The sequence below is a fragment of the Nomascus leucogenys genome, chromosome 2, assembly GCF_006542625.1.
Source record: "Nomascus leucogenys isolate Asia chromosome 2, Asia_NLE_v1, whole genome shotgun sequence".
Classification (NCBI taxonomy): Eukaryota; Metazoa; Chordata; class Mammalia; order Primates; family Hylobatidae; genus Nomascus; species Nomascus leucogenys.
Window position 1 is genome coordinate 74,248,884 of NC_044382.1, and position 72,089 is coordinate 74,320,972.

The following is a 72,089-nucleotide window of genomic DNA, read 5'->3' on the forward strand; positions in this document are numbered from 1 at the left end:
ACTAGTCTGGTAATTTAATTTGTGGTGTAATTCAGGTACTCACAGGATGAGATTCTGCATTTGGTTTTCAGCAATCTCAGCCTTGTGGTTACTGGAGATAAGTATCTCCATGGCAGACATAGAAGCTTTAAGGTCATTAACGTGGCATTTGGCATACAAATTTTTTTTTTCTGAGCTCATTCTTTTCTTTCCCCACTTTGTCCACTGACATTACAAACAATCAGTCAATATTCATATATTTTTATTTTGACAAAAATGTTTCAAAATATTATATGCATGGTTGTCCAGGTTCTTGATTCTAAAAATGCTTCATTAGCGGTATTCAATGGCAATATTCTGCACCTTTTTGCCATGTCATGATATGCACTATCAATGCTCTTATTACTACTAGAAATAATTGTGTCTGAATTTAATCAAATTATTGAGCTCAATACAGAAACTTCAGAACCAAATAATAAGATTCATCAAGGTCATTCCTATAAAACCACTCTTAGTACCAAAATCTGTATTAGCCAAGATTCTTTAGAGAAATAGAGCCAATGGTATATTGTATAAGTTATCTCAAGTTTTCATAACAAGTACCATAAACTGGGTGGATTAAAGAGCATACAATTATTTTTCTACAATTCTGGATGCTTTAAGTCCAAGATCAAGATCCTATTATTCAGGGTTGGTTTCCAGTAACTCCTCTCTTCCTGGCTTTTAGGAGGCTCCCTTCTGTGTTCTCATATAGCTTTCCTCTGTGTGGAGAAAGAGCTCTCTGGTGTCTCTTACTCTTCTTATAAGGATATCATTCCTACCAGAATAAGGGCTTTCCCTTATGAACTCATTTAACCTTAATATATGTAGTGTATAATTCAATAATATTTATAATACATATTATATACTATATGATCACATGCATACATACACACACATGTGTGTATGTTTGTGTATGATAATATATTATCTAATATACATATATATGTGTATATGTATGCAATATACATATATAAGTATGTGTACTATAATATAGTATATAATATACATAGATATGTATGTGTGTATATATATGTGTGTATATATGTGTGTGTGTGTATGTATATATATATGTATGTATATACAGGCTCATTTTATTAGGGAGACTGGCGAGTCCAAATCTGCAGTGTGGGCTGAGAAGATTAAGACTGAGATATGAGAGGGCAATTCCAGTTTAAATTTTGAGGAAAATTTGACATAATTAATGGTGCAGATAAACTACAAAAGCGATCTAATGGAGATATTTCTCTTGCTCAGGAAGGCTGGCATTTTTGTTTTGTTTAAACCTTCAAATGATTGGATGAGGCCTAACCCACAGTATGTAGGACGATCTGCTTACCCAAAGATTACAAATTTAAATGGTAATGTCATCAAAAAGAAACAGCCCTCCACATTGATATAAGATTAACCCACAGAACCCTAATTTTAATGCCTGAAAATCAGGGGAGGGGGTGTCAGTTATTTGCTGATATTGTTATAATGTAATAGAAGGCAGCACACTTGGTTTATTTATTTATATTATCATGTTTCTCTTGTTTTGTGGTATTGCAACACTGGTGGGCTAACACTGGTGAGTTTGTTTGGGCCATGTATTCCGTTAAGTTCAAGATGACATAGGATATAAGGAAAAAATTTTATTACTGATTTGTTGGAAGACTTTCCAGGCAATCTTAAATTAGTTCAGGATGTCAGAAGAATCCTGAGTCGACACAATTCTGTGAGGAGAAACTCTGAGTCTGGAAAGGACGATGTAGGCCCTGTAGTGTGACAAGTCCTCCACTAGATTACTTAAAGGTGTAAATCCACTGCTTGAGCACTGAAGGCCAGGTAGTGAGCCAAGGCCATAGGGACCAGCTGAGGAGCAGGTGTTCCTGAGAATGCAAACATCCTAGAGAGTATCTGAGAACATACCAAGGGAGATTGCCATGATACACACACAGTAGGCAAAGAGCTGTAAAAGTAGCTTGAAAGCAGCTTAGAGATGGGAGGTGATGTGGACTCTAAAGCTGTCCTGCTGCCTCCTAGGAGGGTCCCACATGTAAGTCTTAATATACTTATCTACTTGCCAAGCTGGACTGGTCTGGATCATTATTTGGTCTCGGCTCCCTTCCAGATTGTGGGACAGGGAAACATTACAGTGTAAAATTTTTCTTAGACCCATTTTCTCCTGCATTTCTCCACTAACTACAGCTATAAACCTTGAAAATCACACAGGAAGCTTTTCAGAGAGCTCTGCAAGGTGGTAGGAAGAAGACAATCTGTTTAAGGACTCCAGAACTGAAGGAATTGTTTTGTGGCAAGGCATGTTATTCCCCTAACTCAACTGAGAAAAAAAGAGACCAACACTTAGTGTTTTTCACCCCCCCAGATAGCAAGAAAACACAGCCCAATCAACTTATTTCTTCACTGATAGAGGAATTTATCCAACAACAGAAGACCATCTTGGCATGACCTCAGAGTAGAATCATTCAGAAGTTTGCTAACAATAAGAAGCCAGAGAATTGCCAGAAGAATATTGCCTTAAAGGCTCAATGGTCTCCACATCTTAAGGTTCACAATCCCAGACAAGTAAAACAATATCTGGACATAAAATGCTAATATTCATGAAATTATTTAATAACTTCATATCTGAATTATTTTATTTTTATCCTCTTATATGATAGTTCATATACCCAAAAGAGATAAAAATAATAGAAAACAGATTAAAATTTTAATATTTTCTTCTCTTACCATATGGGATATCCAGTTCATCACCTCTAATGTATGCTCTTCACTCTAAGTAATTCTGACGTACTAATAAAAAAGTGTTTCTCCTACATCAGCATGAGCCCTCCGTCTCCAAAGAGACTCTGGAGGGCATTGGTGTTGAGCCTGGACTAGAGAGCACTGTGTTTCTCACAGATTAGAGTTAACAAATAAAGTACAAGATAGTCAGTTAAATAAATTTCAGATAATGAATTACGAATAGAGGATCCAAATATTTATACTACAGAGTTAGTATTGTCTTTCTGCTTTTTAGATGTAACTGTGTGTCTGGTAATTTTACTTGCTGAATCCATCAACGCCAACATGAAATAATCATAGGATCTGAAAACATGATGCAGACCTGGGAGAAAAGCAAAAGAAGAAAAATCCATAGAGGTCATATAGATTGGAATGAGCATGGAGAATTGGGTGCCATCTGATACCATACAAATATATGTATTTGAATGCACATCTCAGATTGCCCTGAGCAGTGACAGTTTGTCCTCAGGCTGAGGGTGAAGCCCCTGAGTACTCTGAGACAGATAATGCAGATCAAGTTCATCTTCCTTGTTCTCACTTTCATCTTAGCTTGTTTATGATATTGCAAGCCCGAAAGCATCCATGCAATCATGGAAATGTCGGAAAAACATCATCAAGTGAACCAGGAACTAAAAACTCATCATAAAGTCTATGTGCTTAGATCAAATGTCTGAAAAAAAAAATAGGACTTCAAAGAAAGAAGCCATTTCCAAAACCAATGTTATTTTGTATTACAAAATGTTACCTTAGACAAAAACAAAGTTTTATAAGACTTATTTCCTCAGTTTTATAATAATAGCTATTTAGTGTTGTATTATTATAACCAAGCCCCTTGAGATTTCAGCACCCCAGCATTTTTAGCGACTGAAATAATGAAATTTCTAATTAAACCCTTGCTTGCTTGCACAAAAGCCAGCATCCCTTGTTTCTAAAATAAAATTATAAATTGTTGATATACTGTTGTCAAGCAGGAAGAGATAATTTTCTTTGTCAAGCAGGAGGGTCACAGTAACATTTTGCAGAAGAAATACCTGCCTTGAAGGACATTGTTACCAGCTGTTGACACCGAGAAGTCTTGTTGGTCAAGATGTTATCTGAGACTGAAGAAATACACACTTTTCCCCTCAATTCCCTTAATCTCCCCTTTCCTTATCTTCTGGCTGAATAAACATCCCCTGATGCTGCTTTGTTTTTTCAGATGGATTTGAGAAATTTTCTCTCCTACATTCTTACTTTGGCCCCATTGAATAAACCTTCCTCTGTCTCCAAGCATCAGTGACACTGGCCTCAGCTGTATATCAGATTCATGAGCCAGGATTTGGAATTCTACAACATAATTTTATTAACAATATTATTTTAATAGTTACTTGCATTCTTCCTGACATATGTAAGTATAGCTATATATCACAAAATATCCTGTGTTTTATTAGTATAACAATCAAAAGCATCATATTCCTCATCGATTTTACCGTACTTTATAAATAGCATTGAAAAACATATGACTGCTCATCAACAGCATAAAGCGATTATGAGAACTGCAGATTACCTGGTTTGGTGAAGAAAAGGTTTTTTTCATTCAGTGGCAATAGTGGCAAACCAAGACACACAGCTAGCAATATCAGAAAAGGGAATTGCCCTTCCTGGCTAATAACAGTATTATTAAATATTTGTGTAAAATGCACAAATGGCAAGATAAGAATTATGATATTTTAGATGCTGTCAAAAAACTGACATGCATCTACTATTCATTAAACAGAGTAAGATACGTTGGAAATCATGGACACTCCCGATCTGAAGACATTTTATTCTCAGCTCATGTGAGAAAAATATGAGTCAGAGAAGGTAGCTGTAGAGGTAGGAGACAGAAAAACGACGCAAATCCTGAGCTACAAGTTATTGGAAACTTTAAAAATCCTGTCTGCCAGTGCATGTTTCTGACCACAAAACCCAAAAAGATGAGGAAAATATAACACTTTTTCTTCCTAAAGATTGAAAGGTCTTTTAACCTCATATTTTGGTGGATCACAGTAACAAGATTATAGTAACATGAACTACATCAAATATTGCATCAGGAATGAAATGGAGGGTATGTCCTCTGTGCCCAGGAACGCTGATTAAAATTAGTCAAGACCCACACTCTCAGACACTCCAATGTTCTCTCCTTGACTCTGTGGCCAAACCGTTTATGAGAAACCCAAAAGAGGAATATGTTTTCGAGATTTCTTTCACAACATGGTGACTATAGTTATGTCAACCTAAAATCATCAAAAAGATTAGAATCTAAGTTTAAAAGACTTCATTTAAATACAAACATTTAGGATAGGCTGCCTAGAAAAGCACAGATTTTAAAGAATGGAAGTCAGTATTCCAAAGTGTAGAATTTTAAGATCATTTAAACAAAATTCGAGAAAGTTTAACAGAATTTTAACACCTTTCTATGTAAGGTTTAATGTATAGTTATAATATTTTGATTAATCAAATATTATCAATGTTTTGGAAAAGATATATTTAACATTCTAAACAAGGCAGGTTCTGGTGTCCCTGGAAGTGGTAGTTTTTATGTTAATGCTTGTTTACACTTATAGATTCTGCATTAACCACCAGAAGCTCCTCACACAACGGCAGCAGGTTGGTGAACAAGATCTGAAAGATTCTACAGGCCCCACCCTGAGCGATCCTCCTGCTTTACAGGGTCTGTATTGATCTCTCATGATACAAGAAAGGTCTGCCCTGGACTTTCTGTAATCCTCAGACTGAAGGCTGGCCCTGTTTTATGAATCTCAGGGGGAGGCAAATTCCCCTTGTGTGCAAATTCTATGAGGGATCTCATCTGTTCTGTATTCTTGGGTTTTACAGCAGGAAGAGACAAGTTGGAGAAGAGAGTCCTCCCAGGAAGGCTGCTATAGAGCATTCTGAAGAGCCCCAGATCCTGCATTCAAAATTTAGTGGTGCAGATTCAGGTCCCCAGAGAGACAGGGAAGTGGAAGAGGCCAACTCAATGCGCATATACATGTCTGATTGCGCTTCCAGGCCCATGTTCTCGAATCAATTTCTGTTATAAAGTCACCACGTGCATTGAAAGACAGGGCTGGAACTGACGATTGCCACTTTATGCGGTTATTTTATTACAAATCTTTTCTAACTGTGCCCCAGATGAAACTGCAGAGCCCAAAATAGGCAGCGAGATCATACTGCATTCAGATTTTGAGGGCAGGCAAGATCTTCACTGAACAATTGTGGCTTGGGGGAAGAAAGCCTGAAAGAAAATTTGATGGGTATCTGCTAAAGTCCCTTCTAGTATGAAGCCTGATCGGCACCTTTTATGTTTATATTTGATCTTGTAATTCTGAACAGTGCTTGGGAAATATAATTAAAACAACATTGCCTCCCAACCTAGAATGCCTCTCCACAAAGGTAGAAGAGAGATAAAAATTGTTTTATAACTCAAACCAGATGTGATGTGCATCAGAAGCAAAACATGTAGTGTTTAAACATCACAGTCTGGTTTAATTGAGTTATAAAACATACATGTTGTCAAGATTAATAGCCTTCAAGCAGGAAAATTTGACAGCACCATTTGGCACAGTTTATCCTAAATTCACCTGGTAACCAGAAAGATGATCTAGGTTTGATAATTGGCTTTATTAAAAGGAAAAATAGGCCAGGTGAGGTGGCTCACGCCTGTAATCCCAGCACTTTGGGAGGCTGAGGCGGGCGGATCACGAGGTCAGGAGATCGAGACCATCCTGTCTAACACGGTGAAACCCCGTCTCTACTAAAAATACGAAAAATTAGCTGGGCGTGGTGGCGGGCGCCTGTAGTCCCAGCCACTCGGGAGGCTGAGGCAGGAGAATGGCGTGAACCCCGGAGGCGGTGCTTGCAGTGAGCCAAGACTGCGCCACTGCACTCCAATCTGGGCGACAGAGGAAGACTCCGTCTCAAAAAAAAAAAAAAAAAAGGAAAAATAAACTTCTAACCTTTGTGACAGAAAATTGTTTTGCAACTTGGAACTAAGTGCCTGATAAAATTAGGCTTCTATCTTACTGCAAAATTGTGAGATTGGGTACTATCTTTTTTCATGTTTATATTTCAAATACATTGTTCCCAGGTCCTGGAGAAAAGCATTCCTGTGTGTGTGTGCACTTTTTTCTTTTCTTTTCTTTTCTTTTTTTTTTTTTCACAAAGAGTAGCAAACCAGCCAGCTAAATGTCGGAAAGTTGCACATCTTGGAGACGCTTTAGTTGGATAGATGGGCTTTTTAACTTAGTTTGTTTCTTAATTAGATTACTGGCTTCAGGGTGGAGCCACTTAATAAATAAAGCAAAGAAAGCATGCAGTTTTTAGGGCTTAATATTTAAATACGTGCAAAGCAGGAGCAGCTGGAAGGCATAACACTTAGATCCTCCCAAATCAAGAATCCCATTTTTACATTGAATTCTGAGCCCCCAAAAGAAAGGAAATGCCAGAGGACTGGGCAGTTCAATGATTCCACAGTGCACCTCAGTAGAGGGACATGCCTTTGAGGTTGGTAGGCAATCCTATGCCAGCACACACTGTGATTACTGCATCCCACATGGGTGTCTTACCCCTCGGTGGGGTGGCTTGGGGGCTGTTTCTGTAGCCTCTACGTTCTAAACCATACTTTTTTCTATCCAAACACCCAAAGAAATAAGCAACTCTCTAGAGTAATAAACATTTACTGTAAGCGACTACTGTCAGCCCTCTAACACCATAGCTCTTGCCAGTGACTCACCAGCAATTACATCCACCTAGTCAAGTTCTCTCATAGTACAATGTAATAATCTCTGGTATTCCCCAAAGCCAAGGAGATCAAGTAATGCAATACAAAAAAGAGCAGAGTGTTAGACCTGAGAGGAATCTCTCTGCTTACAACTCTGAGGGCCTCATCAGAAAAAACAGTTTCCCCCCAAAAGGAGGAGACTGTGCCAACTTTTCTGTTTTCTGTGATTCTAGGCCTAGAATTCTGTTAGAATTTTTTTTTTTTGGGGGGGCCCTCGTGGCATTTGGAGTGGCAAGACGAAGGACAGACAGAAGTAAATGGAGAAACACAATTCATTTGACTTTTACAGAGAGAGATCTTAAAACCATGCATACGAGTATGTACATAGAGTAAATATCAGTTTTTATTAAGTCAACTTTTGACTATAGAGCTCTTTAAAAATCCTTTTCCTAACTGTAATTCCTACTCAAGTCATTATACTTTTGCTGCTAGCTGGACCTCTGTAGCCAAATGAGCAGCCATGACACCTTAGTCGCTGTTCAACACCCTTCCTCACTGCAGTGTGATAGACTGCTCTCAGATAACAATCATGCTAATTCTGCCAGAAGTATCCTAACTAGTGACCCTGTCTTGAATAAAGGCCAGGTAAAGCCAAACCTGTGGCCGGGCACAGTGGCTCGCACCTGTAATCCCAACACTTTGGGAGGCTGAAGTGGGCAGATCACCTGAGGTCAGGAGTTCAAGAACAGCTTGGCCAACATGGTGAAACACTGTCTCTACTAAAAATATATAAATTAGCTGGGTGTGGTGGCAGGCGCCTGTAATCCCAGCTACTCGGGAGGCTGAGGCAGGAGAATGGCTTATGCCCAGGTGGCAGAGATTGCAGTGAGCCGAGATTGCACCACTGCACTCCAGCCTGGGCAACACAGCGAGACTCCGTCTCAAGAAAAAAAAAAAAAAGCCAAACCTGCTGGATTACTTTCCAAGGGGGCTGGGCACTCTTGGTCACATGATGTTTATGGTTGAGACACTGAGTTAATGACATTAATCAACTAAATAAGAACTCAAAACTTAAGAAAATGTCCCAGTACTTTCAGAAAAAGCATTATTAGTTTAAGTATGTTTTACTTTAAAAATAGTACACTCATAAATTCTTGCTGAAATCAATAGTAACATAGAAAAGGAACAATACTAATAGCCTGTCACAAGCTGATTACAAGCCTCTGTAATAAAGTATACCATTCTTAATAACCTATATAACCATTTGAAATGGGTGCATTTCTCCTCTTGCTTTCTGAGGAAGGCCTACTCTAACAGAGGAGCTTTCAATAAACTATCTCTTCTCATTGCAAGGCATTCCTCTTCCTGCTTTCTGAGGATGCCCTACTCTGTAACTCAGTAGTCTCTAATAAACCGTTATAACTTTACTATACTCTGCAACTCACCAAGAATTCTTTCCTGTGTGATTCAAGAACCCACTCTTGGGGTCTGGGACAAGATCATCACACCTCTTCTAGTGACTCTGCCAGGACTTCAATGAGGTGAAGTCCCAACTCAGGAATGAGGTCCCAACCCAAAGGAAACAGACTCTGCAGCATCAATGGGCTGACACAAACTCTAGTTGTAAATTTTCAACAAATAAACCCTTACGACCTTCACCTAGTTTAGAAACAGAACATTTTCATCATCTTCAGAAAATTTACTTGTTTTGTCCCAGGCACCTATATTTTCTTCCTCAACCAGAGGCTATCAATGTGTTTATTTCATCATAGGTTTATTTTGCCTGAAATAATACAATACATAAATACACAAAACACAATTTTATGTCTAACTTTTTTCACTTAGGAGGTCTGTGAGATTCATATAGGGTGTGAGCTTTAGTTCTTTGTTTCTTTGTATGGCTGAGTTGTATTCTGTTATACGGATGCTATGCAATTAATTCAAACCACTGCTTTAACCCAACATCTTTTGGTGGACTACTTACAAACTGGCTCTCAAATGAATGTCAAACATTTGCTGCTAAGTTGTGGCCTTTCAGTCTTACCTGCCTTATCTAATCATTATCAAGACAGTCACTATGAGAAAACTATTCTCCAAATTATGGAAACTTAAGTCCTCCTACAAAAGGAATATTAGGGAAGACATTTCACTGTTAACCCATAGTATATTATTTCCATCTGTTAACCACAATCTTAGATAAGATGGAATAGTTTAACACTGGTGTCAGTACAACATTTCATTCATTGTACATCAGTGTTAAAACATGAAAAACCAACTCACTGTATTAAAAGAAATTAAGTTCACCCATAGTCTACAGCATTTTAAAATCCACTATATTCTTACTGGTCAAAATCAGTTACAAGTACTCAAGAAGCATTCTTTTTTTCCAACATACTAATCTTGCAGTTCTGTTTTCTACTTTTTTTGAAAGTGAGGCTAATTATTTAGTGAATGTTGATAGGAATTATCTTCACATTTCCCTGATACATGTGAAGATGTTATTCTCATCATATCAAATACTCAACTTTTTCACTATGTCTTCTATCACATCAAATAATGCTAAAGACTCCTACTTTATTCTGTTTTAAAGATATGTTAGTACTTCAACTCAGTGGTCCTAACCTTTTTGGCACCAGGGACTGGTTTCATGGAAGACAATTTTTCTACAAACTGGCAAGGAGAGAGATGGTTGTGGGATGAAAATGTTCTGCCTCAGGTCGTCAGGCATTAGTTGGAGTCTCCTAAGGAGCACACAACCTAGATCCCTCACATGCACAGTTCACAATAGGGTTTATGAAAATCTAATGCCACCACTCATCTGAGAGGAGGCAGAGCTCAGGTGGTAACGCTTCCTCACCCACCACTCATGTCCTGCTGTGCAGCTCAGTTTCTCACAGGCCACAGACCAGTAACCGGTCTACAGCCTGGGACTGGGGACCTCTGCTTTAAATGAAGTCTTTTTTTTTTTTTTAACTCTTTAATATAGAAAAATGCTCTAAACACGTATATGTTTACATGCATTACTACTTTATTCAAATACAAATAACATATTTTTAAAAGTTTTCTTCACGTGTTTTACATTTGGCATTAAAATTCCATGAAAAATGTTGACGTCAATGATATTAACGTAGAAGGACCTCACATTGCTCTGATGCAGAAAAAAAAAACAGAACACATATTTTCACATGAATGCCGTGGATTAAGGAAAAGCAGCAGCAGATTTGAAAGCTGAACTATATAAATAATATTTGCTTTCCAAAAACCTCAAATACTGCAAATACAAATGAAATATCTATGAAATATACCTGTCAAAACATCAATGTTCTTGCTACTTTAAAACATATAAGCAAATAAATTATCTAATTATTTTGCCTTTATTCTGTATAAAAAATACTCTTCTTTAGTATAAAGCCTGAAAGTGTCTGTGCTTTAGCTCTTTCTCACATAAATTCTCTGACACATTTAGACTTCATTTTTTATTAAATACTTCCTCACATTTATTGCATCTGCAAACTTTCTTTTTCTATGAACCCCTAGGTGACTCATAAGTTGATATTTTGAATAAAACTTTTCACATTTTTACATCTATAGTGTTTCTCTAGTATGGATTATCTTGAGTAAGGTTTGAGCACAGTTTAAAATAATTTGCCACATTTTTAGTATTTGTATGGAATTTTTCAGTTTATATTCTCTGCTGTTGTGCAAGGCTTGAAAAATGGTTAAAGGTTATGCCACATTCTTAACATTTGTAGGGTTTCACTCCCATATAAATTATCTGATGCACAATAAGACATGGGTAACAATTAAAAAGCTGCTCCACGTTTTACATTTTTAAAGTTTTTTTTCTAGTATGACTTCTCTGATGTGTAATGAGGTATGACCTAGAGTTAAAGGCTTTGCCACATTCTTCACATTTGTAGGGTCTCTCTCCAGTATGACTTCTCCGATGTGTAGTGAGGTATGACCTATAGCTGAAGGCTTTACCACATTCTTCACATTTGTAGGGTCTCTCTCCAGTATGACTTCTCCGATGTGTAGTGAGGTATGACCTATAGCTGAAGGCTTTGCCACATTCTTCACATTTGTAGGGTCTCTCTCCAGTATGACTTCTCTGATGTGTAGTGAGGTATGACCTAGAGTTGAAGGCTTTGCCACATTCTTCACATTTGTAGGGTCTCTGGCCAGTATGAATTCTCCGATGCTGAATAACATCTGAACTGTAACCAACGGCTTTGCCACATTCTTTACACACATAGGGTTTCTCTCCAGTATGAGTTCGCCGATGCACAGTAAGACCTGAGGAGTCACTAAAAGATTTGCTACATGCTTTACATTTGTATGGTTTTTCTCCAGTATGAATTCGATGATGTCGAATAAGGTGTGAACTATAAGGAAAGGCTTTGCCACATTCTTTACATTTATAGGGTTTCTCTCCAGTATGAATTCTCTCATGCACAATAAGATTTGAGAAACAAGTAAAAGGTTTGGCACATACTTTACATTTGTAAAGATTTTCTCCAGTATGAATTTTCCGATGCTGAGTAAGGCAAGAACTACGGCTAAAGACTTTGCCACATTCTTTACATTTATAAGGCTTCTCTCCAGTATGAACTCTCTGATGCATAATAAGATTTGAAGAACGAGCATAAGATTTGCTACATACTTTACATTTGTAAAGTTTTTCTCCCGTATGAGTTGTCTGATGTTGAGTAAGGCATGAACTACGGTTAAAAGCTTTTCCACATTCTTTACATTTATAAGGTTTCTCTCCAGTATGAATTCGCTTATGTTTAGTAAGGTATGAACTACAGCGAAAGGCTTTGCCACATTCTTTACATTTGTATGGTTTCTCTCCAGTGTGAATTCTCTGATGCACAATAAGATTGGAGGAACGAGTAAAAGATTTGCTACATGCTTTACATTTGTAAAGGTTTTCTCCAGTATCAATTTGCTGCTGTTTAGTAAGGTATAAACTGCAGTTAAGGTTAAAGACTTTGCCACATTCTTTCCATTTATAAGGTTTCTCTTCAGTAGGAATGATCTGATGTTGAGTAAGATGCAAACTATGGTTAAAGCTATCCCCACATTTTCCACATCTGTATGGTTTCTCTTCGTTATGGATTATCTGCTTTCTAAGATTTGATGACTGACTAAGGTCTTTATCATATTTATTACATCTATATGAGTTTTCTCTGATATGGATGGTCTGATGTTGAATATGTTTTAATGACTGGGTACAAACTTCTACACATTTATTACATTTGTAAGACTGTTCTTGCTTCTTTTGCCCATGCATATTCTGAAGAAAGACTTTCTCAAATTCTTTACATTTGTATTCCTTTTCTAGAAAATAATTTTCCTGATGATTTTTAGGGCTTGAGCTTTGGTTCAAAGCTTTTTCAGAATTATTGCAACGATAATTTTTCTCTTCAATGAAAACATCTCGGTAACTATTTAGAGTAGAGCCCTGCCTAAAGAACACTGAAATTTTATCATATATGTGATGTTTTCCCCAAATATCTATTTCCTCTTGTTGATTAAGCAATGATGAATGAGTAAAGACCTTCCTATATTGATCAAAGTTATAGCTTTTGGCACAAGAAGAAAGTATTTGCCGGTGAAACAAACTTTCAACAGAGGACTCATCAAATTGATCATATTTAAAAGTCTTTTCATCATAACATCCATTGTGCCCTTCACACTCCTCCCTTTTCCACCTTTTTCTTAAATGTAAATTCTCACGATCACAGTTCCCATGTCTCCTTGATATCACTTTTTGGAATGAAGCTTCTGTGCAGTGCTCTGTCAACAGGTCCTTGTTATAATGTGAAAACACATCTGAAAGATATAAAAATTTTAAGAATTCCAATTACTAGATTCAGGTACATATATTTTACAAATCTAATATACAAAATTATGCTAAGTTGAGAATGTAACAACAGTTAAGTGCAACACCTGAGGCCCTGTTTTCTCAATTGATATACAAACTTTACTACAATAACTTTACTACAATAAAGTGGCATGTGAACTGCTAAGTCACCAACAGTGGAGGAAAGGGAGTGCTTGTGCCACCTCGCCCTTGCCCCTCAGCAGCATCTGCATGGCGGGGAGAAATCTGTTCATTTGGGAGACGGAGAGCACAGTGACTAGGGGACTACAATGAACCCAGTGCTGCCCTATCACAGCACAGACCTGGCAGGATTCATCATCTTCTGACTTAGGAGCTGCTGGTCTCTGAATAACCAACAGTGGTACCACAATAACACATCATGAACATTGGACTCTGAGATGTGCTGGCTTCAGATGTGACCTAGAATATTTCCCACTGTGGTGGGTATAGTGAAAGACGCCTTCTGTTTGAGCAAAGCAGAGGAAAAAGTAAATGGGATTCTGTCTTGCACCTGAGGTACCAGCTTGGTCACAGTAGGGAAGAGCACCAAGCAGACTCTTAGGGTCCCTGAGTCAGCATTTCTGCACCTGCCCTGCACCAAAGAGTAAGTCCCAGATGTGGAAGCAGTCTCACAAGCTGACTGAAGAATGCCTGGGCACTGAGTGAACATCAGTGATAGCCCAGTGGAAACCCCTGTGGGCTGGTGGTGGTGGCAGACACAGTGTGAGGCTCCTCTGCCTGCAGAAAGGGGAGGGAGGAGTGGGAAGGATGTTGTCTTGTAATTTGAATGCCAGCTTAGCTGCAGTAGAATAGAACACGAGATAAATAGGCTTCTGACTTCAGTATCTGGCTCCCACACAATATCTCTGGACCTACCTGGGGCCAAAGGGAACTCACTGCCCTGAGGAGACACAAACCTGGCTGGTTACCACCTGCTGATTGTAGAGGCCTAAGGTCTTGAGTAAACTTAGGTGGTAGCCAGGCAGTAATCACACTGGGCCTTGGGTGACACCCAGTGCTGTGCTCACTTCAGGTCTAAATTAGCACAGTCCCAGTGGTGGGGGCAAGAGGGAAGCTTGTGTCATCCCACCCCAGCTCCAGGTAGCTCAGCATAGAGAAAGAAATTCCATTCGTCTGGAAGAAACTAAGGGAAGAGAACAAGAGTCTCTGCTTGGTAATCCAGATAATTCATCCATTTTAACCAAGACCAACAGCATGGTACCTCTATGAGTCTGCAAGAACAACGTTATTGAATTTGAGATCCAAGTACCTTCAAATTCCGGAAAGCCTTCCCAACAAGGGTGGACACAAATCCCAGACTGTGAAGGCTACAATAAATGCCTAACTCTTCAATGCCCAGACACAGATGAACATCTACACATTAAGACTATCCAGTAAAATATGGCTCCACCTAACAAACTGAATAAGGCACAAGAGGCCAATCCTGGAGAAACAAAGTAAGTAAATTTTCAGACAGATAATTCAAAATAGTTGTGTTGAAGAAACAAATTCAAGATAAAATAGAGAAGGAATTCAGATTCTATCAGATAAATTGAACAAAGAGATTGAAATAATTAAAAGGAATCAAGCAGAAATTGAAGTTAAAAAATGCAACTGGCATACTGAAGAATGCATCAGAGTCTCTTAATAGCAAAATTGATCAGGCAGAAGAAAAAATTATTGAGCTTGAACACAGGCAATTTGACAATATGTAGAGAAGACAAAAAAGAATGAAGCATGCCTACAAGATTTAGAAAACACCCTGAAAAGGGCAAATCTAAGAGTTATTAGCCTTAAAGAGAGAAAGAGAAAGGCGTAGAAAGTTTATTCAAGGAATACAATCAGAGAACTTCCCAAATCTATAAAGATATCAATATCCAAGTACAATCAGGTTACAGAACACAAAGCAGATTGAACCCAAAGATGACCACCTCAAGACATTTAATAATCAAACTCCCAAAAATTAAGAATAAAGGATCCTAAAAGCAGCAAGAAAAAAGAAACAGCATACAATGAAACTCCAGTATGTTTGGCAGCAGATTTTCAGTAGAAACCTTACAGGCCAGGAGAGAGTAGCATGACATATTTAAAGTGCTGAAGTAGCAAAACTTTTACACTAGAATATTGTATCCTGTGAAAATATTCCATAGCCATGAAGGAGAAAAAAATGACCTTCCCAGACCAACACTGAGAGATTTCATTAAAACCAGACCTGTCCTACAAGTAATACTAAGGGGCATTCTCTTCTATCTGTAAAAAGAGAATGTTAATGAACAATAAGAAGTCATCTGAAGCTACAGAACTCATTGGTAACAGCACAGAAAAAAACTGAATATTATAAGATGGTAATTGTGATGTATAAAATACTCAAGTAGAAATACTCAATGAAGACTCAATACAACTACAACAATGTTTCAAGACAGTACAATAAGACATAAAGAGAACCAACAAAAAGTTTAAAAATGGGGAAACAAAGTTAAAGGGTAGAGTTTTTACTAGTTTTCTTGTTCCTTATTTTTTCACTCAGGCAATCAGTGTGAAGTTGTCAACAGTTAAAACAACAGGTTATAAGACAGTATTTGTAAGTCTCATGGTAACCTCAAATAAAAAAAATACAACAGATACAGAAACAAAAAAGCAAGAAATTAAATCATACCACCAAGAAAAATCATGCTCACTAAAATGAAGACAGGAAAGAAGGACAAAGGAAAGAAAATGCAAAAACAAATAACAAAATGGCAGGAGTTAACACATACTTATCAATAATAATGCTGAATGGAAATGCACTAAACACTCCAATTAAATGACACAGAATGGGTGAAAAAAAGAAGAAGGAAGACCCAATTATCTGCTGCCTACAAGAAATACACTTCACCTATAAAGATACACATAGACTGAAAAATAAAGGAATAGAAAAATGTTCCAGGCCAATGAAAACAAAAAAACAAAGAACTAAAGTAGCTATACTTATATCAGATAAAATGTATTTCAAGACAAAAACTGTGAAGACAGAACAAAGGTCATTTTATGATAAAGGGATCAATTCAGTCAGAGAATATAAAAATTTTAAATATCCATGCACCGAACACTAAAGCATTGAGACATAGAGTATTAGAGCTAAAGAGAGAGGCCCCAATACAATAATAATTGAGATTTCAACACACCACTTTCAGCATTGTACAGATCTTACAGATAGAAAATCATGAATGAAACATCAGACTTAATCTGTACTATAAACCAAATATACCAAATAAATATTTGCAGAACATTTTATCTAATGGCTACAGAACACACATTCTTCTCAGCACATAGAAAATTTTAGATACACACATTTTAGGTTACAAAACAAGTCTTAAAACATTCAGAAAAGTGAAATAATATCAAACATCTCTGCCCACAATGGAATATAACTAAAAATCAGTAACAAGAATTTTGGAAACTATACAAACAAATGTAAATTAAATAATACGCTCCTGAATGAAAATTGGATCAATAAAGAAATTAAGAAGGAAACTGAAAAATTTCTTCAAACAAATAATGAAAAAACACATACCAAAACCTATGGGATACAGCAAAAGCAGTACTGAGTGAGAAATGTATAGATATATGTGCTTACATCAAAAAGGAAAAAAATCATATAACCTAATGTTGCATCTTAAAGAACTAAAAAACAGCAAAACAAAAATTATAATAAAGATCACAGCACAAATAAAATTCAAATAAAAAATACAAAAAAAATCAAGGAAAAGTTGATTTTTTTAAGCAGATATATAAAATTTACAAACCTTTAGCTTAACTAAGAAAAAAAGAAGACCCACATAAAATCAGAGATGAAAAAGAAGACATTATAACTGATACTGCAGAAATTCAAAAGATTATTAGTGGCTATTATTAACAACTGTATGCCAACTAATTGGAAAATCTAACAAAAATGGGTAAGTTCCCAGATATATGCAACTTACCAAGATTAAACAAGGAAGAAATCCAAAACATGAACAGACCAATAACAAGTAACAAGTTCAAAGCCATAATAAAAAGTCTCCCAGTAAAGAAAAGCCCAGGACCTGATGGCTTCACCTCTAAATTCTACCAAACATTTAAAGATCTAATACCAGCCCTACTCAAAAAGTTCCAAAACAGAGGAGGAAGGAATACTTCCAAACTCATTCTTTGAGGCCAGTATTACCATAATACCCAAATCAGAAAAAGATACATCAAAAGATGAAAACTATAGGCCAATATCTATAATAAATATTTATGTAAAAATAACAAAATATTAGCAAACAGAATTCAACAACACATTAAAGGATTGTTCATTATGACAAAGTGGGATTTATCCCTGGGATGCAAGAATGGTTCATCATATGCAATCAATCAATATATCATAGCAACAGAATGAAGGACAAAATCATATGACCATTTCAACTGCTGCTGAAAAAAGGATTTAATAAAATTCAACATCCTTTGATAATAAAAACCCTCAAAAAGCTGGGTATAGAAAGAACATACCTCAAAATAATAAAAACCATATATGACAGATCCACAGCTAGTATCATCCTGAATGGAGGAAAAAAATCTGAAAGTCTTTAAGATCTGGAACATAACAAGGATGCCCACATTCACCACTGTTATTCAACATAGTACTGGAAGTGCTAGCTACAGCAGCAGTAAAACAAGAGAAAAAACTAAATGGCATCCAAATCGGAAAGGAAGCCGTCAAATTATTCTTGTCTGCAGATGGTACAGTCTTATATTTAGAAAAATCTAAAGACTCCACCAAAAAACGATAAGAACTGATAAACAAAGTTGCAGGATATAAAATGAACATACAAACATCAGTAGCATTTCTATATGCCAACAGAGAATCTGCAAAAAGAGATTAGAAAGTAATTCCATTTACAGTACCCACAAATAAAATTAAATACCTAGACATTAACTTAACCAAAGAAGTGAAAGATCTGCACAATGAAAACTATAAAACATGAATGAAAGAAATTGAAGAGGATGGCCAGGTGCAGTGGCTCACACCTGTACTCCCAGCACCTTGGGAGGCCAACCAAGGTGGGCAGATCACTTGAGGTCAGGAGTTTGAGACCAGCATAGCCAACATGGTGAAACCCCATCTCTACTAAAAATACAAAAAATTAGCCAGGCACGGTAGCACATGTCTGGAGTCCCAGCTACTTGGGAGACTGCAGCAGGAGAATCACTTGAACCCAGGGGGCAGAGGTTGCAGTGAGCCAAGATCGCGCCACTGCACTCCAGCCTGGGCGACAAGGGGGAGACACCATCTCAAAATAAATAAATAAATAAAAATAAATAAATAAATAAATAGAAGAGAAGAGGACACACACACACACACACACACGAAAAAAATCCCATGTCAATGGATTGGAAGAATCAATATTGTTAAAATATCCATACTACTCAAAACAATCTACAGATTCAGTGCAATCCCTATCAAAATACTAATGATATTCTTCACAGAATTAGAAAAAACAATCCTAAAATATATATGGAACCACAAAAGACTCAGAATAGCAAGCTATCCTAAGCTAAAAGAACAAAACTTAAGGAGTCACATTATCTGACTTCACATTACACTAAACAGCTGTGGTAATCAAAATGGCATGGTACTGGCAGGAAAACAGAAACAGAGACCCACGCAACAGAATAGAGAACCAAAAAACAATTCTAGACACCTTGAGTGGACTCGTTTTTAACAAAGATGTTAAGAACATACACTAGAGAAAGGACAGTTTTTTTCAATAACTGGTGCTAAAAAAACTGGGTATCCACATATATGAAAACAACCTATTCATTAAAAACAGAAACTAGACCCCTATCTCTCACTATATACAAAAATCAAATCAGAATGGATTAAGGACTTTAAGATTTCAAACTATGAAACTACTATAAGAAAACATTGGGGAAACTCTCCAGGAAAATGGTTTGTGTAAACATTTCTTAAGTAATGTATTAAAGCACAGGAAAACAAAGCAAAAATGGACACATGGGATCATGTCAAGTTACAAAGCACCTGGACAACAAAGGAAATATTCAATAAAGTGAAGAAACAACCCACAGAATGGGAGAAAATATTCACAAACTACCCATCTGACAAAGGATCAATAATCAGAATATGTAAGGAGCTCAAACAACTCTATAAGAAACAATCTAATAATCCAATCAAAAACGGGCAGAAGATTTGAAGGGACATTTCTCAAAAAAAAAAAAAAAAAAACTCAGACCAGGGAGCGGTGGCACAATCACAGGTCACTGCAAACATAAATTTCTGAAGTTAACTGATTTTCCTGCCTCAGCTTCCTATCTAAAACTACAGGCATGCACCATCACACCTAGTGTATTTTTTTTTTTTTTTTTTGAGATGGAGTCTTGCTTTGTCGCCCAGGCTGGAGTGCAGTGGCGTGATCTCAGTTCACTGCAAGCTCCGCCTCCCGGGTTCACGCCATTCTCCTGCCTCAGCCTCCCGAGTAGCTGGGACTACAGGCGCCCATCACCACGCCAGGCTAATTTATTTATTTATTTTTTGTATTTTTAGTAGAGACGGGGTTTCATCATGTTAGCCAGGATGGTCTTGATCTCCTGACCTCATGATCCGCCTGCCTCAGCCTCCCAAAGTGCTGGGATTACAAGCGTGAGCCACCGTGCCCGGTCGTATTTATTATTTTTTATAGACAAAGTGTCTCAATATATTGCTCAGGCAGGTCTCGAACTCCTGGACTCAAACAATCCTCTGACTTCAGCCTCCAAAGTAGTTGGGATTACAGGCATGAGCCACATAACTGGCTAAAATATTTATATTAAAAATGTTCAATCAACTAAAGGAGAACACAACTAAACTAAAAGAGAAAATGGATGATGAAAATGAACAAAGAGATTAAAACTATAAAAACACAAAGTGTGGAGGTAAAAAATAAAAACTAAATTTAAAGATTCACTAGATGAGGTCTACAACAGACCTGATGTAGCAGGTGAAAAATCCCCAGCACGCTTGATATCAGGTCATTTGAAATTTTAGAGTCAGGAAGGCAAACAGGATAAAAAAATGAAGGAAAAAAGAGCCTAGTAAACCTATGGGATACTATCAAGTGGGCCAATACACTCATGAGAATTCTAGACTGAAAAAGAGCAGAAAACTTATTTGAAGTAATAATGACTAAGAATTTTCCAAATGTGACGGAGAAAATGGCCTAAAATTTAAAGTTCAACCAACTCTAGCAGCAACACGAAGAGACTCACATGAGACATTATAATCAGAAATTCAAAAGTGACAAAGAGAATCTTGAAGTCAGAAAGAAAAAGATGACTTGGCACATACAAGGCCACTCTTACAAAATGATCAACAGATGTCTCAGCAAAAAAATCTCACAAGCCAGAAGATGGCAGGATGATATATTGAAAGTGATGAAAAAATGACAACTACCTACTATGAACACTACATCTGCCCAAACTATGCTTTAAAAATGAATTAGAAATAAAGAATTCTCGGGGCCGGGCACAGTGACTCACGTTTGTAATCCCAGCACTTTGGGAGGCCGAGACGGGCGGATCACGAGGTCAGGAGATCAAGACTATCCCAGCTAACACAGTGAAACCCCATCTCTACTAAAAATACAAAAAAATAGCTGGGCGTGGTGGCAGGCACCTGTAATCCCAGCTACTCAGGAGGCTGAGGCAGGAGAATGGCGTGAACCCGGGAGGGGGAGCTTGCAGTGAGCCAAGATCTCACCAGTGCACTCCAGCCTGGGCAGCAGAGTGAGACTCTGTTTCAGGAAAAAAAAAAAAAAAAGAAAGAAAGAAAAAGAATTCTTAATAAAAGCTAAATGAATTTATATCCATTAGACCTGTCATACAAGAAATGCTAAAGGAGTCAGTTCTTTACATTGAAAAATCAAATCATGGTAGGGAGGAACACAAAATCATGTAACAACATAAAGTTTTCTGGTTAAGGTAATAATATACACAAAGTATTTGGTATTAGTGTAATAATAGTATATAGAATACTTTTAATTCTGCTATACATTTGAAAAGACAAACACTTTCTCGTGTGTGTGACTGTATGGCTCTCTTTTTAATTTACCTGATACAATTCTGTATTATTAATAATTACATGGAAATATAGGATACAAAGATGACACAAAATTTTCAGTACCTTGTGGAAATGAATAAACTACACACACACACACAGTATATATACATATATATATATATACACATTTGTGTGTGTGTGTGTGTGTGTGTATGGATGACACCAAGAGTCCAATTAAAATGCAATTGGCAGCTAGATTAATTTCTAAAAAGGTAATTTAGAAGTCCTAATTGCAGTTTACTTTTTGATTCATTTTTGTTTTGTATTACAATCTAGATTATTAGAAAACACCAAGGAAGACAGCAAGAGGAAAACAGAAATAAAAAAGCTACAAGATCTAAAACAAAAAACAAAAAGCAATGTCATTCCCTTTCAGTAGTTACTTTGCATATAAAAAAAATTAAATCATTCACAAGACAAAATTTCACTGAAATTTAATAAACAAGATCCGACTCTATGCTTTCAATAAAAGACTCACTTTAGATACAAAAAACACACATGGGCTGAACATGAAAGCATGGAAAAAAGAAATTAAATGCAAAGTAAAATACTATCAGACAAAATACACATTATATCAAAAACTGTCACAAAATACAAGAAAGGGCATTATGTAATACTAATAGTGTCCACTGACCAGAAAGCTATAACAAGCATTAGCATATATGCACCTAATGTCACAGCTCCCATATATACATTGTGACCTTTCACAGAATTGAAGCAAGTAGCTAGCAGCACAATAATAGTAGCAGACTTCCATACTCCACTTTCAGTAACACAAAAATGAACAAAACCAAAAACAGGAAGAAGATCAATAAGGAAACAGAAGACCTGAACACCAAAGACAATTAGACTTAACATATATACATAACTTTTCACCCAACAATAGCAAAATACACAATGTCTTTAATCACATATGGTACATTATTCCAGATAGACAACTTTTTAAGCCATAAAATGTCTTAACAAATTTAAACAGATGGAAATCACACAAAGTATTATTTTTGACTACAACAGAATAAAGTTTGAAGTTAAAAATGAAAAGAAAACTGGAAGGTCTACAAATATGTAAAAATTAAACAGTCTCAAACACACACTTGTTTAAGAGTTTGAAGACTCAATATTCTTAAGATGTCAATACTATCCAAGGTGATTTACAGATTCAATGTACTGTCTATCAAAATACCAACAGATCTCTTTGCAGAAGTATTAAAATATTCTAAAATATCTATGGTATTTCAAGAAATCAGAAATAGCCAAACAATCTTGGGGGGAAAAAAAAGAGACATCTTCTTTCTGATTTTAAAACATATTACAAAGCTATAGTAATCAAAACAGTGTGGTACTCAAAAACAGACAAGTATTATAGATGATGTAAAAATTAGAGAGCCCATAAATCCTCATGTATATAGTAAATTTATCTTCAACAAGGGTTCTAAGAACACACAATGAGGAAGAACAGTCTCCTCACCAAAGAATGTTAGAAATACTAGAAATTTGCATGGGAAAGAATAAAGTTGGACCTCACTTTGTACCATATACAAACATGAACTTTAAATGAACTGACTTCCTTTTTGTAGCTATTGTGAATGGAATTATGAAATTTCATATCCTGCAACTTTAATTAATTTATTAGTACTAACAGTTTTGTTGTTTCTGGGTGTTTTTTTTTTTTTTTTTTTGGTGTTTGGTGTTGTGTTCAGGTTTTGTAAATATAAGATCTTTTTGTCTCTAACAGGAACCATTTAACTTCCTCATTTCCAATTTAGATGTAAAAGACATATACTAAGTACTAAAATTAAGATACCTAGCAATGAACGTAACTAACAAGATGAAATATTCCTACACTAAAACTACAAAGCATAGATGAAAAAATAAAATATATGTGAATAAATGAAAAGATATCTTGTGTTCATAGATTGAAAAGGTATAATTAAAATGGCCATAATACCCCAAATGATCTATGGATTTAATGCAACTCTGATCAAAAAGTCACCGGCATTCTTCACAGAAATAGAAAAAAAATTCTAAATTTATATGGAACCACAAGGGACCCTGAATAGGCAAAACAATCCTGAGCAAAAAGAATAAATATAGAGACAATACAATACCTTACATCAAAATTTACGACAAAGCTACAGTAAGCTAAACCGTATTGTACTGGCACCAAAACAGACATATAGACCAATATGCCTGCTGAGCCAAAAAATGCATTCATGCATCTAAAGCAAACTGATTTTCAAAGGTGCCAAGAATACACTTTGGGAAAAAGACAGTTTCCTCAATAAATGATGCAGGAAAAACTGAATATCCATATGCAGAAGAATCAGACTACACCCCTACCACTCACCATATACCAAAAAATCAACTCAAACTGGATTAAAGAATTAAATGTAATCGGCCCAAACTATGAAACTATCAGATAAAAGCATAGGGCAAATGCTTCACAACAGACTTGGAAAATATTTTTCAAATAAGACTTCAAAAGCATGGCCAGTTGCAGTGGCTCATGCCTGTAATCCCAATGCTTTGGGACACCAAGGTGGGAGAATCAGGAGTTTGAGGGCATCCTGGGCCACATAGTGAGATCCTGTCCCTAAAAAAAAAGGTTTTAAATTAGCTGGGTGTGGTGGCACATGTCTATAGTCAACCTACTCAAGTGGATGAGACAGGAGGATCACTTGAGCCCAGGAAATCAAGCCTGCAGTGAGCTATGATCATGCTACTTCACTCTAACCTGGGTGACAGAGTGAGACCCTGTCTCTTAAAAATAGACTTCAAAAGCACAGATAACAAAAGAAAAAACAAATATAATTACATCCAACTAAAAAGAGTTTAAATACAAAATGAAAATACTAACAGAGTGAAAAGACAACCTAAACAATGTGAGAAAATATTTGCAAACTATACATATGAAAGGGTGTTAATATCTAGATCAGGTAAGAAGTTTTAAAATTTCAAGATAATAAAAACATATAACCGAATTTTACAATGTGTGGAAGACCTTACCAGACATTCTCAAAAGAAGAAATACAAATGGCCAACAGGTACATAAAAAACCCTCAAAATCATTAATCACACAGGAAACGCAAATCCAAACCCAGTGGGACCCCCTCACTCCAGTTACAATGGGTATAATCAAAAAGACAAAACATAGTAACAAAAATGTGTTGGTGAGGAGGTGAAGAAAAGGAATGCATGAACACTGTTGGTGGCATTATAAATTAGTATAGCCACTATAAAAAATGGTATGAAGATTCCTCAAAAAATCATCAAACATAGAGGTACCATACGACCCAGCAATTCCACTACTGCGTATATATCCCCAAAGAAAGGAAATCAGAGTTTGACAAAGGTATCTGCATTCCCATGTTTACTGCAGCACTATTTATAATGGCCAAGATATGAAACCAATTCAAGTGTACAGCAACAGATAAATAATGAAAATGTGCTGTACATACATACTGTTAAATACTTTTTGGCCATTAAAAAAGAATAAAATCCTGTCATTTGAAACAACATGGACGGACTTGGAGAATCTCATATGTTAAGGGAAATAAGCCATATGTAGAAAAACAAATACTTTGTCTGCCAATGTCTGGCCGCGGGCTGCCTTCGTCAGTTCCCGAGCTCACCCAGAGCTCGCACCCACCTGCTAGACACTGCAGAGCCTCCTCGCCCGCTCCCATGGCAAGCAAGATAATATGAGAGGTGATGTCGGCCATCAGCAAAGCAGAAGGCCCCCTGGGAGGAAGTGGGAGCCATGGGTCCGGCTCCCCTTCACAGCCAGACGCAGATTCATATTTTGAACAGTTGATGGTCTGCATGCTAGAAGAAAGAGGCTGTCTTCTTGACACACTGAGATTCCAGAAATGCTGGCACTAACCCAGGGGAAATTACAAGAGGTTGGTCATGAAAGAGATTCCTTGCAGAGACAGCTCAACACTCCACCTCCACAGGAGTTCATGGCACTTACTAAAAAAGTGAATGTATGCAGGGAACAGCTCCTTGAAAGGAAAGAAGAAACTGCTGAAAAATGAAAGCAGAAAGGAACACCACCAGGCTGCTATTAGAGCATTTGGAATGCCCTGTCTCCAGGCATGAGTGGTATCTTAGGATGACAGTGGTGAAGAAACAAGTGCAGTCTCCAGCAGGCATGTCCAGCGAAGCTGAAGTGCTGAAAGCAGTGAAGTCATTATCTGAACAGCACAAAGCTCTGGATGAAAAGGTGAGAGCACGATTATGAGCAGCACTTGAAGTTTGTTAGCAGAAGAATTAGGTGTCACACACAAAGAGCTAATGATTCTTAAAGAACAGAATTGTCAGAAAAAAAAAACACTAACAGGTGGAGTGCTTAACATAAACCATGAACAAGAAAATACACCAAACATGAATGGAAAGAGATCTTCTGATGGTTCTTTAAGCTATGAGGAAGACCTTGCTAAAGTAAGTGAGGTCCAAGAAATCATAAACAGTCAAGGGAGCAGAGCCAAATGAAAGAGCACCTGGCTGCCCTCTCCAGTCATGTGACAGAGCTGGAAGAGGATCTGAAAAGATTTTCATCAAATCTAGAAAAGATTTCATCAAATTTGAAGAAATGAACCCCAAATTGCAAGAAGATGTCCATAAAGCCATGGCCCAAAAGGAAGACATGGAAGAGAGAATCACTACTCTTGAAAAATGTGACCTTGCTAATCAACCTTAGACATTGCCCTTGGCCAAGTGGCAGGCTTGCTGATCATGGTCCTGGCTACAGAATAAAACTGGCCACATCCCACTGTAGACTTAGCTATAACCCACTTGGCCTTTGTCCTGTCACTAGGACCATCTGCCAAGAACCAGGGACAACTTAGACCCACCTAAGTCTTAGGTGACACACATGCAGAATTTGGTCCTGTCTATGACACATGTATCAGGCAAAACCCACCTTCTTCCCCTCTCACTTATGGTCTGGAAAAAAAGTCCTGCCCACAGAGATTCTCAGGGAAAAAAACCTATCTGTGGTTCTATACATAGGACCACCAACAATTATCTGAATGTGGACCTGAAGTGGCACTGCAACCTGGCTCCAGCTGCATGCAGCCACAGTTCAGAAGCAGTTATGCTTAACCTGAGACTTCCCTGAAGGCACACAGATCTGTGCCCATAAAGGCATGCCTGCTAACATTAGTCTCATTGTGAATCTTAAAGCAGCTCTGTAACCTAGGTGATTTGGGTGGTGCTAAAGGTATTCAGTTTTATAAGGGAAGCAGACCATAAAAGTTCAGAAAATTTGCAGCCTAACAATGTGATAGAAAAGAAAATCCCATTTTCTGAGAAGAAATTCAAGCCAGCTGCATATATTTCCATAAGTAACGAGGAGCCGAATGTCAATCACCAAGATAATGGGGAAAATGTCTCCAGGGCATGTCAGAGGTCTTCACAGCAGCCCCTCCCATCACAGGCCCAGAGGCCTAGGAGGAAAAAGTGGGTTTCCTGGGTGAGGCACAGGGTCCCCATGCTGCGTGCAGCCTAGGGACTTGGTGCCCTGCATCCCAGCCGCTCCAGCAGTGGCTCAAAGGGGCCAACAGAGAGCTCAGGCTGTGGCTTCACAGGGTGCAAGCCCCAAGCCTTGGCAGCTTTCACATGGTGTTGAGGCTGCAAGTGTACAGAAGTCAAGGATTGGGGTTTGGGAACCCCTGTCTAGATTTCAGAGGATGTACAGAAACGCTTGCATGCCCAGGCAGAAGTTTGCTGCAGGGGCAGGGCCCTCAGGGAGAACCTCTGCTAGGGCAGTGCAGAAGGGAAATGTGGGTTTGGAGCCCCCACACAGAGTCCCTACTTGGGCACAGCCTAGTGGAGCTGTGAGAAGAGGGCCGCTGTCCTCCGGACCCCAGAATGGTAGATACACTGACAGCTTGCACTGGACACCTGAAAAAGCGGCAGACACTCAATGCCAGCCACTGAAAGTGGCCAGGAGGGTGGCTATACCCTGCAACACCACGGGGGCGGAGCCTCCCAAGGCTGTGGGAGCCTACCTCTTGCATCAGCGTGACCTGGATGTGAGACATGGAGTCAAAGGAGATCATTTTAGAGCTTTAAGATTTGACTGCCCTGCTGGATTTCGGACTTGCATGGGGCTTATGGCCTCTTTGTTTTGACCAATTTCTCCCATTTGAAATGGTTACCCAATGCCTGCACCCCCAGTGTATCTAGGAAGTAACTAACTTGCTTTTGATTTTACAGGCTCACAGGCAGAAGGGACTTGCCTTGTCTCAGATGAGACTTTGGACTGTGGACATTTGAGTTAATGCTGAAACTAGTTAGGACTTTGGGGGACTATTGGGAAGGCATGATTGTGTTTTGAAATGTAAGGACATGAGATTTGGGAGGGGCCAGGGGTGGAATGATATGGTTTGGCTGCATCCCCACCCAAATCTTATCTTGAATTCCCAGTTGTGGGAGGCACCTGGTTGGAGGTAATTGAATCGCAGGGGCAGGTCTTTCCTGTGCTAATCTTGTGACAGTGAATAAGTCTCATGAGATCTGATGGTTTTATAAAGTGGAGTTTATCTGCACAAGCTCCCTCTCTTTTTGCCTGCTGCCATCCACGTAAGATGTGACTTCCTCCTCCTCGCCTTCCACTGTGATTGTGAGGCCTCCCCAGCTACGTGTAACTGTAAGTCCATTAAACCTCTTTCTTTTGTAAATTACTTAGTCTTGGATATGTCTTTATCAGCAGTGTGAGAACAGACTAATACACCATCCAAGACCAACTCAGCCTGGATTTTGTTGTCCATATCATTATCAGCATTTTGGTCAAAACCATTCAACACCTTCCTTCCTTCCTTCCTTCCTTCCTTCCTTCCTTCCTTCCTTCCTTCCTTCCTTCAACTTCTTCCTTCCTTCAACTTCTTCCTTCCTTCCTTCCTTCCTTCCTTCCTTCCTTCCTTCCTTCCTTCTTTCCCTCTGTGGCCCAGGCTGCAATCTACTCGGCTCGCTGCTGCCTGCGCCGCGCACTGCCTGCGACTGCCGGCGCGCGCCACCGCTGCCTGCTTTTTCTCCATTGGCTGCAGGCGCGCGTTCGCCATGTTGGCCACGCTGGTCGCCAGCTCCTGACGCCGAGTGCTCTGCCCGCCTCAGCCTCCCGAGGTACTGGGACTGCAGACGGAGTCTCGCTCACCCGGTGCTCGGTGTTGCCCGGGCTGGAGTGCGGTGGCGTGGTCTGGGCTTGCGGCAGCCTCCGCCTCCCAGCCGCCTGCCTTGGCCTACCAGGGTGCTGGGATTGCAGCCCCTGCCCGGCTGCCGCCCCGTCTGGGAGGTGGGGAGCATCTCTGCCTGGCCGCCCCTCTGCCCGGCCTCCCCATCTGGGAAGTGAGGAGCGCCTCTGCCCGGCCACCCATCGTCTGGGAGGTGAGGAGCGCCTCTGCCCGGCCACCCATTGTCTGGGAGGTGAGGAGCGCCTCTGCCCGGCCACCCATCATCTGGGAAGTGAGGAGCGCTTCTGCCCGGCCACCCATCGTCTGGGAGGTGAGGAGCGCCTCTGCCTGGCCGCCCCGTCTGGGAAGAAGTGAGGAGCGCCTCTGCCCGGCCGCCCCGTCTGGGAAGTGAGGAGCGCCTCTGCCCGGCCACCCCGTCCGGGAAGAAGTGAGGAGCGCCTCTGCCCTGCCGCCCTGTCTGGGAAGAAGGGAGGAGCGCCTCTGCCCGGCCGCCCCATCCGGGAAGAAGTGAGGAGCCCCTCTGCCCGGCCACCCCGTCTGGGAAGTGAGGAGCGCCTCTGCCGGGCCACCCATCGTCTGCGAAGTGAGGAGCGCCTCTGCCCGGCCACCCATCGTCTGGGAAGTGAGGAGCGCCTCTGCCCGGCCCCCCGTCTGGGAAGTGAGGAGCGCCTCTGCCCGGCCGCCCTGTCTGGGAAGAAGTGAGGAGCGCCTCTGCCCGGCCACCCCGTCTGGGAAGTGAGGAGCGCCTCTGCCCAGCCGCCCCATCTGGGAAGAAGTGAGGAGCGCCTCTGCCCGGCCGCCCCGTCTGGGAAGTGAGGAGCGCCTCTGCCCGGCCCCCTCGTCTGGGAAGTGAGGAGCGCCTCTGCCCGGCCACCCACCGTCTGGGAAGTGAGGAGCGCCTCTGCCCGGCCACCCATCGTCTGGGAAGAAGTGAAGAGCGCCTCTGCCCAGCCACCCATCATCTGGGAAGTGAGGAGCGCCTCTGCCTGGCTGCCCCGTCTGGGAAGTGAGGAGTGCCTCTGCCCGGCCACCCATCGTCTGGGAAGTGAGGAGCGCCTCCACCCGGCCACCCATCGTCTGGGAGGTGAGGAGCGCCTCTGCCCGGCCACCCATCATCTGGGAAGTGAGGAGCGCCTCTGCCCGGCTGCCCCATCTGGGAAGTGAGGAGCGCCTCTGCCCGGCCACCCATCGTCTGGGAAGTGAGGAGTGCCTCTGCCCGGCTGCCCCGTCTGGGAAGTGAGGAGCGCCTCTGCCCGGCCCCCGTCTGGGAAGTGAGGAGCGCCTCTGCCCAGCCACCCACCGTCTGGGAAGTGAGGAGCGCCTCTGCCCGGCCACCCCATCTGGGAAGTGAGGAGCGCCTCTGCCCGGCCACCCATCGTCTGGGAAGTGAGGAGTGCCTTGCCCGGCCACCCATCGTCTGGGAAGTGAGGAGCGCCTCTGCCCGGCCACCTATCATCTGGGAGGTGAGGAGCGCCTCTGCCCGGCTGCCCCGTCTGGGAGGTGAGGAGCGCCTCTGCCCGGCCGCCCCATCTGGGAGGTGAGGAGCACCTCTGCCCGGCTGCCCTGTCTGGGAGGAAGTGAGGAGTGCCTCTGCCCGGCCGCCCTGTCTGGGAAGTGAGGAGTGCCTCTGCCTGGCCTCCCTGTCCAGGAAGAAGTGAGGAGCACCTCTGCCCGGCCGCCCCATCTGGGAAATGAGGAGAGCCTCTGCCAGGCCACCCATTGTCTGGGAAGTGAGGAGCGCCTCTGCCCAGCCACCCATCGTCTGGGAAGTGAGTAGCGCCTCGGCCCGGCCGCCCCGTCTGGGAAGTGAGGAGCGCCTCTGCCCAGCCGCCCCACCTGGGAAGTGAGGAGCACCTCTGCCTGGCCACCCATCATCTGGGAAGTGAGGAGCGCCTCTGCCCGGCCACCCACCGTCTGGGAAGTGAGGAGCGCCTCTGCCCGGCCACCTATCATCTGGGAAGAAGTGAGGAGCGTCTCTGCCTGGCCGCCCCATCTGGGAAGTGAGGAGCGCCTCTGCCCAGCCGCCCTGTGTCTGGGAAGAAGTGAGGAGCGCCTCTACCTGGCCGCTCCGTCTGGGAGGTCTACCACGGAGGCCAGAAGCAATGTGGGGGCTGGACGTGGTGGTTCACGCCTGTGGTCCCGGCACTCTGGGGGGCGAGGCGGGTTGATCACTTCGGGCTAGGAGTTCGAGACCAGTCTGGCCAACTTGGCGAAACATAAAAAATACAACAGACAAACCAACCAACCAACTCAGTGACAACAAAACAGGTCTACCCTGGAGTCATACTCTCATTTTTTCTATTTTCCTCCCTTTCTGATCCTTTATCCCACTTTCTTTTTATTCCTCTTCCTTCTCCCTCTTCTTTGTCAAATAGAGGATTGAGTTATTATCACGGATCCATATAAAGTCCCTCTCTCATTTATTTTAACTCCCACCCCCCATTTCTATTCCCCAACTTCCCATGTGTAACCTTCCTAATATGTTTGATACGCATCTTTTTGTTTGTATGTATTTTTAGAAAATTTTTATTGTTTTTGTGTGCAGAAAAATTAATAAAAAAAAACAAAGCTAAAAATTTTTCCAAAACAATTGAAAAAAAAAAAAAAACCATTCAACAAGTCCCTAGGGAGTTCCAAACTGTCCCACATTTTCCTATCTTCTTCTGATAGGAAACTGTTCCAACCTCTGCCTGCTACCCAGTTCCAAAGTTGCTTCCACATTTTCAGGTATCTATCTTTTCAGCAGCACCTCACTCTACTGGTACCAATTTACTGTATTTGTCCATTTTCATAACTGCTGATAAAGACACAGCCAAGACTGGGCCATTTACAAAAGAAAGAGGTTTGGTGGACTCACATTTCCGTGTGGCTGAGGAGGCCTCACAATCACGGTGGAAGGTGAAAGGCACATCTCACATGGCAGCAGACAAGAGGAGAGAGCTTGTGCAGGGAAACTCTCCTTTATAAAACCATCAGATCTCGTGAGACTTATTCACTATCACAAGAATAGCACAGGAAAGACCCGCCCCATCATTCAATTACCTCCCACTGGGTCCCTCCCACAACGTGGGAATTGTGGGAGCTACAATTCAAGATGAGATTTAGGTGGGGACACAGCCAAACCATATCAAATGCTAATGAAAAACACAAAAAAAGTTAAAAGTATAAATGTCACTGGAAATGGTAAATACATAGTGAAATTCAGAATACACTAATACTGTAACGTTAGTGTACAAATCACTTTTAACTCTAGTACAAAAGCTACAAAATAAAAGCATTAAAATAAGTATAGCTACAATAACTTGTTAATGAATACACAGTATAAAAAGTTATAAATTATAACATATATAGTAATAAAATGTGTGAAAGGGAGAAAAACTGTGGAGTTTTTTTCTACGGATAGATGTTAAATTGTTATCATCTTAAACTAGACCTTTAAAATATAAGACATTTTATCTAAGTATCATGATAACCTCTAGGAAAAAACTGTAGTAGATACACAAATGGAAAAAACCATCAAAACATAAAAACAACAAAAACAAATCCAAAAATTAACAGAAGACAGCATGAGAAAAAAAGAAACTATAAAACAGAAAACAACAAAACTATAATAGTAAATCCTTATGTATCAATAATTACTTTACATATAAAGAGATTAAATTATCCAATAAACAGATACTGGTATAGACTGAATGTCACCTCCAAAATTTAGGATAAAATTTAATAGCCATTGTGATGGAATTAAGAGGTGGGATCTTTAAGAAGTGGTGAGGCCACTGGGACTCTCCCCTCAGGAATTAATTAATGTCCTTATGGGAGTGTGTTAGTTATCACAAAAGTGAGTCTGTTATAAAAGGGAGCTCTCTTCTCCCTCAGGCCTTTGGCCATGTTATTATGCAGCAAAAAGGCCTTCACCAGATAACAGTGTCGTTTTCTTTGCCTTCCAAGCTCCTGGAATCATGAGCCAAACAAACTTCCCCTGTTTATAAATTAGCCAATCTGTGATATTCTATTATAGAAAACAAAACAGAGTAGAATAAACACGGAGTGGCTAAATGAATTTTTTAAACTAACAGTATGCTGCTTACAAGAGACTCACTTTTGATTTAAGGACAAACACCTTAAACTTAAAGAATAGAAACCATAGTGCATGCAAACAACAACAAGGAGTCAGGAGTGGTTGTTGGTTATATTAGACAAAACACACTTCCCATGCAAAAATCTGTCACAAGACGAAAGGTGTTCACTACATGATGATAAAGAAGTTAATTTGTTAAGAGGATATACAAATTAAAACTATGTATGCACCCAACACTGGAGCACCCAAATATATAAAGCAAACATTAACATACCTGTGGTGAGAAAATGAAATGCAATAACAGGGAACTTCAATGTCCTATTTACAATAAGGTATGGAATATTCAGAGAGAAAACTAATAAAAAAAAGAGTTCACTTGTATAACACCATAAACTAAATAGACAATATTTTATCAAACAGTATGAGAAAACACATTCTTCTCAAGAATACATGGAATATTCTCCAGGATAGATCACACGTTAAACCAAAAATAGAAAACAAGTCTTTTTAAATTTAAGATTAAAATTATATCAAGTTTTTGATCACAATGGTGTAAAACTAGAAAATCAACAGCAGGAGGAAAACTAGAAAGCTCACAAATGTGTATGATACAGTGTGGATGTTTTGTCTCCCACCACAAAACTCATGTTGAAAAGTAATCCCCAATCTTGAAGGTGGAACCTAATATGGGGTGTTTGAATAACAGGGGCAGATCCCTCAAGAATTCTTTGGTGCTGTCCTTGATAGTGAGATCTTATGAGATCTGGTTGTTTAAAAGTGTGTAGCACCTCCCAACTCAGCCTCGTGCTCCTGCTCTTGCCATGTGACTGCCTGTTCTCCCTTTACCAATTGCCCTGATTGCAAACTTCCTGAGGACCTCGCCAGATGCCAAGCAGATGCTGGTGCCATGCTTCTGTACAGCCTGTAGAACTGTAGGCCAATTAAATCTCTTTTCTTTATAGAATGCACTAATACAGTGTTGACATTAAACAACATGCTTCTGAACAACCATGAAATCAAAAGGGAAAAAAAATTATCTTGATACAAATGAAATTGGAAACACAAGAAACCGAAACTTCTGAGATGTAACAAAAGCAGTTCTAAGACAGAAGTATAAAATGATAAAGTTCCACAATAAGGAAAACAAAGATCTCAAATAAGCAATCTAACTGTAATCCTCAAGGAGTTTGATCAAGAAGAACAAAATAATCCCAATGTTGGCATAATTATGGAAATAATAAGAATTAGAGCAAAAGGAGAGACTAGAAAAATAAAAAATATCAAAAAACTAAGAGTTGAGTCTTTTAAAAAAAACAAAATGAACAAACTTTTCCTAGATTATCCAAGGGAAAAAAAAGAGAGGGGACTCAAAAAGTTATTAATGAAAAAGTAGTCATTCCAGCTGATATCACAGAAAGAGAAAAAATAAGAAACTATTATGAACAATTACATAACAAAAAAAGGTAACTTAGAAGAAACTGATTCTTAGAAAGAACACCACACTGTGAAGAAACAGAAATACCCAAAAGACTAATAATGAGAAAGAAGACAGAGGAAGTACTCAGAAATCTCCCAATTAAAAAAAAAGCCCATGACCGGGGGGCGGAGCCAAGATGGCCAAATAGGAACAGCTCCGGTCTACAGCTCCCAGCCTGAGCGACCCAGAAAACGGGTGATTTCAGCATTTCCGTTTGAGGTACTGGGTTCATCTCACTAGGGAACGCCAAACAGTGGGTGCAGGACAGTCGGTGCAGCGCACTGTGCGCAAGCCGAAGCAGGGCGAGGCATTGCCTCACTTGGGAAGTGCAAGGGGTCAGGGAGTTCCCTTCCCTAGTCAAAGAAAGGGGTAACAGAAGGCACCTGGAAAATCAGGTCAGTCCCACCCTAATACTGCGCTTTTCCAACGGGCCTGGAAAACAGCACACCAGGAGATTGTGTCCCACACCTGGCTCAGAGGGTCCTATGCCCACGGAGTCTCGCTGATTGCTAGCACAGCAGTCTGAGATCAAACTGCAAGGAGGCAGTGAGGCTGGGGTAGGGGCGTCCACCATTGCCCAGGCTTGCTTAGGTAAACAAAGCAGCCAGGAAGCTCGAACTGGGTGGAGCCCACCACAGCTCAAGGAGGCCTGCCTGCCTCTGTAGGCTCCACCTCTGGGGGCAGGGCACAGACAAACAAAAATTCAGCAGGAACCTCTGCAGACTTAAATGTCCCTGTCTGACTGACAGCTTTGAAGAGAGTAGTGGTTCTCCCAGCACGCAGCTGGAGATCTGAGAACGGACAGATTGCCTCCTAAAGTGGGTCCCTGACCCCTGAACAGCCTAACTGGGAGGCACCCCCCAGTAGGGACAGACTGACACCTCACTCGGACAGGTACTCCTCTGAGACAAAACTTCCAGAGGAACTATCAGACAGCTGAATTTGTGGTCTCATGAAAATCCGCTGTTCTGCAGCCACCGCTGCTGACACCCAGCCAAACAGGGTCTGGAGTGGACCTCTAGCAAACTCCAACAGACCTGCAGCTGAGGGTCCTGTCTGGTAGAAGGAAAACTAACAAACAGAAAGGACATCCACACCAAAAACCCATCTGTACATCACCATCATCAAAGACCAAAAGTAGATAAAACCACAAAGATGGGGAAAAAACAGGGCAGAAAAACTGGAAACTCTAAAAAGCAGAGCACCTCCACTCCTCCAAAGGAACGCAGTTCCTCACCAGCAACGGAACAAAGCTGGTCAGAGAATGACTTTGACGAGTTGAGAGAAGGTTTCAGACGATCAAACTACTCTGAGCTACGGGAGGAAATTCAAAACAATAGCAAAGAAGTTAAAAACTTTGAAAAAAAAATTAGACGAATGGATAACTAGAATAACCAATGGAGAGAAGGGCTTAAAGGAGCTGATGGAGCTGAAAGCCAAGTATCGAGAACTACGCGAAGATTGCAGAAGCCTCAGTAGCCGATGCGATCAACTTGAAGAAAGGGTATCAGTGATGGAAGATGAAATGAATGAAATGAAGCGAGAAGGGAAGTTTAGAGAAAAAAGAATAAAAAGAAACAAAGCCTCCAAGAAATTTGGGACTATGTGAAAAGACCAAACCTACGTCTGATTGGTGTACCTGAAAATGACAAGGAGAATGGAACCAAGTTGGAAAACATTCTGCAAAATATTATCCAGGAGAACTTCCCCAATCTAGCAAGGCAGGCCAACATTCAGATTCAGGAAATACAGAGAATGCCATAAAGATACTCCTCGAGAAGAGCGACTCCAAGACACATAATTGTCAGATTCGCCAAAGTTGAAATGAAGGAAAAAATGTTCAGGGCAGCCAGAGAGAAAGGTCGGGTTACCCACAAAGGTAAGCCCATCAGACTAACAGCTGATCTCTCAGCAGAAACTCTACAAGCCAGAAGAGAGTGGGGGCCGATATACAACATTCTTAAAGAAAAGAATTTTAAACCCAGAATTTCATATCCAGCCAAACTAAGCTTCATAAGTGTAAGAGAAATAAAATACTTTACAGACAAGCAAATGCTGAGTGATTTTGTCTCCACCAGGTCTGCCCTAAAAGAGCTCCCAAAGGAAGCACTAAACATGGAAAGGAACAACCAGTACCAGCCACTGCAAAAACATGCCAAATTGTAAAGACCATCGAGGCTAGGAAGAAACTGCATCAACTAACGAGCAAAATAACCAACTCACATCATAATGACAGGATCAAATTCACACATAACAATATTAACTTTAAATGTAAATTGGCTAAGTGCTCCAATTAAAAGACACAGACTGGCAAATTGGATAAGGAGGCAAGACCCATCAGTGTGCTGTATTCAGGAAACCCATCTCACGTACAGAGACACACATAGGCTCAAAATAAAGGGATGGAGGAAGATCTATCAAGCAAATGGAAAACAAAAAAAGGCAGGGGTTGCAATCCTAGTCTCTGATAAAATAGACTTTAAACCAACAAAAATCAAAAGAGACAAAGAAGGCCATTACATAATGGTAAAGGGATAAATTCAACAAGAAGAGCTAACTATCCTAAATATATATGCACCTAACACAGGAGCACCCAGATTCATAAAGGAAGTCCTGAGTGACCTACAAAGGGACTTAAACTCCCACACAATAATAATGGGAGATTTTAACACCCCACTGTCAACATTAGACAGATCAAAGAGACAGAAAGTTAAAAAGGATATCCAGGAATTGAACTCAGCTCTGCACAAAGTGGACCTAATAGACATCTACAGAACTCTCCACCCCAAATCAACAGAATATACACTTTTTTCAGCAACATACCACACCTATTCCAAAATTGAACACATAGTTGGAAGCAAAGCTCTCCTCAGCAAATGTAAAATAACATAAATTACAACAAACAGTCTCTCAGACCACAGTGCAATCAAACTAGAACTCAGGATTAAGAAACTCACTCAAAACCGCTCAACTACATGGAAACTGAACAACCTGCTCCTGAATGACTACTGGGTACATAATGAAATGAAGGCAGAAATAAAGATGTTCTTTGAAACCAATGAGAACAAAGACACAACATACCAGAATCTCTGGGACACATTCAAAGCAGTGTGTAGAGGGAAATTTATAGCACTAAATGCCCACAAGAGAAAGCAGGAAAGATCCAAAATTGACACCCTAACATCACAATTAAAAGAACTAGAAAAGCAAGAGCAAACACATTCAAAAGCTAGCAGAAGGCTAGAAATAACTAAAATCAGAGCAGAACTGAAGGAAATAGAGACACAAAAAACCCTTCAAAAAATCAATGAATCCAGGAGATGGTTTTTTGAAAAGATCAACAAAATTGATAGATCGCTAGCAAGACTAATAAAGAAGAAAAGAGAGAAGAATCAAATAGATGCAATAAAAAATGAAAAAGGGGATATCACCAGCAATCCCACAGAAATACAATATACCATCAGAGAATACTACAAACACCTCTATGCTAGAGAGAGAATACTACAAACACCTCTATAAACTAGAAAATCTAGAAGAAATGGATAAATTCCTCAACAAATACACCCTCCCAAGACTAAACCAGGAAGAAGTTGAATCTCTGAATAGACCAATAACAGGCTCTGAAATTGTGGCAATAATCAACAGCTTACCAACCAAAAAGAGTCCAGGACCTTATGGATTCACAGCCGAATTCTACCAGAGGTACAAGGAGGAACTGGTACCATTCCTTCTGAAACTATTCCAACCAATAGAAAAAGAGGGAATCCTCCCTAACACATTTTATGAGGCCAGCATCATCCTGATACCAAAGCCTGGCAGAGACACAACCAAAAAAGAGAATTTCAGACCAATATCCTTGATGAACATTGCTGCAAAAATACTCAATAAAATACTGGCAAACCTAACCCAGCAGCACATCAAAAAGCTTATACACCATGATCAAGTGGGCTTCAGCCCTGGGATGCAAGGCTGGTTCAACATACGCAAATCAATAAATGTAATCCAGCATATAAACAGAACCAAAGACAAAAACCACATGATTATCTCAATAGATGCAGAAAAGGCCTTTGACAAAATTCAACAACCCTTCATGCTAAAAACTCTCAATAAATTAGGTATTGATGGGACATATCTCAAAATAATAAGAGCTATCTATGACAAACCCACAGCCAATATCATACTGAATGGGCAAAAACTGGAAGCATTTCCTTTGAAAACTGGCACAAGACAGGGATGCCCTCTCTCACCACTCCTATTCAACATAGTGCTGGAAGTTCTGGCCAGAGCAATCAGGCAGGAGAAGGAAATAAAGGGTATTCAATTAAGAAAAGAGGAAGTCAAATTGTCCCTGTTTGCAGATGACATGATTGTATATCTAGAAAATCCCATCGTCTCAGCCCAAAATCTCCTTAAGCTGATTAGCAACTTCAGCAAAGTCTCAGGATACAAAATCAATGTACAAAAATCACAAGCATTCTTGTACACCAATCACAGACAGAGAGCCAAATCATGAGTGAACTCCCATTCACAATTGCTTCAAAGAGAATAAAATACCTAGGAATCCAACTTACAAGGGATGTGAAGGACCTCTTCAAGGAGAACTACAAACCACTGCTCAATGAAATAGAAGAGGATACAAACAAATGGAAGAATATTCCATGCTCATGGGTTGGAAGAATCAATATCATGAAAATGGCCATACTGCCCAAGGTAATTTATAGATTCAATGCCATCCCCATCAAGCTACCAATGACTTTCTTCACAGAATTGGAAAAAACTACTTTAAAGTTCATATGGAACCAAAAAAGGGCCTGCATCACCAAGTCAATCCTAAGCCAAAAGAACAAAGCTGGAGGCATCACACTACCTGACTTCAAACTATACTACAAGGCTACAGTAACCAAAACAGCATGGTACTGGTACCAAAACAGAGACATAGATCAATGGAACAGAACAGAGCCCTCAGAAATAATGCTGCATATCTACAACTATCTGATCTTTGACAAACCTGACAAAAACAAGCAATGGGGAAAGGATTCCCTATTTAATAAATGGTGCTGGGAAAACTGGCTAGCCATATGTAGAAAGCTGAAACTGGATCCCTTCCTTACACCTTATACAAAAATTAATTCAAGATGGATTAAAGACTTAAATGTTAGACCTAAAACCTTAAAACCCTACAAGAAAACCTAGGCAATACCATTCAGGACATAGGCGTGGGCAAGGACTTCATGTCTAAAATACCAAAAGCAATGGCAACAAAAGCTAAAATTGACAAATGGGATCTAATTAAACAAAAGAGCTTCTGCACAGCAAAAGAAACTACCATCAGAGTGAACAGGCAACCTACAGAATGGGAGAAAATTTTTGCAACCTACTCATCTGACAAAGGGCTAATATCCAGAATCTACAATGAACTCAAACAAATTTACAAGAAAAAAAAAAACAACCCCTTCAAAAAGTGGGCGAAGGACATGAACAGACACTTCTCAAAAGAAGCTATTTATGCAGCCAAAAAACACATGAAAAAATGCTCATCATCACTGGCCATCAGAGAAATGCAAATCAAAACCACAGTGAGATACCATCTCACACCAGTTAGAATGGCCATCATTAAAAAGTCAGGAAACAACAGGTGCTGGAGAGGATGTGGAGAAATAGGAACACTTTTACACTGTTGGTGGGACTGTAAACTAGTTCAACCATTGTGGAAGTCAGTGTGGCAATTCCTCAGAGATCTAGAACTAGAAATACCATTTGACCCAGCCATCCCATTACGGGGTATACACCCAAAGGACTATAAATCATGCTGCTATAAAGACACATGCACACGTATGTTTATTGTGGCACTATTCACAATAGCAAAGAGTTGGAACCAACCCAAATGTCCAACAACGATAGACTGGATTAAGAAAATGTGGCACATATACACCATGGAATACTATGCAGCCACAAAAAATGATGAGTTCATGTCCTTTGTAGGGACATGGATGAAACTGGAAAACATCATTCTCAGTAAACTATCGCAAGGACAAAAAACCAAACACTGCATGTTCTCACTCATAGGTGGGAATTGAACAATGAGAACTCATGGACACAGGAAGGGGAACATCACACTCCAGGGACTGTTGTGGGGTGGGGGGAGGGGGGAGGGACAGCATCAGGAGATATGCCTAATGCTAAATGACAAGTTAATGGGTGCAGCAAAACAACATGGCACATGGATACATATGTAACAAACCTGCACATTGTGCACATGTACCCTAAAACCTAATGTATAATAATAAAAAAAAAAGAAAAAAAAAAAGCCCAAGACCAAATGACTTCATGGGTAAACTGTATCAAGCATTTAAAGAAGCAATGTCAACACTTCTCAAACTCTTCCAAAAAACTGAAAGAAAAAAGCACTTTCAAACTCATTTTATGAGGCCACCAACATCTCATACTGAAACCAGATAAGGACACTACAAAAAAGGAACAAAACAATATTCCTTATAAAGATACAAGCAAAAATTCTCAACAAAATACTAGATACCAAATTCAAAAACACATTAAAAGGATCAGACATCAAGTAGCATTTATCCCTGAGATGCAAGAATGTTTTAACATACACAATTTAAATGATACACCACAATAACAAAAAAAGAAAATCATATAATCCTCTCAAAAAATTTATTAAAAGCCTGTAACAGAAGTAAACACATTTTCATAATAAAAACTCCAAACAACCTACATACAAAAGTATCCACCTCAACAGAGTAAAGTTAACAGTGAAATGCTGAAAGTTTCCTCTAGTATCAGAAACAAGACAGGGGTGTCCAATCTCAACACTTCTATTCAATATAGTAGTGAGAAATCAAGCCCGAACAATTAGGTAAGAAAAAGAAACAAAAAGGCATTGAAATCAGGAATAAAGACGTAAAATTCTTGCGGTTTACAGATGAAGTGATTTTAAAATACAGAAAACCATAAACACTATACCTAACAAACAAACAAAAAATAGAGCTAATATATCCATTCAGTAAAGTTGAGGCCATAAAAATATACAAAAATTAGTTGCATTTCCATATACTAACAACAAACTGAGAAAAAAGTTACAAAAAATCTTATTTATAATAGTATCAATAATTTTTTTTAAATTTTATAACTTCATTTAACTAAAGAAGTGAAAGATCTGTCCAGTAAAATCTATAAAACACTGATGAAAGTAATTGAAAAAGACACAAATGGAAAAATATCGCTTCTTCATGGATTGGAAAAAATAATATTGCTAAAATGTCCATACTTCACAAAGTGATTCACAGATCCAATGAAATCTGTATTAACATTTTAATGGCATTTTTCACAGAAATAGAAAAAATTATAAAACTTCTGTGGATTCACAAATAACTCCAAATAGCCAATGCAATCTTGAAAAAGAAGAATAAACCTAGAGGCATCACACTTCTTCATTTCAAACTATTACACAGCTATACTAATCAGGAGTATGGTACTGACGTAAAAACAGACACATGGACCAATGGAATAGAATACAAAAACCAGAAAGAAACCCATGTGCATACAGTCAACTATTACTTTGACAAGGGCACCAAGATACACAAAGGGGAAGTATAGTCTCTTCAACAAATAATGCTGAAAAAAGCAGTCATTTGCAAAAGAATAAAGTTTACTTATACCATGTACAAAAATTAACTCAAAAGAATTAACACTTAAATGCAAAACCAGAAACTGTATAACATCTAGAACAAAGCATAAGGAACAATCTCTTTGACACTGGCCTTGGCAATAATTTTTCTGGCTATCACATCAAAAAATCACAAGCAACAAAAAGCAAAAAATAAAAACAAGTAGCATTAAATCAAACAAAAAAGTGTGTGCACGGCAAAGAAAACACAGAACATGAAAAAGCAACCCAGGGATTGGGAGAAAATAGATCTGATAAGAGTTTTATATCCAAAATATTAAGAATCTCACACAATTCAATAGCAAAAAAAAAAGTAAATCTGACAAAAATTTGCAAAGGACTCAAGTAGACATTTCTCAAAATATGACATGGAAGTGGCAAACAGGTTTATAAAAAGGTTCTCAATGTTATTATTCATCAGGAAAATGCAAGTAAAACCTCAATGAGATATCACCTCACACTTGTTAGTATAACTGCTGTCCAAGAGTCAATAAATAAATATTCACACTTGTTAGAATGACTGCTGTCAGAGTCAAGAAATATTAATAGTAAGAGTCAGAGTGAGGAGAAAAGAAAACCCTTGTACACTGTCAGTGGAAATGTAAATTGATTCAGCCATTATGAAAAATGGCATGAAAGCACCTCAAAAAAATTAAAAATAGTATTATATGAACCTTCAATCTTCTAATTGTATAACCAAAGGAACTAAAATCATATGTCAAAGATATATCTGTATTCCTATGTTCATAGCCAATTATCCACAATATATAGAATATTATTCAGACATAATGAAGAAGGTACGGCAATTTCTGACAACATGGATGAATAAACAAGGTAGACATTATGGTAACAAGTACAAACTTTCATTTACAAGATAAATTCTGAATATCTAATGTACAGCATTGTAAATATAGTTAATGATACTCTATAGTAGCAGTCCTCAACCTTTTCAGCAGCAGGGACCAGTTTTATGGAAGACAATTTTTCCACGGATGGAGGTCGAGTTGGGGGTGGTTTTGGGATGAAGCTGTTTTACCTCAGATCATCAGGCATTAGATAGATTCTCACAAAAAGCACACAACCTAGATCTTTTGCATGCACAGTTCACAAAAGGGCTCACACTCCTATGAGAATCAAATGCTGCTGCTGATCTGAGAGGAGGCAGCGATCAGCCAGTAATGCTTGCTGGCCCAATGGTCGCACCTCCTGCTGTGTGATCGTATTCCTCACAGGCCACAGACCAGTACTATAGACCCCTGCACTATAGTATACTTCAGATTTGTTAACAGTGTACATCTTAAGAGTTCTCACCACGCACACAAAAATTGGCATCTAATGTGAGATGACTGATGTGGTAATTAACTTTGCTGTGTTAGTCATTACACAATGTGTATGTATATCAAATCATCAAGATGTACCCTTTAAATAGGTAACATTTATATTTGTGGAAAGAATCATATGTCTAGAAAGAAAAAAAAGGAACTAAAGGACACATTCTCAGTAAGCTTCATACTGAAGCAGACAAAATTATAGAATGATAGTTATTAAGATATAAGGCAACAGTTCAGAGTTTATTATATACTGGACAATGTTCTAAGCTCTCCATAGACAAAAATTTAGATAAGAATTCTACATAACAAGTCATACACATTAAGCTATTTTACATTTGTGGAATTTGTGCCTATAGAGTTTAAATTTCTCATCTTAGCTCAGGTGAGGAAAAATGAAAAGTTGAAGCGAAACATAAGATTAGATTTTCTTAGATTTGAGAAGATGCTTCGTATTTTGATAAAATTACTGCATCTTAATTTCTATAGGATCACCTTGGAAACCACAATAGGATTAAAAATTAATGTATCAGAAAATATGTGACATCTATCCACAGAATTCCTGGGACTTTTGAAAAAAATTCCACTGTCCATCACTCCCCTCACACACTTCTGACATGAGGCAAAACCAGAACTTTAGAAGTGGTTTCACATAGAGGTGGAAACATGCACGGACTTTCCCAGAGCCCCCAAATCAATGGAAGAACAGTCAGATCACGCAGGCCCTCACAGGCCAAGGGGAGCACTTTGGCTGTCACTGTGAATATGATGGTGGATCACAGAAGAGGAAGGAGAATCATCAGATAATTTAAGAGCATGGGACAGATGATGTCCCTCTTTGACAGCAAGGGAAAGAAATAAACCCAGGTGTCTCAAAAATCATTTCCATTAGAGAACTTCCCAATTCACACTTCAAGGTCTGGTTCTTTCTTGACTTCTGGACGTCTTGCCCATGTCATCTACTTCATTCACTCCCACCTACCTGGCTGGATGGCTACTGTCTCCTCACTCTTCACATTCCAAGACTCTTTCCTTTGCTCCAAAAAGGTGATCAGGTCCGGCTTAGAGACAACAAGACCTGTTTTATTGGAAAAATAAGCATGACTCTTACCGAGGGTTCTTTTTATTTTTATTTTTATACTTTTTTTTGGCCCCACAGGACAGGATTAATTTCTAATTTAGTACTGTGCTCAGTAGAAAAAAGAAGACATTATAGAAGATTCTTGAAAAGTATTTCTCAAAATACTGTTTCCTACCAGCTTCTTTAGAATATTTAGGAAGCATTTTAAATCTGGGGATCTTGAGCTTCTCTTGCAAATCTGACTGAATCAAAAACAAACCAAAAAAAAATGGATTTTAAAGTGTAAGCAACAATAGTTTATGTCAACCAATTTCTAGAATCACGAAGAGAGTGAAACTTGTACATCACCTCAAATAAAAAGGCAAATGTCAAAATCAAACATTATGAAATTTTTTCTACATCAACAAAACCCCTATTTTTTTCCTGAAAACAAGAATCTAAAACTAACTCATACAAAGCACAAGATCCCAAGGGACATTCTGAAAAGAAAAGAAATAAAACTCTTAGTTATTAGACATTCTGAAGGCAAGTTATCCTCACCCAGAGAGACCAGGTTTCTGTAGTTTTCTAACATCACATCCTGATACAAATTCTTCTGAGCTGGTTCCAGGTGTTCCCACTCCTCCAGAGAGAATTCTACGGCCACATCCCTGAATGAAAACAGTCCCTGAAATAAAAATAAAGAATACATTGACTATGTGGCCATGGCAGAGTTCTTCATTTGTCCCAAGATGAAATGACAGTTATTGGTTCTGACTTATATGAGTGACCTGAATTATTCAGTAAGATCATTTTTAACACAGTAATATTTTCTAATGTAGTCTCAAACTCTGTGGAAAGAGAATAACATAAAATCCACAAAACTAGTGTAGATACTTATATCGAATGTAAAATATAAAACTAAGGCATCAACACAGGAATATACATTTTTGGGTGCTATATTTACATCATCCAGAATCAGCTGTGTATAATTCTCAGGTGCAAAATTCATGGTGACTTAGAGGCATACTTCCCAAATTGTATAGTATACAACAATAAACTGGAGATCTTCTTCAAAGGCAGAGTCTGATTCAGGAGATCTAGATTTTGAGTTTCTGCATTTCTATATTTTTTAATTTTTAATTTTGACACAGGGTCTCACTCTGCCACCCAGGCTGGAGTGCAGTGGTGGAATCTTGGCTCACTGCAGCCTCGACCTCCTGGGCTCAGGCGATCCTCCTATTTCAGCCTCTTGAGTAGCTAAGGATACAGGCATGAGCCATGAGCCACCATGGCTGGCTGAGTGTCTGCATGTCTAACAAGTTCACCAGTAGTGTTAATGCTTCAGGCCCCGAAGCCACTTTTGAATAGCAGAGAGGTCGAACACTGAGGAAAGAATTCAGGCATGATGTGAAACTGAGAGTTTTATGAAATTTACAAGTTATAACAGCTAGAATGGTAGTAATCCTTTTTGAACATACACTATATATCAGATATCATCCTAACAGTTGTTTACATATATAAAACCCAATAAATAATCTATAAGAAAAATTATATTCTTCCTCTTATATAAAAATTATTTTCCACATATTTGCTATATAGTAAAGTTTGTATTTTGCCTCAGTTTATCTGATTTAGAATTTATCTCAAAGGGACATACTGGCCAATATACAGAGACAACCTTAACAGAATGTTCAGAGAAGATTTCGTAACTGAGTAATGAAAACAAGTTAAGAAAGCAGCCACACAATAGTGATCAAATAATGCTTTCATTTTATGTGCGTGTGTGCACATAATGATAACTATATACACATTAAAAGTAAGAGAATATTACTGTGTAAATAAAATTTAAAAATATTTTAAATTGTATAAAAACTATAAAACTCTTTGTGGGTGATGCCTTTTTTGTGTCTTTTTAACAAAACTTTATAAAGACCAATACATACAATGAAATAAAGTAAAAGCTCTTGTTTCTGAATCTGGTAATTTTTTTCAAGTTTTTGTTATGTTTATTCTATGTGCTATTACATATTTTAGAATTTTAAGACAATAGACATATTTGTTATATGTTAATTCTTGTTCTTTCTCTGAAAATATAGAGAATAAATAAGCATATGCTTGTGACGTGAGATGAAATAAAATGGAAACCTACAGAACTGAGACCTGATTCAGAACTTCCAGTCTTAAAAGCTGTTATCTCCTGTCAACAAATGTGAGAGCCTTTACTCTGCAAAGAAAGCTACAAGCAAAGGGAAACCAAAAAGAAATGGGAGTCTCTGGATTAAATGTGATGGTTTATACACATCACTCAGTAAATCCTCCCTCCTAGATACTCACTACAAAGACAAAAATGATCAACTTTATAGCAAAGGAATCTGGCAGAGAGCACCTGAACCAAGTGAACGAAGTTAGCATTGTCTGTAATAAGACAAATTGGTATCAGTGCTAACGCACAGATGGGCCCATAATCATTGCTGTGATATGGGTGGAGGGGAAAAGTAAATCATAATCTTAATATAAGCATAAAAAAAAAATCTGTGGGGGAAGGTACAGGTGACCATAGTTCTTCGAATTGGCCATGTGACCCTACTTAGAAGCCTGGGCTGAGAATCACTTAGCTAAGCATTGCCTCTCAAGGTTCAATATGCATACATATCATTTGGTATTCTGGGCCCCCTCTAAGTAATGTGATTCTGCAGGTTTGGAAAGTTTCCATGAACTGGCTTCTTTAACAAGTCCCCTGTCAATGCTAGACCCATTATCAATAGCACTCAGCTAGAGGAAGCAGACGCAGCACACAGAGTCCCTTGCACTCAATAATCACAACAAAAATACTTTTCGTTCACAGCGAGGACCACCAACCACTGTCCTGAAAGATCACATCCTTTGCCAGCCATTTAAAGTCTACAGATACAGAGACTGGAGAAGACAGTTATGTCTAAGTCAGCATTTGGAAAACAGCATGGATACACGCATTAAAGCAGTGTTTATTGAGCTTGTACTATGTGCTCACAGTATGCACTGTGCTGGGAACATCACATGGTGTGAGTTAAGCCACATAAACCCCTGGGATGTGGGTCCTAAGTATCCCATAATTCCCAGCAGGATTTAGATAACAGCCCAGCCTTTCTATTTCTTCTTGTTTCCCTACCACTATAAAAGCTAACTATTGACAGATAGGAGGGATACAGAAAGGAAGGAGTCAAGTTTAGTTCACAAGAATTTCTCCACTGGGCGCGGTGTCTCACGCCTGTAATCCCAGCACTTTGGGAGGCCAAGATGGGTGTATCACTTGAGGTCAGGAGTTCAAGACCAGCCTGGTCAACATTGTGAAACCCTGTCTCTACTAAAAATACAAAAATCAGCTGTGCATGGTGGCACACCTGTAATCCCAGCTACTCGGGAGGCTGAGGCAGGAGAATCACCTGAACCAGGAAGGCAGAGGTTGTGTGAACCGAGATGACACTATTCCAGCCTGGGCAACAGAGTGAGATTCGGTCTCAAAAAAAAAGAAGAAGAAAAAGAATTTCTCATTATTCTCTTCATATCTTTACACTGACTTTGTTACAACTTGTGGAGCAACTACTGGATCTGCAGAAATGAAAAAGAGGTTGCCAGGCGGAATGTTTCTAAAAGTACTGGTTTCAATAAGAAAAAAATTTAATTTTCAAATAATTTTGAAAAAGTGAGTCCTTTGCTCCCATTTACCTGCTTTTGGGTTTGGGGAAATTGTGAGCACCACCTCTGAAGAGATGGCAGCAGCAGCCACCCAGAAGTCTGACCTCCTCTAGTCAGTTCTATGAGGGGAGGCCCAGGGTAGGGACAGACCTGGACCAGGCTCAGAAGAGGGTAGATTTGAGCAGAGCTGGGGCAGGGGCTGGGCTAGGCTTCTCATCTCTACATTGCTGCTTTATTTTCAGTTGTCTTTCCTAAGCCTGACCAACAAGAACTTGGCTCCCATGGTTTGCCTTGTTTTAATAGTTTAAGCTTCATCCTATTTTGTAACAAGCAACAACAAGCAATTTAACCAAAACACGTAGGGCTTTCTAGGAAAATTATATTAGTAGCTACATAATTATCTTTAACAAGAAAAAGGCAATATAAATAATAATTATAATAACCACTCTTTTGTCCATGGGTGGCCCTTCAGGTGGTGACATCAGAACTCACAACGTCAACATAAGGGCAAGATTTGTCCCAAATCAAGCCCAAGTCCCCTGTACACCTCCATTCTTGCTCCTGACCACATGATGTTGAATTCAACCATTATCCATCTGCTTTAGACTGAAAGTTCCTGGATGGTAGGGACTATGGCTGCTGCATCTGTTTTCCTAGTGGCCATATGAAATGGAAGCAATTGGTTTACCTATCAGTATGAGTCTCCAGGCCTCCTCCTTGTATTTCACCCACACATTAGAAAACTGGAGCAACTCCCACTTGGATACCAAATAAGGAGATTCCTTCTGTTAAAAAAGAAACAAACCCTGATGACTCATTCTTCTCCCTCTGAGACAGAAGCAAGATTAGCCTGTTGTCAGCCTGTCCCCTGCCTGCACAGGATATATAACCAAGTGACCCCTAGGTGCTGGTGAGAGAGTCCCTGGTAACCGTGTGATGAAAACCCAATAGTGATTCAGGCAGGAAAGACTCAAGTTGTCCTTGTGGAACCAGAATAGAAAATTGAGTTGTCATAGTAGGGCCACAGATCCACGATCCAGGTATGTTATTACCTATACCTGATCAGCTAACTCTTGGGTACAAGAAAGGACAAGATTACTCTACTCCAGTAACACAGCTCACAGGTAGGCATAGCTTTACTCATGGCTCTGGAGAGTGCTGGCCCCACCCTCCCTCTGCTAAGGCGCTGCTTTACACTTACAGATTCTGCCATGAGATTCTGTTTATAAAAAGGAACCCCTAACAGAACTGCTGTAGCTCACTGGACAAGGTCTTGAAAACTCTGAGGGCCTCACTCTGAAAGTAGGGCTTTACAGAGTCCATGTTGATCTCTCACAATGCAGAAAATGTCCCCTGGATTTTCTATATATCCTGAGTCCAAAGTCTGGCCCTGTCTTGTGGATCCCAGGTGGAGACCAGCCTTTATGTGCAGACCCCAGGTGGAATCAACCTGGCTCTGCAATTCTTGTGTGTTGCTGTGAAGAAAACTAGAGGAGACAGCCCCCCCAGGAAGGCTGCTCTCACACATCCTGGAGAACCCCAGGACCTGGGTTCAGAATTCGCAGCTGCAGATTTAGGTGCTGGTGGCACAGGGAAGTAGCATGCACTTTCTGCACATTCATGGGCATTTGGGCAAGAGGATGAGGGGAATGTTGAGATTCTCAGGCCTACTCAATGTATGTGTGTGCCTGGTTGGTTTCCAGCCCCCATGGTCTCTGAATCAGTTTCAGATCTGAAGATGCCAGGGGCATGGAAAGACAGAGCTGGAATGGCTAACTGATGCCCTTGAACTTATTGTTATAGAAATCTAGTCAAACTGTTCTAGAAGCGACTAAAGATCCCAAGTAAGCAGAGAGACCATTCTGCCTGCAGATTTTGGGGGCAATGGGCACTTTGCTGTACAAATGTGGGTTGTGAACAGAAATCAAAGAGGGAAAAGACCCACTGGAGTGAAGTCTTACAGGCACCTTACAGGTTTATATTCTGTGTGGTAATTCTGGACAACGTTTGAAAAATATAATGAAGAAGAAAATCATAAAATCATCTCCAACCCCAGAAAAACTATCCATAGTGGTAGAAAAGAAAGAAAACTGTTTTATGACATAATTAGCCCAGAATGTAAAGGACATGACAGGCAACCTGCTAAGAGATTAGAAAAACACCCACTGGTGAAAAGTCACCATAATTAGTCCTCAATAGAAGACCTGACAGCGCCATTTGTCATAGAGTTCATCCTAAATTCACCTGGGAATTGGGAGGCCATCTGTGTTTTTTAATTGCCTATAGTCAAAGGAAAAATAAACTTCATGTCTTCGTGACAGGCAGATTTGCAACTTGAAGCCAGGTGCCTGCTCTCCTGTAGAAACTGTAGGACACGGTTCTATCTTCTTTGCTATTTACATTTTATATCAATGATTCCCAGTTCCTAGAGAAAGGGAATACTGAGTCAAAAAGACTGACAAATGGCCTATTTAGCTGTTAGAGTGATTTAGACAGATTGTAAAACAGAAAAATTTACATATGAAAGTTTTCCAAAGTAAATGCTTTAAGAAAAAAAAAAAAAGAGAAAAATTTGTTTCCTTACTTTCAAGAAGGATTAAGTGTTGTATTTCTAACTTGTATTTGCTCTTACAACAGCCAGGTCTACAGCCATGGTCTTGAGCTCATGGACATCTGAGTTCCAATAGGTGCTGGACTCAGGCACCTGTGGGGTGACCTTGGGAACACTGTGTACACATAAAGAAGGGGCTTGTGGAGAAGTAAAAGGAAGAAGAGAGGAAGGTGCTATTGAGCTTCATAAGCAGGGGGCAGTACCAAGTTGGTGGAAGGACTGGTTTGTGCTACAGATACTGGCCCAGGTGGGGCTATGCTCTGACATATTCCTGGGTCCATGCAGGCAGATGAGATTATGATTGGATGGTCCACAAGCCTAGGTTGATGGAGAAACTAGGCTGCTGCTGCGGATTCAGTGTCTGGGATTACAACAAGCCAGGAGTGCTCAGGCACTTGTATGGGTTTTTGGCAGGAAACTGGAAGCAAAGGTGCTGTGGGTGCAATTCCTGACAGTCAAGCCTTCTCCTGGGAGGGACGGGGACATGTCAATGCCTAGTTGGTATGTTCAGGAGTGGGTGGGAATCATGTGGTGGCAGCTGGGTGGGGGAGGCGGTCTCTTCTCAGAACTCCTTTCCTCTCCGTCTTCAGTCCCCTCTCACCCTAGCAGGAGACCTGGAATCAAAGGACAATGCACAGTGGGGCAGCCTGTGGGCAGAACAGAGCCTCCCTTCCCCCAGACACTTGGGAGTCTCTCTCCAGCCCAGGCCTCTGTGAGGTCTGTCTTCTGACATCAAATGTGTAGAGTTTGCTGAACACCAACCAATCCTCCAACACCAACTGGGTGCCAACAACTTAATTCTGACACCACACAGAGTCAGCACAGGCCCCACAAGTTCTGGGCTCAGTCCCACAACACTGCCCCCACTTCAGATGCCAGTCACAATGCCTGGGGCCCTATCTATACTTCCAAGCTACTGCCTGTAAATTGAGGGCACCCATAACCCTATCCTTAAGTTCAATCATTTCAAAGATCTACTCAAATAACTCAGCAAATCACTTTACTTATGTTTATCAGGTTATCATAAGGATACAGTTCAGAACAGCCAAATGAGATAAATACATATAGGGCAAAACAAAAGTAGTGGGAAAAGATAGGAATATTAACCTGGTAAATAGCTGTGATTAAAGAAATACCCCATCTTTTGTGTTTTCCAAGAACAGCTTACTGCAAAAAACCATCCTATTATGACTTTGATGATGCTCCCTGATTTACTCATCACAAAGCCACAGACTCTCCAAATTCCCCTTCTGACTCAGCTGAACAGTTCTGTCTTCAGTATTCAGAATAAACTACTTAACAAAACTTTGTATTTTTCTCCAGGTTGCTGGAATTTGACACACTCACAGCCTGGTCAACATTCAACCCCTCCCTAAGCCCCTCCCAAGAACAGGCTGACATGAGAGTGAAACATTCTCTGATCTAGAATCTGATTTTGGCACCTTAATCCTGCCTTTCCCCTCCTACCTTCTGAGCTTGTTTGCTCCTCCCTGTGAAAGAAAGTCTTTGTCTGCCTAACCTTTGAGATCCACAAAGATTTTACAGCTGGTGCTTTCCCCCTGTTGCAATACTCCTTTAGAATTAAGGAACTTCTTACCTAAACCTGAATTTGTTTTATTTGACAAAATCAAATAAAATGTGGGGAAGGAACTGGAAACTTAATATTTTACTGCAAGCCTCGGTTAGTCTGGGGGAACACAGTGATAGATTTGAGACTCTGCGTACCACACATTAGGAAAACATGGGAAAACCAGTTGTCGGGGGCAGTGTTAAAATGATTAATGAGTAGGCGATTATGTGGAAATGGTTGTAGTGCCCTGGGTTTCTAGGGAGAAAAACCAAAATCAGGACAATAACAATTTCTATCCTCAGAAAGAGTCTCCCAACCCTCCTTCCATCCCAACCCCAAATGCCTCTTTCTGTGGATTTTCAGCTTTCAGCTTTCCAGAGCTCTGTAGCTTCTCAGTATAAAGGGCTCCTTCCATGGTTGGGGTGAGCAGGCTGGGACACCTGCAGGGGAAACTCCCCTGGAAGAACTAACTGGGCTTCAGTGACCTCTTCTTGCAGGCTCAAGACTGGGTTAGTTTGCACTCACTGAGCTCAGGCTTCTGCTTCCCAGTCAGGGTTATTCAATTAGTATTCAATGAGAAAATGCCCAGTGTTTGAAGAAAGCAAAACTACTCAGTGTTTACAGAATAAAGGAAACTGAAACGCCTTTAAAATTTATACCTCAACAGAAAACACTAAAGCATCTATCCCTTTCACACAATAAATAAGCCACTTACTTATTTCCATGATAACAGATCATTTAGTAAATAATCATATATAAACAATTCTAGCAGGTGCTAAGTTCAGCATTAAAGCCATACATCCAAGGCCAGGCATGGTGGCTCATGCTTGTTATCTCAGCACTTTGGGAGGCCAAGGCGGGAGGATCACTTGAGCCCAGGAATTTGAGACCACTCTGGGGGCAACACAGTGAGACCCACATCTCTACAAGAAGAAAAAACAAAATAGCCAGCCATGGTGGAGCACCCCTGTAAGTCCCATCTACTTGGAAGGCTGAGGTGGGAGATCACTTGAGCCCAGGAGGTTGAGTGAGCTTTCATCACACTACTGGACTTCCGTCTGGGTGACAGAGGGGAGAGCCTGTCTCCAAAAACAAAAAATAAAAAATAACCTCAACATCCAGACGAGAGGCTAAAGAACAAAGATACCCACTGTCATAACTTCACCCTACAAAAAAAAGAAACTGATGTTTTGATGAAACTATGTAATTCACCAATTTACCACACATTGTTGTGAAAATGTATTCACTTTCTACAACCAATAATGAAAGAAAGATTTTCTCCATTTCTTTTCCCTGGCAGCATTTCCAAAAGGTGAGCCCTGAGATTCGGTTTTAAATTACTCCCAAAAAAAGAACAAACCTGAGAAACTTACTACTTCACTCTGCTGAAGAAAAATAAGAATTTTTAGCAATGAAGTATATGACTTGATATTTTAATTTTCTTAAATCCACCTTTCATGGCCTTGGAAATGTTTTTTATCTTTCAAGCTCTATTGATGAAATTTACACTAACTGAAAAACTGAAGTAGAAATAAATGAACAAATCTTTCTAAGGCAGCAAACTCAGGGAGTGGTAATGCTCACTGGAACACAGACATATCTGGCTCAAGTGTCAACTCAGGTCACGGTATCATTTGGGACATTCTCCTACCCCAAAAATGCTCATTAAAATGCTCAGGGACCATCCTCCCAGGAGATCCTGCACTGTGCCCCATGGACACTGCAGCCAAGTTTGCACCGCCTCACTGGGGTGGGGTTTTTGTTTTTTGGTCCTTTGGGAGTTTTTCGCCCTTCACAAATCTGAATGAATCTAGGGGACAGAAATCATTTGTGACTGTTTCCTCTCAATACCAGCAAACGATTGGCTGACCAGCAATGTGTCTCCAAGGGATGAAAACTAGCTTTGAAGAAATAAAATCCTTACATCCCAAGGGGTTATCTTTTTAGGTTAAGGGTGTCCCAGGAGATTTCTCTCAGCCCCAGGGCATCCAGCTGCTCCCCTGGGGGGCTACATTTCCATATCTTGGGCCGTCCTCTAACAAGAGGTGACCTGGGGCTGACAGTCACTAAACACTCCAAGAGACACGGCCACTGTGGGCATCTTGAGTCATCCCAGACAGTTCTGAAATTCCGGAACAGGAAAAGACTGGATAGAGGGTGGCTATACAGGGCCCTGTAAAGTTTCCAAAGCAAAACCTCAAGTCAAAAGACATTCTTTCTGATAACGTGTCTGTGCCTAGGGAAGATGAATGAAAAAGAGGCACAAAGATGTTTTTGCGGTGGGATGTCAGGGATTTTTTATTCTCTGCTTTCCTCTCACGTGAAATGTACACCAAAAAAACACAAATCTTTAAAAAAGTGTCATCCACTGCTCTGTGAAATCATGATTAATGAGTAAAATACTGTCTGAAATGTATAATAAATGACCAACGGTTAATAATGTTGTGAATTGGAGAGGGGAAGTTAGCCTTTGGAAATGTCAGGAAGGAACTGGAAATTTAATATTTTACTGCAAGCCCAGTTAGACTGGGGGAACACAGTGGTGGACTTGAGACTCTGCGTGCCACACGTTAGGAAACCGCAGGGGGAAAATCAGTTCCCCTGGGCAGTGTTAAGATGATTAATGAGCAGGCGATTATACGGAAGTGGTTATAGTGCCCCAGGTTTCTAGGGAGAAAAACCAAAACCAAACTCAAATGCATTTCTTGTAAATTACAACTTTAGGGGAAAACAAAATTCGGACTTAACGAACCACAAAGCTTCAATTCACCTCCACCTGCATAGTATAAATAAGGCAACTACAGAACTGTAACCTATCGGTTATTTAATTTGGTCCGCTTCCTCATGCACCTTATAAAAACCTTTCCTTCAAGCCCCTCTGGGGATCTCCGAACCACAAACCAGGACTGCAGGCTTCCAATGTCACAAATCGCTATTTGCTCAAATTCTTCAACGTTTTAACAGTGACTCCCTTTAATTCTTAATAGGAGAAAGGAGTGACTGAGGACCCCACAGGGCACAGTTTTCCCACACACCGAACCTGGGTCTCCCCTGAGACGCTCCCGTCCTCACCGCACAATCTGGGGGAGACGCGTGGCTGCGGCGCGAAGCTGCCCAGAGAGGGCTCCGGCCAGGGCCGAGGTCGCTCTGCGGGGTCGGGACGGGACAGGACGCGCGGAGTCCCGGCTGCCGGCCTGGCCGCCATCTTGCAGCGGAGGGGACCCAGGGCCGAGCTGGGCCCGCTGGGACTCGGGGCCCAGACCCCGGAGCTGACTGCGGGGAGGCCCAGGTGCCCCTACAGCGGGTTCCCGCCGCTTCCGACCACACCCCTCCCTCCTCTGGGGACCTTAACCTAAAAAGATAACCCCTTGGGATGTAAGGATTTTATTTCTTCAAAGCTAGTTTTCATCCCTTGGAGACACATTGCTGGTCAGCCAATCGTTTGCTGGTATTGAGAGGTAACAGTCACAAATGATTCCTGTCCCCTAGATTCATTCAGATTTGTGAAGGGAGAAAAACTCCCAAAGGACCAAAAAACAAAAACCCCACCCCAGTGAGGTGGTGCAAACTTGGCTGCGGCGTCCATGGGGCACAGTGCAGGATCTCCTGGGAGGATGGACCCTGAGCATTTTAATGAGCACACTCACCATTTCCCAGCTTCCGGGATGCCCTGGCGTCTTAGCTATGGATCTCCCAGTGCCTGCAGGTCACAGAGCAACAGAGGCTCTGTTTATTCGCAGAACGCGAAGCCACCTGGGCCTCCCAGAACGAAAGACTCAGAGCTGTGGGGAGGAGACCCGAGCTCTAACTGCAGCCGACAAAGGCCCCCCGCCAAATCCCGGAAGCCGCCCCTGCTCCCCGGCTTCACTCCTGATTGGATGGTTTCCACTCCAGCGCCCCTGATAGGATAAAGCTCCATGCCCCGCCCCCTTATTATTAGTGCTTTTTTTTTTTTTTTGAAAGGGAGATTGACTCATTGAGGTGGGGCCGCCTGCTGCGGGTATTACAGCTAATTAAGGGGTGAGCTGCCACTCGAAATGCACTTGCTCTTTCCCTTACCTGGTTCTGCTTGTATAAGACATCTTATTAGCTAATTAAGTTTAAGAAGAAGTACATTTAGACACCTTTAAAGCAAGAAAGACCCTCATCCCGTCCCTTAGCACCTCTCTTACCACACTGTACCCCACTGCTAACGCCACTGTTGGAGGGGGCCCCTCAGCTGGGAACAGAAGACCGTACACTTCATTCACGTGTTTTCAATTAGGCCCTTGCATGGTACATACACTGAACCAGTGCAAAAGCATCTTATAGGGGCATGCAGGCTGGGGTCCCAGAAGGATGTTGCGGGCGGTGGTGGAACGTGGAAGAGGGGCTGGCCTCTTCTAATCTGCCCGCATCTCCTGGAGTCTGCATCACTGGTAACAGGGCCGCTGACCGTCTGTCTCTCTTTCTCAATCCCTTCAAGCTCAGGGAAGAAGGGTCCTTGGCAGTGACAGGGCTGGGAGCTCAGTTCCTCTGGGCCGTGCTGGCTCGGGCTCAGTGGCCATGGACTCCTCAGCCCTACCTCTGGTTTTTGTTTGTTTTTGATTTGAGACAGGGTCTCACTCTATTGCCCAGGCTGGTGCAGTGGTGCAGTCATGGCTCACTGCAGCCTCCCGGGCTCAAGCAATCTTCCCACCTCAGCCTCCTGAGTAGCTGGGACTACAGGCACATGCCACCATGCCCGGCTGATTTTTATATTTTTTGTAGAGATGAGGTTTCACCATGTTGCCCAGGCTGGTCTCAATCTCCTGAGCTCAAGCGATCTTCCCACCTCAGCCTCCCACGTAGCTGGGGCTACAGGTTAGTAGTCAGTTCTCCAACTCCTGAGCTCAAGTATTCTGTCTGCTTTGACCTGCCAGAATGCCCTATTCCTGTTTTTCTGGAGTCTTGGAGCTAGTGGCGCTGCAGCACCTCTGCTTTCAGATTCTCCTAGTCTTCTGGCTGAGTAGAAGGTGGGAGAGGAGGTGGGTGTCAAACTGGGCCAGGGCCCTCGGCCCCCGTCTAGCTTGGTTAAACTCCCACTTGGGACAGATCAGGCTCTGTGCCTTATTCAGTGAGACGTGTGGAACAAATACTTCCCTCCCCAAAGCAGAAAGATCCCTGATTGTTGACAGTCAGGATTCCATGCACTTGACTTGGCCTGGGGCCCGGCTGCCTCTCACCCTCTCACCCAGTTCCAGTCGCTGCACTCTGTGGCCTCCCTGCCACCAGATTAGGTGTAGACAATGGGTGTGGGACAGGGCTGCTGACACCCCTGGCTGACCAAACCCCTTTCCCACACTGAAAGGAGAAAAGACAGGAGGTTAGGGGCTCCCAAAGGCAGCACTGCTTGTGACAGCACCACGCGAGTCCTTAGGGCCTACTAAGGGGCTGGGCTGGAACTCAGGATCAACTCTGTCTGACTCCAAAGCCCACGCACCTCCATGGACCTCACAACTCAAGCAGCTTCCCCAGGCCTTTGAAATCCTGGAGATTGGCTCTTTTGCAATAGAAGAAAGATTCCTTTTGATTCTCATCCTCTAGTACTCTTCACAATTGGAAATAATCCCCACCAGAGAATGCTTCTGAAATGTCTTGGAAACATTTAGAATAATTTGGGAAAATGGCTGAAGGCTGAGTTTAAGAAATCAAGGCCTAACATTCTATTTTTCATTTCTTATAGGAGACATTTGATAGCACTTATAATGGACTCAGTATGTCTGCAAATTTTTTGTCCCCTTTCAGTATTTGTAGGCTGTCGATGATTTTCGATACAGATTAACTCAAACTACTGTGACTGAAACAGTCTTTTACTCTGAAAGCAAGAGACACAAAGGTATATCTGCTGAGAAGATATTTTCTTCTGCCACAATTTAGCCAAACAGCTGAGTACGTCTTAAAGTCAGCCTTTGATTTCTAACGAGTCAAGCTATGTGCCAAGACCACAATCAGACCATATGACTGCTTCAACTACTTCATTGTCCCAGAAGGTTGACCAGACAGATCGAAGCTCTAGGGGTGGAGTGGTGAGAGGACCCGCACTAGCAGGTGGGCAGCTCATAGGTCCATAGGTGAGAATCACTCATTAGGTGAGGTGTTTTGAGGTCCTGATATTTATGACACAATTATTGTATGTATTACTAAAAGTAAATTATAGAACATTACAAATAATAGATCTGTATATAAACTAAACATGTCAGCAATTACAACTACTGTTATTTATTATTATTCTAAGTGTGATCATCATTATTACCACAATTAGAAATAGTAGTTGTGGTTGCTGCTGCTGCTGCTGCTGTTGCTGGAGGGATGGTGATAAAAACACCGAGTAAGGCTCTGCTGCCTCCTCCACCTGTGGCATCGGGAGCTGCTGGCTCACTAGTTTGGTGCACACTCTGGACCTCTTTGGTGAAGCTGCAGCTGAAGAGCCTTCAGGCTCCCCTGTGGCAGAATTTGAACATGGCAGGTAGGATGGTCCCGGGATGCAGTTGATGGTGAAGAGGCGCACACTACTTAGTGAATGAGTGAAAGCCTTTGGTGAAGGCAGAGTTTGTCCATGACACAGATCAGATTCCACTTTGACTGGGGCCAATCAGTGAAACAGACACATCTGCAGAACTGGAAATGGAGGACAAAGATTCAGTTGATGTGTTCCAGAAGCAGACAAGAGTGTCTACTGAGAACATACTCACTGCTTTACCCCAGAACTCTGTTCCTACAGACCAAGCAGACATTCTCACGTAGAAAATTGCAATATGGTTCCATCACGTCTACTGGTCCAGCATCCCTTTCTCTATTCTTCACTTTCCTGTTCCTCATTCCTTTATTGTACATAAATTATCGGGCGTAGCTGTACAAACATATTGATAATTTTTGTTTGCTTCCTTGTTTGTTTGTACTGAATGAACAACAATCATTGATTTCCAATGGCCATTGAGTCATTGGTGTTGAGTGATTTCCAATGAAGACAGCTGAGGGAAAACACTGGTTGTGTGAAAAGACTCCCTTTCTCCACCAGGGACTGCTCACTCACCGTTTATCTCTATATTCCAGGACTTTAACAACAACAATATAAAAAATATAATGATCCTTTAGGCTTGTTGGGGGCAGGGAAAAAAGGGGGAATAACCTTTGCATACTTTGTTCAATTAGAAAATTTTATTTTTAAAAATATATCATTGTAACACTAAGGACAATTTTATAACTTTTTAAATGTAGCTGTTACACATAGAACAAATCTGTCCTCACACTAAGGACTAAGTGACAATTAAAAGAGCAGAACAGATCCCAGATATGTTCTTCTTCAAATCCAGGATCTGGTTATTTAAATACACATCTTGTGTAAAATGAAAAGAAAAAATTTAATATATAAATAAAAACAGGAGGTAAAGTTTCTCTAGCCACCAAGTGTGTTAGTTGGACTGAAAATGAGGAAGAAGGGGTTTCTGTCTGCAATAAGCTTGAAGTTCCCCCAGGAGCCAGGGAACTGTCCACACCCTCTGAGGCTGCCCCTCCTCTTCTGCCTAGAGCAGGGTGCCTGTGAGATTTCCATGCCCTGACCCAGGAGGTACATGGAGGGTGAGAGGTTGTCTGTCTCACACCCAGGCAGACACTGCTGGTCCAGGGCCCTCTGGAAGATATTCCCAAGGTCTCCACAGGCTGCCAGGGTCACACCCTTCCAGAAAAGTTATATAGGTAAATTGACCCAAGAAGGGGTCAGTCCATGGGTGATACCAAGCCACATTGCACCCTGGATAGAGGGCAACGCATCTCATGCAACTGCAAACTGCAGTAAAGCTCTATCTGCTGACAAAATCTGAGAGGAAGGAAATGAGACGTCCTCCTTATGCTTTGAAGGAAAAAACAACAGGCTAGAAGTGGTTGGCTCATGTGTTCATGACTGCCATTGTCAGGGTAAGCTGAGAAGTGCATGAGCTCAGAAAAGGACTGTGCCACATGACAAGCTGGAGGGGGTGTGACAGGAGAGAGAGGAAGATGACAAATAGACTATGGGAAGCAAAATGGAAGTTCCTCTTCATGGAAACATAGTACATTCTTTCCTCACAATGAAGAAAAAAGGAAGAAGAAAGAAACTTGAAGACAGGCTTTATTTTAAAAAGAAAAAATATATTCTATAACAAAGTCCTAATTAGTCTGTGGGTAGTGTATCTGTGCTTTCATGCAATGATTGGATGAAACCTGCTACCAGCACATCAATCCAACTGGCAACAGCATTCCAAAAAAATAAGAAAAAAAAACGGGATGTGTAGTCTCGCCAAAGACACCTGAGAAACTCAATTTCCATGCATTACCATGAGAAGAAAAAAAAATTACCCAGATTGAATCAGGGACAGGACTAATCACTCCTGGGATGAAATACATGCAAATAGATTAAAATGGTGCTTGTGGTGCACGCATATGTGCACGTGTGTGTAGTGTGTGTGTGTACTGTGGTGTGTTTGCCACTGAGTACGAGAAACGCTGCCTGCTTGAACTAAAGGAAATGCTTAGTCCTGTGGAATCCAGAATCCTCTCACTTAGTAGGTGGCTCTTGAACCTCAGGTTTCGGTCTCAGCTCCTTTGAGAGCAGCCACACAGCAGACCAATCGCGGTGGGTGGGGGACTTGGTGGAGGGTGCCAAAGGTTTTGTTGGGGGACAGGCCCTAATTTGGGAGAATTCTGTGCAAGAATACATCCCCACCCACATCTGAGAGCTAAGTCCTCATTTGGGCTCCAGTGGCAAAGTGGTCTCTTCATTTCTCACCCCTCTGCTTTCTTCCCCACTCTGAAGTTGGCCACCAGGTGGCGGCGGAAGATCAAAGATTGTATCACTAGACCCAGAGCAAGCTGTCTTTTCTTTTTCACTGACAAATAATAATTTTATATATTTATGGGGTACAATGTGATCATTTTGATATATGTATACATTATGGAAAGATTCCATCAAGCTAATTAACGTAGCCATCCACTCACCAATTTATCTTTTTTGTAGTGAGAACATTAAAAATTTAATTTTGCAATTTTGAAATGTACATTATTCACTGTGCTCGCCATTCAGTGCAATAGATTGCTTATTCTTCCAGTCTAACTAAAGCTTCGTATCCTTCCATAAATCACTTCTTTTTCCCTATCCCACCCTTCCCCCTGACACAGCCTCTGGTAACCACCTTTCTAGTCTCTATTCTTTGTTTCTGTGAGATCAATATTTTTAATTCCACAGCTAGGTGAGATCATACAGTATATGTCTTTCTGTTCCTGGTTTATTTAACTTAGCATAAAATCCTCTGGCTCAATCCAAGTTATCACAAATGACATAATTTCCTTCTTTATAAAGACTAAAGAGTACTCCATTGTGTATATACACATTTCTTTATTCATTCATCTGTTGAAGGACACTTAAATTTCTTGTATATCTTGACTATTGTCAATAATGCCAAAATAAACACAGGAGGGCAGATCCCTCTTCAATAGCCTAATTTGAATTCTTTTGGATATATACCCAAAAGTGGAATTGCTGGATCATACGATGGTTTTTTTTTCTTCAATTTTACTTTAACTTCCGGGGTGCGTGTGCGGCAGGTGCAGGTTTGTTACATAGGTAAACATATGCCATGGTAGTTTGCTGCACAGATAAACACATCACATAGGTATCAAGCCCAACATGCATTAGCTATTCTCCCTGATGCTCTCCCTCCCCCATCCCCCAGCAGGCCCCAGTGTGTGTTGTTCCCCACCATGTGTCCATGTGTTTTCATTGTTCAGCTCCCACTTAGATGCGAGAATATGCAGTATTTGGTTTTCTGTTCCTGCATTAGTTTGCTAAAAATAATGGCTTCCAACTCCTTCCATGTCCCTGCAAAGGACATGATCTCATTCCTTTTTATGGCTTCACAGTATTCCATGGTGTATATGCACCACATTTTCTTTACATGGGATACTTTTATTTCTAGGTTTTTGAAGAACTTCCATACCATTTTCAGAATGGCTGTACTACTTTACATTCCCACCAGCAGGGTACAAGGGTTTCCTTTTCTCCACATTCTTGCCAACACTTGCCTTCACTGGTTTTTTTGATAAGAGACATTCTAACAGGCCTGGGGTTACAGACATTACTCTCTTTTATTCTCAATTAAGTGGTAAGAATGGTTTATTTAAAATCTTTAAATGACCTCAAATTCTCCCATTGAAAACGGTTTCTCATGGTATTAGCATAATTTCAAACTACTCATCTGAATGATAACTTGCCATGTGAGATGACATGGGATGGGGAGAGCAATTGAGAGAGCTGCAGCCAGAACACAGACAAAGGAGGAGAAGGGCTGGGATGCCTGTGGAGCTGGTGGTGAAACTTAACAGACAGAGAGGAACAGGGGAGAATCAAAAAATGAAACCAGCAGAATTCTTGCACCACCGAATCAGTGCTGCAGCCTGGGAACAGGCGTCCTCTCTCCACATGTAGAAGCATCACCTGGATGTTGCAGTCTTTTGCCTGCAGATACAATTTCACTCTAATAGGACCATTTCTTAGCCCCACCACAACCTCTGAGGAGGCAGAGAGGCTGAAAGTTAAGTTGATCACCAATGACCAATGATTTAATCAATCACGCTTATTTAGTGAAGCTTGCAGGGAAGCCCAAAATGAAGAGGTTTCTAGAGCTTCTGGATAGCTGGATACATGGCAGTTCCTGGAAGGTAGGGTGCCCACAGCAAGAGAGGGCCCTGAAGCTCCAGGTAGATGTTGTCAGAATCCAGTTGAATTATACAACACCCACCCAGTGTCTACTGCAGAATTGGCTGCTAATACAGAGAAATCTCCATAAATTTTGGTGATCAGAAGTCACAGAAGTATTCTGTATTGATTGTTGAGTGAAGAAAAGGAAATACACTTCGGTTGATTTACTTTTTCTTTTTTGAGATGGAGTCTCACTCTGTCTCCCAGGCTGAATGAAGTGCAGTGGCGCGATCTTGGCTCACTGCAAGCTCTGTCTCCCAGGTTCACGCCATTCTCCTGACCCAGCCTCCCAAGTAGCTGGGACTACAGGTGCCTGCCACCACGCCCAGCTAATTTTTTTTATTATTTTTAGTAGAGATGGGGTTTCACCGTGTTAGCCAGGATGGTCTCGATCTCCTGACCTCATGATCCGCCCCCTTCGGCCTCCCAAACTGCTAGGATTACAGGCGTGAGCCACCGCGCCTGGCCTCAATTTATTTTTTCTGTATCTCTCTGAGTTCGAAAAGTGAAAAATAAGGTGGGAGTGTGTATATATTAATGACAAAAGTTGTTGAAGAGAAAGACGTGTCAAACTGGCATCTACAAATGAGAAGTAAAATGGTTTTGATAAACTCATCCCAAGAAATGTGGAGAAACAGGTCTAAGAAACACGTTCTATTGGAGCAGGCCATCATGTTTGTGAAAATCCCCCTGTGCAATATTCACATGCAGCCTGGGTTGACATCCATAGCCTTAGAAGAACAGAATTCTCTTTGTCATGAGCTGCTCTAAGGGCAGGGGTGACCTTTATCTTTCCTCGTCTTAATGTACCACAGGGAGGCAAGGACTTCAGTAAGTGGGATTCACAGCAAGGTGCAGATTAGAACTCCCTACAGAGGGTTTCACCATTCTGTGAGGTCCCATCCCAGAGATTCTGATGGGATGACCCAGCTTAGGGCCCAGGCATCAGCAGGCCTGAAGCCCCCAGGGAGCTCTGATGCACCACCAGGGCTGGGAAGCTCACCCCTGGAGGGTCCAATGCCCAGGGAGCTTTTTCCCCTGAGATAAGGAAGACAGCTTCATGGATGTCTTGGGGCCTGGGGCAGAGGACTAGTGTGTGACTGAGGAGCTCTTCTTATCATGATAGAAAGCTCCCTGAAGTCTGTTTTCATCTGGCTAATAGAAGTAAAAAGACGTTCTATTTTGTCTTTTTTTTTTTTTTTTGGTGCATATGGAAGTAAAATACTGCTCAGATTTCTTTGGTGATACATGAGGAAAAAGAGAGGAAAGAAAAGATCTTGGCCATGATGGGAAGTGGTTTCTATCTGTTTTTCTGAGGGTGTGACTTCAAAAGAGTTAAATCACACACACCACTACAACAATTAGTACTAGTGATCCTTTTTTAACGTAATAAAATGGAAAATACCCAATGGACACAAACATGTTCAAAAGGTTTTTTTCCCCCCTCAGGTCAATTTCCACAGTCATAAAAAGAGACAAAATGATTATATGATTGGACTGCTAACTCCATTGGACATTCTATAACTCACTCAGCCACTCGTCCCCCATAGAGGTGAGAGGAACAGGCAGTAGGGTTTATTAGTCATGTTATGGTAGTAATAAACAGATGTTTTAATGACAGCTTATTTGAGCTCTATTGATCCTTTGAATCCATATGACAAACCATGCCCATATCTGACCACATTCAGCTGCACTGGGAACCACAAAGAAAGAAAAAAAATTTACTCCAATGTTCATTAATTGGGATTTTAAAGTGATGCTTCTTCCATAGAGCCACATGGTGGTGAAAATGTGACAGGGACTGCTGTGATTTCTGGAACAAGCTCCCATCCTCTGGGGGTCCCGAGATGGATTGATCCTGGAGTCCAACACAGGATCCAACACAATGGATTGATCCTAGAGTCCTCTCAAAAGGAAGGCAATGGTCCTATTGGATGGAACATAGGTGGCTGAAATCCTGGTCGTAGCAGCAGGACACACCAGGGGCTGGTGGCCAGGTAATGCTCACCAAAGCTGAAGACGCACATGGGGGCAGGTTGCTGTGGTTGGCAGATACATCTGCTGCTGCTGCAGGAGGAGGAAGAGTTCCTGTTCCTGGAAGTGCTGGAATAGGTGTTAGCTGGATCCCAGCCTGTGGTTCTGTCCTTTTTCTTTTCCTCTGGCTGCTTGGGATCCTCTCCATTTTCTACTGAGTCTGCAGCCCTTGACAATCAACTTATTAAAGGATTTCTCAGCAGCCACTTCTGCAGCCTGCCCTGTGGAAACCTGGATGAAAGCACTCTACATCTGCACAACAGTGATCATTCAGATCATCAAATAATTAGAAATGATTATTTAGATCTGTCTCAGTAATGGCATCACCGAGATCACCAACAAAGAGTGTAGTGACAACCTTGTCCTCTGGTGGATCCAGACAAGGCATGGTGAAGCCTGGTTTAGAAGCTTATCTGCTGTAGGGTCATTGATTCCATAATATCGGATTCAGTCTTTAATATTCTTATCAGCAAGGAGATCATCTGGATCTGTAGGCTTCTCATGTCTGTATGGACCCTCCTCTTCTCCCTCACACTCTTCTTTCACCCAGAAGGAGCAAATGTGCTTATTCCTTTGGCAGTAGCATGTGGTCTGTGCCAGTTTGAGCAGCATGTCACTGGTATATGTGACTCTCCCCAGCAGGCCAACTGACTGTTCCATCAGAGTCCAAAATTGCTCTGTGTGTATTCTGCATGTAGTACTCTTCATTGATGTCTGACTCTGGCAAGTCATCTTTAAAGACAATTCTGTATCATGCACCTGAATGGACAGGCCAAAGTCCAGGACTAAGACATTCATTCTTCATCGTCCTGTAGGCTTGGCACACTTCAGTCTTCTTGAAATGCATGTGGAGCCCAGAATACCAGCAAAACATTGTGAATAGCCTAGAATAGATTTTCAATTTTTTCTCATACTTTTCTTTGGTTATTCATGTATGGGTTTTCTCTAAGAAATGTCTGACACAGAATGGAGAAGTTTGCATCCTCCCAACTTTGCCTATTTTAGGTATTGGAATCAGGATATGTTCCCATCCCGAGAGGGTCTAGAGGCAGTGGTAGCTTTTTGGATGGAGACAGGACCACCACCTGTGTCAGCCCGTCTTTTCCTTCTGCCCCTGGTTCTTGAGATCTTGAGATCTTGAGATCATGGGTAATTTCCTTTGAAAGTATGTGATTCCTCTTTCTTGATTCAAGGTGAAACTCTCTTCCAAGGAATCCCCATTCTTGTGGGAAACTCTGGATTTCCTGGTCTCTCCAAGGACTGGCCTACAGGGGACAGGGAAATGTGAATACACCTTGAAACTAATCAGAGTGTATATTTGAGTGACTTTCAGAGACCCTCCCTCCATGCCACCAAGGCCTAAGCGTGACCCTGTGTCTTTTGGCAGGAGGATGATAAAACCTTAAATAACAAGTTTGAAAATGAGGATCACTGAGAGAAGTAATTATCCTTAAACTCATGGACACATCAGGAAGCATCTGTGTGTCTGTATATATATCATGCTTACTAATGGATAAAGACGCCTGAAAAGTGAGTGAACAAAAGAATTTTCAGGCTAAATATTCCTTCCCTGGAAGGGTTCTTCCTTTGTTTCAGGCTTAGTGCTCTGCCTTGAGGAGGGGCCTTGGGTCACCTTCTGATCACCAGGACTTGCTTGCAAGAGCTCCATTTATAACAGGCCATAGACCCATCATCTTTGGAGCCACTCCTGTTGCCCAGAATAAAGACTCATGGCTGCCAAAAATGCCTGTGCTTAAAACAGAAAGATTGTGGGTTGGTGGGGGAAGAGAGCTAATTCAAAAATTAAAGAAAATGGTATTCTAACATGAGATAATCTCTTTATCATGCCTTTCCTATAAGTTGATTAAATATGGGAAATCACAGTACTGAAAATAATAATCTAAAATTCTAACTACCAAAAATTGAGCTACAATATTTGTGTCACTGTAAAGCAATAGAGAATTTATCTCAGTCCAAAATTGATAATAAAGAATTTTAAAATCTGTTTAGAGGTTTGCCTTCTATGTATGTGAAAGAACAAGGTCCAGAATCCCCCCAGCATCAAACAAATAGGAAGCCAGATCCACTATGTGACCCGAATGTGTCCAGACCCTGGAAAGTATCTGACAGGAGCACAGGGCAGTGGCCTGGAGGCTGAATCCAAGGGAAGGGACCCCCTGGCTGCCCCAGCTCAGAGCCTGCAGAGAGCATCCAGGAGGCAGTGCAGGGAGGGAGGATCCCAACAGAGCATGAAAATCCCTGAGTTAAGGAAACAGGATTGAGGATATAAGGAGAAAGGCAGCTGGAAGACACAGGGCTGAGTACCAGAGAGTAGGAGGGAGTGGCTGAACTGAGGTAAGACTGGAGAATAGAAGATGGAGGTCATTGAATCATTGGCGGATACAAGGGTAATCACCAATTAAACAAATTTATCTCAGTGTAAAACGGAAAAGGAACCCTGCCTTTTTCTTTGAGAGCATTTTTAAAAGAAATCTCGTCCTTATGAGTTGGTTCTCTGTCCCTCTGTGATGTATGGAAGTCTCTTCAAAAGTTAAGTAAGGCCCTTACCAGCTTCCGACCAGGACTATCTTTCTCAAGGGCCTGGGAGCCATCTCTCTGAAATGGAATCATTAAGGGAGAGAGTTCCCATGAGAGGGTAGGAGCCCAACTTCCGCCAGTGCCTGGCTCTAACTTACTAACCTACTCCTGCCATAAACTATGAGACACTGATCTTTTCTTGTCATAAATGCCATTAGTAAACACTGTGGCTACCCTTGAGGGACATGTAAAAACAGTGCTGTCAAGTCCCTTCCTTGAGGACTGGTTACTGTTTATCTCGGGAACACACGTGCACTGGTTGTAACTGCCTGCCTATGCATGAGGGTGAGATTTCCTTCTTTCCTGCAATATGCTAAGTTATTGTCTGTTTTGTGCATCACAATGCGGTTTAATGATTCTGTTTCAGAAATGAAACTGTTCTCTTTCTCTTCTGGCTTTCCGGAGAGATTTCCTGGGTTGGTAGGAGATTTTGTTGTTAATCATATTCTCCACCACAGGCAGTGACATCACTGTGCTAGAGGGGAGCTCAAGACCTGAGTGGCAGCATGTCTCCCTGCTGCCGCAGCCAAGGCCCCAGTGCCCAGGAAGGGATGCCACCACTTAGAGTAGGGTCTCAGATGGGGACTAATATCAGTAACTTGATATTTCTGCTTGGAATATGGGCAAATTAGAGATAGCTCAGTTTAATCCATTCACAAGTAAGCATTTCTGCTCTGGGAAAGACAGACTAGACATACATGTCTGTACTCTTCCCTATAAGTACAACTAAAATCCCTGGACATTATATGTAAGACAAAATGGAGAAAGCTCTAAAAGGTGGAAGAAAGCAAGCATACTCTTTGTAAATCGAAGAAAGATGTGATAACAGAGTGGGGTGAAACATGGGTTTCTTTGCCCATATATTGCACTCTTGGAGCTAAAGAAACTGGCAACTCAGATACACCAATGGGCAAAGGCAAAAAAATAAAACCAGAAAACTTTTATCCAGTGACTGCCCTACTACAGCCAAAACCACTGAAAAGCCATGGCTGCCTGCCCACATATGCCACCAAAAGTCAAATGAGAGGCTAGAGTTTCACCTATGCCTGGATGAAATGCAGACAGCACCATAGGCTTTCTTTCCCTTTTGTGTTTTATAAATTGTATTTGATGCTTTAAGGAAAATGGTAAGATTTTCAACTATGATAATTTCTGCATATAATGTTCTTGATCACACACTACAAATGCTATTATGTATTTATTGGGCTTTAGGCACCTCGCTGGAGCCCTGAGCTCAGAACATAGCCTGATGAGCCACAATGTCACATTTTAAGTACACATTGCATGCTTCATAGGGTATTTGCTAAATTATACAATCATAATCTCAGTCTAATTTAAGTACATTTCTGTTCATCTCTAAAAAGACTTTGCGCTATTTGTAGTCACTCTTCATTCTCTTCAAGCCATAGACTGCCATTAGTTTATATTCTGTCTCCAGAGATTTGCCTTTTCTGGACATGTCTTATGATTGGAGTTCTACAGTATGGGATCTTCTGCTTCTGCTTTCTTCTTAGCCTTTTGATAAGTTTACTCCTCTTGTACCACGTGTCATTATATGCCTCAATTTTGCTTGCTGAATGTATTTCATTATAAAAACGTATATATATATGTTTTTTATTTTACTTTTAAGTTCTGGGATACATGTGCAGGACATGCAGGTTCGTTACATAGGTATACATGTGCCATGGTGGTTTGCTGCACCTATCAACCCGTCTTCTAGGTTTTAAGCCCCTCATGCATTGGGTATTTATTCTAATGCTCTCCCGCTTCTTGCCCCCAACCCACTGATAGGCCCTGGTGTATGATGTTCCCCTCCCTGTGTCCATGTGTTCTCATTGCTCAACTCCCACTTATGTGTGAGAACATGTGGTGTTTGGTTTTCTGTTCCTGTGTTAGTTTGCTGAGGGTGATGGTTTCCAGCTTCATCCATGTCCCTGCAAAGGACATGAACTCATTCTTTTTTATGGCTGCATAGTATTCCATGGTGTATTGTTTTTCCTCATTCTCACTGATTGATATTTGGGTTGTTTACCCATTCAGCTATCATGAATAGTGCTGCAGGGGGCCTTTGTGTACACATAGGTTTTCATATCTTTTAGTTATATAACTGATAGTGTCACATGAATAGTTTGCAAATATTTTCTCCCATTCAACAAGTTGTCTGATTACTGTTGATTGCTTCCTTTGTTGTGCAGAAGCTCTGTAGTTCAATAAGGTCCCATTTTCTAGTATTTGTTTGTTGCTTGTGATTTTGTGGTCTTAGCCATAAAATCTCTGGTCTGGCTAGATCAATGTACAGGAGGATTTCTCTTATGTTTTATTCTCACAGAGTTATAGTTATGGATCTTGTGTTTCAATCTTTTATTTTCAGTTGATTTTTATATATATAGTGAGAGATAGGGGTCTAGTTTCAAATTGAATTGAATAGCTTATGCATATAGCTAACGAGTTTTTTCAGTACCATTTATTGAAGAGGGTATCCGCCCAATGTATGTTGTTAGTGCCATTGTTGAAAGTCAGTTACCTGTAAATATGTGTTTTTTTTTCTGAATTCTCTATTCTGTTCTATTGGTCCCTGTGTCCTTTTTTATACCAACACTATGCTTTTGGGATTGCTCTGACCTTGTATTATATTTTGAAGTCAGGTGGTATAATGTCTTCAGCTTTGTTCTTTTGCTCAGGATTGCTTTGTCTGTTCAGGCTCTTTTTTGGTTCCATACACATTTTAGACTTTTTTTTCTGTGAAAAAAGTTGGTATTTTGATAGTGATAGCATTGAATCTGTAGATTGCTTTGGTTATTTTAACAATATTAATTCTTCTAATCTATGAGCACGGAATGTCCTTTCATTTGTGTGTGTACTCTTCAGTTTCTTACATCAGTGTTTTTTGGTTCCCTTAGTAGAGGTCTTTCACCACCATAGTGAAATTTATTACTAGGTATTTTCATATTTTGTAGCTATTATAAATGACATGGCTTCCTTGACTTCCGTTTCAGCCACTTCCTTAGTATATAGAAATCCTCCTGATTTCTGTATGTTGATTTTTTATCCTGCAACTTTGCTTATTTACCAGAGCTAATAGTTTTTGGTGGCATCTTTAGGTTCATCTAAATATAAGATCATGTCATTTGTACAAAGCAACAATTAAACTTCTGCTTTTCCAATTTGGATGCCTTTTATTTCTTTCTCTTGCCTGATTACTTTGGCTAGGACTTCCAGTACTATGTTTAAAAGAAATAGTGAAAATGAACATCTTTGTTTAGTTCCAGGCCCTGGCAGAAAAGTTTTAAGCTTTTCCTTATTTAGTATAATGTTACCTGTGGATTTGTCATATTTGGCCTTTATTAAGTTGAGGTATGTTCCTTTAGGCCTAGCTTGTTGAGAATTTCTTTATATATATATATATTTTTTTAAATTATATTTTAAGTTCTAGGGTACATGTATACAACGTGCATGTTTGTTACATATGTATACATGTGCCATGTTGGTGTGCTGCACCCATTAACTCGTCATTTACATTAGGTATATCTCCTAATGCTATCCCTCCCCCCTCCCCCCACCCACAACAGGTCCCAGTGTGTGACATTCCCCTTCCTGTGTCCATGTGTTCTCATTGTTCAATTCCCACCTATGAGTGAGAACATGCAGTGTTTGGTTTTTTGCCCTTGCGATAGTTTGCTGAGAATGATGGTTTCTGGTTCATCCATGTCCCTACAAAGGACATGAACTCATCATTTTTTATGGCTGCATAGTATTCTATGGTGTATATGTGCTACATTTTCTTAATCCAGTCTATCATTGATGGACATTTGGGTTGGTTCCAAGTCCTTGCTATTGTGAACAGTGCCACAATAAACATACATGTGCATGTGTCTTTATAGCAGCATGATTTATAATCCTTTGGGTATATACCCAGTAATGGGATGGCTGGGTCAAATGGTATTTCTAGTTCTAGATCCCTGAGGAATCGCCACACTGTCTTCCACAATTGTTGAACTAGTTTACTGTCCCACCAACAGTGTAAAGTGTTCCTGTTTCTCCACATCCTCTCCAGCACCTGTTGTTTCCTGACTTTTTAATGATTGCCATTCTAACTGGTGTGAGATGCTATCTCATTGTGGTTTTGATTTGCATTTCTCTGATGGCCAGTGATGATGAGCATTTTTCATGTGTTTTTTGGCTGCATAAATGTCTTCTTTTGAGAAGTGTCTGTTCATATCCTTCCCTGACTTGTCGATGGGGTTGTTTTTTTCTTGTAAATTTGTTTGAGTTCTTTGTAGATTCTGGGTATTAGCCCTTTGTCAGATGAGTAGATTGCAAAAATTTCTCCCATTCTATAGGTTGCCCATTCACTCTGATGGTAGTTTCTTTTGCTGTGCAGAAGCTCTTTAGTTTAATTAGATCCCATTTGTCAGTTTTGGCTTTTGTTGCCATTGCTTTTGGTGTTTTAGACATGAAGTCCTTGCCCATGCCTAT

The 72,089-nt window shown here is 40.8% G+C and overlaps 1 protein-coding gene across 1 annotated transcript; it reads right to left on the reverse strand.

The window, feature by feature from the left end:
- Window positions 1–11,366: 11,366 nt before the first annotated feature.
- On the reverse strand, window positions 11,367–55,433 carry LOC100584033 (zinc finger protein 267). The gene is made up of 6 exons (XM_030821885.1): window positions 55,264–55,433; window positions 52,546–52,668; window positions 50,680–50,773; window positions 44,931–45,057; window positions 44,292–44,387; window positions 11,367–13,381 (listed from the first exon to the last, which is right to left on the reverse strand). Exons 1-6 carry the CDS (start codon window positions 55,431–55,433, stop codon window positions 11,367–11,369), a joined length of 2,625 nt encoding a protein of 874 aa, XP_030677745.1.
- Between the last annotated feature and the right edge of the window lie 16,656 nt (window positions 55,434–72,089).

Excerpts from the sequence above, each read along its gene's own strand:
- LOC100584033 (XM_030821885.1), bottom strand. The coding sequence starts at position 55,433 with ATGGCGGCCAGGCCGGCAGCCGGGACTCCGCGCGTCCTGTCCCGTCCC. Across the intron at positions 45,058-50,679 it reads TGGCTGTAGACCTGGCTGTT|GGACTGTTTTCATTCAGGGA; the intron begins GTAAGAGCAAAT and ends TTTTTATTTCAG. Across the intron at positions 13,382-44,291 it reads GACAGTAGCCATCCAGCCAG|ATGTGTTTTCACATTATAAC; the intron begins GTAGGTGGGAGT and ends TATATCTTTCAG.